At 45.4% G+C, this 70,628-nt stretch overlaps 3 protein-coding genes and 2 long non-coding RNA genes across 10 annotated transcripts; 4 read left to right on the top strand and 1 right to left on the bottom strand.

Moving 5' to 3' along the window:
- Nucleotides 1–12,038: 12,038 nt before the first annotated feature.
- LOC136760995 (multiple epidermal growth factor-like domains protein 6) lies at nt 12,039–32,052 on the top strand. 3 transcript variants are annotated; one of them, XM_066716130.1, is made up of 22 exons: nt 12,040–12,353; nt 12,675–12,817; nt 13,245–13,311; nt 13,715–13,855; nt 14,132–14,257; nt 14,786–14,926; nt 15,421–15,546; nt 22,207–22,329; nt 23,087–23,209; nt 23,319–23,441; nt 23,958–24,080; nt 24,306–24,428; nt 25,152–25,274; nt 25,472–25,600; nt 26,016–26,108; nt 26,612–26,707; nt 26,971–27,066; nt 28,379–28,474; nt 28,865–28,966; nt 29,963–30,068; nt 30,982–31,098; nt 31,923–32,052. In XM_066716130.1, the coding sequence occupies exons 2-22, from the start codon at nt 12,689–12,691 to the stop codon at nt 31,990–31,992; spliced, it is 2,373 nt and encodes a 790-aa protein (XP_066572227.1). In that variant the 5' UTR covers nt 12,040–12,353; nt 12,675–12,688; the 3' UTR covers nt 31,993–32,052. The 3 variants fall into 3 exon arrangements, 2 of the variants coding, with proteins under 2 accessions (XP_066572228.1, XP_066572227.1); XM_066716131.1 differs by lacking the exon at nt 23,319–23,441 and having other exon boundaries at nt 12,039–12,353; XR_010820313.1 differs by lacking the exon at nt 29,963–30,068.
- LOC136761026 (uncharacterized) lies at nt 30,642–31,994 on the bottom strand. The gene is made up of 2 exons (XR_010820314.1): nt 31,892–31,994; nt 30,642–30,826 (listed from the first exon to the last, which is right to left on the bottom strand). It is a non-coding gene; the product is annotated as an uncharacterized LOC136761026 (long non-coding RNA).
- Nucleotides 32,053–42,474: 10,422 nt separating the features above from the next.
- LOC136760982 (uncharacterized) lies at nt 42,475–44,275 on the top strand. The gene is made up of 2 exons (XR_010820308.1): nt 42,475–42,951; nt 43,770–44,275. It is a non-coding gene; the product is annotated as an uncharacterized LOC136760982 (long non-coding RNA).
- Nucleotides 44,276–56,754: 12,479 nt separating this feature from the next.
- LOC136760966 (epidermal differentiation-specific protein) lies at nt 56,755–57,992 on the top strand. Its single transcript, XM_066716129.1, has one exon. It carries the CDS (start codon nt 56,833–56,835, stop codon nt 57,835–57,837), a length of 1,005 nt encoding a protein of 334 aa, XP_066572226.1. The 5' UTR covers nt 56,755–56,832; the 3' UTR covers nt 57,838–57,992.
- Nucleotides 57,993–60,828: 2,836 nt separating this feature from the next.
- Nucleotides 60,829–70,486, top strand: LOC136760920 (alanine aminotransferase 2). Of its 4 annotated transcripts, none has more exons than XM_066716128.1 (11): nt 60,829–61,247; nt 61,710–61,799; nt 62,836–62,959; nt 63,531–63,664; nt 64,017–64,260; nt 65,362–65,441; nt 68,104–68,240; nt 68,506–68,680; nt 69,024–69,199; nt 69,287–69,399; nt 69,894–70,486. In XM_066716128.1, exons 1-11 carry the CDS (start codon nt 61,125–61,127, stop codon nt 69,905–69,907), a joined length of 1,410 nt encoding a protein of 469 aa, XP_066572225.1. In that variant the 5' UTR covers nt 60,829–61,124; the 3' UTR covers nt 69,908–70,486. The 4 variants fall into 4 exon arrangements, with proteins under 4 accessions (XP_066572225.1, XP_066572222.1, XP_066572223.1 ...); XM_066716125.1 differs by having other exon boundaries at nt 60,830–61,247; nt 68,506–68,713; nt 69,044–69,199; XM_066716126.1 differs by having other exon boundaries at nt 60,832–61,247; nt 62,836–62,944; nt 68,506–68,713; nt 69,044–69,199.
- Nucleotides 70,487–70,628: the final 142 nt, after the last annotated feature.

The raw sequence follows: 70,628 nt of genomic DNA, 5'->3' as shown, positions 1-70,628 counted from the left end.
AGCCAATAATTAGAATTAGGTAACAGCATTAAAAGGCATGCAAGAAATTTGAAATATAAACACCTGAAGAAATTCTTCAGTCACGAGACTGTCAGCATACTCTGTTATCTACACCCCAATATCACAAATTCACACACAGGTGAAAACTATGGCTGATGTTTATCTGACAGATACTTTACTACAGCTTTACCACAACTGCTGCCTCTTCAGTGAAATATTCCCCAAATATTAACTGTAATAAACCCAGGAGCAACATGGTAAAACTTACACATTTTACTGATGGTGTCCAGATGAAAGCAGAGCTGTCACTCCAACACAGGCCGCTGAAGGCTGTTATAAAATAAGTTTTGCTTTTGAATTTGTTGTAGACACACTCTGACGTAATCAATTATTATCCTGCCTTTAGTCACAAGTCTTGTCACAGAGCCAGGAAAAACAACTGCATAACTTAATGTAAATAATCAATGTAGGGTTTTGTCCACATCTTTATTGTTGTTGTTGTTAATAACTAATTGTATTAATTTATTTAAATGGTTATTTATTTTCTGTCCAATTATCATGTTAATATTATTATTCTTTATTAATTTAATTCATACAGAGGGACATTACAATATATACCCCCATTTACTACTGAACATTGATTCGGTGTAACTTGAATTTTTGCTTCTTCTTCAAAGTGTTCTTCCAATGGTAAAAGATTATGACATGCATAGCTGTCATGCATGTCACCTTGTGTACTACCTGCACCAAAATCTTTTCATGATGACCTAAAATGATCATGTAAGTAGTAGATCATGAGAAAGACCTAGGAGTCTATGTGGACTCCTCACTTTCTCCATCCAAACAATGTGGGGAAGCAATAAAAAAGGCTAACACAATGCTAGGGTATATTGTCAAAAGTGTAGAATTGAGAACAAGGGCAGTGATGTTCAGACTGTACAATGCACTAGTTAGACTCATCTGGATACTGTGGACAGTTCTGGGCTCCACACTTCAAGAAAGATATCGCTGCTCTAGAGGCAGTTCAGAGGAGAGCAACCAGACTTATTCCAGGTCTGAAGGGAATGTCCTACTGAGAGACTGAGGACCTGAACCTTTTCACCCTGGAACAGAGGAGACTACGTGGGGACTTGATCCAAGTCTTCAAAATCATGAAAGGCATCGACCACATCAAACCAGAGGAGCTTTTCCAGATCAGCAGGGACACACGCACCCGGGGACACAAATGGAAATTGGGCTTCAGGGCATTCAAGACAGAAAACAGGAGACAATTCTTCACACAGAGAGGCGTCACAATCTGAACAAACTCCCCAGCGATGTGGCTGAAGAGACAATTTGGGAACATTCAAAAACAGACTGGATAGGATCCTTGATCACTTAGTTATTAATGGACACCAAACGAGCATGATGGGCCGAATGGGCTCCTCTCGATTGGACACTGTCTTATGTTCTTATGTTCTTATGTTCTAGATCTATGGAAATTGTTAACCATCCCCCGTCATTCTCTTATCTGTAATAAAAAAATGTCATCATTTTCTGAGATTGCTGTATTATTTTTTTCGGTATATTGAAATCTGGAGGAAGTGTTATATGAGGTCCAACGTCCACGTAAAGTTTATTGGAAAGTTTGACGAAATTGCGTGATCTGAACACCCACATCCCAGCTTGTAGTCACATCATGTCAACAGCATGGCAGCCAGTGCTGATGAATATTTTTTTGCAAAGGTGTCAAAGCCAATCACCAAACAAAAGCTATAAAGTCTATTTCTTATATAAAACATGTCCGGTAAATCAACACGAAGCCCTCTATTGCTGAGCATTTGTTTTAAATAATGACTCTGAACTCCACTGCTCTCACTGGGTGACATGTGTTCAAGACTTCTGTTTTCCACATAGGGCGTCTCGTCATCTGTATCTGGAGGTTCCCACAGTCTAACACTTCTGGTGTTAACAATAAGCATACAATGTTTACATACTACTCATTCATACGTACCACCGTGGATTTGACCCCAGCCCCTCGCAGGGCAGAGCGCACTGTAAACCACAGGGCCATGAAAGTTACCAATCCACCTGAGCAGGAAGCCGGAGCTGAATGGCAGCAGAGCCAACCACTGTGTCAACCCTTCACAATTGTATAATATGTTAACTCTGAGTCATTTAAGCAGCGTAAACAGGAGAATCAAACACACCATGTTGAAAATAGGGATGTATAACAAACCTGTAGTCAAATTGCACTGCGACCTCTATCTTCTCCCTTTAAAGGCCCTGGTGTGTGTGTGTGTGTGTGTGTGTGTGTGTCTCAGGAAATCACCTTAAACATTTCTTGTCAGTCTCCTATCTTTAATAAGATTTATTATTATGTTGTTAATGAGATAGATTTTCCACTCCCCTGGTAAATGCTAGTCAAGCGGAGATGTTATCTGAGGTTCAATATGCAGGTGATGTTTACGGGAAGGTTGAGTGAAATCTCGTTTTATCACGTTGAATAAAATTGAAATTTGCAAGGTGTTTTTAACATTGTAATCTTCCTAAGAAATATATTCAATGATGGTTTCAAAAATATACTTGCCCCCCTCCCCCCCAACACACAATGTTTACACACAGCTTGTTCATATGTACGAATGAACACTGTCCCTTAAGTAAAAACCACCCATTGATAAAAAAAATAGAGAAAACTGTGCAAATAATAAGTAAAAATAAAAATCATCTTCCTTCTCCTTCAACAATTACCTTGCAATGTTTATTTTTCTAGCTTTTCATTTCCAAATGTTATGCCTTAACATTAATTTCTGAATTTGGAGTGGTCTCTTAAATTTTTCCAGAGCTGTATATACAGTGAGGGAAAAAAGTATTTGATCCCCTGCTGATTTTGTATGTTTGCCCACTGACAAAGAAATGATCAGTCTATAATTTTAATGGTAGTTGTATTTTAACAGTGAGAGACAGAATAACAACAAAAAAATCCAGAAAAACTCATTTCAAAAAAGTTATAATTTGATTTGCATGTTAATGAGGGAAATAAGTATTTGACCCCTTCGACTTAGTACTTGGTGGCAAAACCCTTGTTGGCAATCACAGAGGTCAGACGTTTCTTGTAGTTGGCCACCAGGTTTGCACACATCTCAGGAGGGATTTTGTCCCACTCCTCTTTGCAGATCCTCTCCAAGTCATTAAGGTTTCGAGGCTGACGTTTGGCAACTCGAACCTTCAGCTCCCTCCACAGATTTTCTATGGGATTAAGGTCTGGAGACTGGCTAGGCCACTCCAGGACCTTAATGTGCTTCTTCTTGAGCCACTCCTTTGTTGCTTTGGCTGTGTGTTTTGGGTCATTGTCATGCTGGAATACCCATCCACGACCCATTTTCAATGCCCTGGCTGAGGGATGGAGGTTCTTACCCAAGATTTGACGGTATATTGCCCCGTACATCGTCCCTTTGATGCGGTGCAGTTGTCCTGTCCCCTTAGCAGAAAAACACCCCCAAAGCATAATGTTTCCACCTCCATGTTTGAAGGTGGGGATGGTGTTCTTGGGGTCATTCCTCCTCCTCCAAACACGGCGAGTTAAGTTGATGCCAAAGAGCTCGATTTTGGTCTCATCTGACCACAACACTTTCACCCAGTTCTCCTCTGAATCATTCAGATGTTCATTGGCAAACTTCAGACGGGCCTGTACATCTGCTTTCTTGAGCAGGGGGACCTTGCGGGCACTGCAGGATTTCAGTCCTTCACGGAGTAGTGTGTTACCAATTGTTTTCTTGGTGACTATGGTCCCAGCTTCCTTGAGATCATTAACAAGATCCTCCCATGTAGTTCTGGGCTGATTCCTCACAGTTCTCATGATCATTGAAACTCCACGAGGTGAGATCTGCATGGAGCCCCAGACCGAGGGAGACTGACAGTTATTTTGTGTTTCTTCCATTTGCGAATAATCGCACCAACTGTTGTCACCTTCTCACCAAGCTGCTTGGCGATGGTCTTGTAGCCCATTCCAGCCTTGTGTAGGTCTACAGTCTTGTCCCTGACATCCTTGGACAGCTCTTTGGTCTTGGCCATGGTGGAGAGTTTGGAATCTGATTGATTGATTGCTTCTGTGGACAGGTGTCTTTAATACAGGTAACGAGCTGAGATTAGGAGAGTCCCTTTAAAACAGTGCTCCTAATCTCAGCTCGTTACCTGTATAAAAGACACCTGGGAGCCAGAAATCTTGCTGATTGATAGGGGATCAAATACTTATTTCCCTCATTAACATGCAAATCAATTTATAACTTTTTTGAAATGCGTTTTTCTGGATTTTGTTGTTGTTATTCTGTCTCTCACTGTTAAAATACACCTACCATTAAAATTATAGACTGATCATTTCTTTGTCAGTGGGCAAACGTACAAAATCAGCAGGGGATCAAATACTTTTTTCCCTCACTGTATATATTTATATATATATAGGGGAGTATGTTTAGTTTCAGAAGTGGGGGGGTGGATATGTACCACCCATAAATTACACCTATGGACAAATGTTTCATGCTCTCAATATTGGTGGGGGACGCATCACCTATGCCTATGGAGCTGGCCATACATCATTGGGGGGACAATTTAACCTTCTCTCAAGATTAGGGAGGGGGCGCGTCCCTCCTGTTCCCCCCTAAACATTCAGACTGTTGGTGTTACGGATGAGTAAATAATTTCCCACCTTTGGAAAATCTGTCCATTTACTCCAGTCTGACAAACATATTTCACACTGTGACCACATTTAGACTTTACCCCTGAGCCGTATCAATATCATGCCGTGAAGCTGTGTTTTTTCTCCTGCAATGTCATTAACAATGAGTTCAGATGTGTGTGCTCACTGGTCCGGAGTTCAGTTTATGAGTCAGAAGCCACAGATTAATCTCTACTGACCACATCTCTGATCTGATCAACTCAAACAGCCAATCACTATTATCGGTGTGTATTTTAAAATAAACCCATCAAATACCTGTACCTGGCAGAGTTGAAGTGTTGTCTAGCTGACATCATCAGAACGATGCATGGCTTGCTTGGCCATGGGGGTGGGGGTCAATGACTGTGTCTTGAAATTACAACACCACTAGTCCTACACCCATATTCTTACAATTGCATAGGCAACTTGCATCAGCTTATCTGGATCACGCAGTTGTCTTCTCTGACATTTGGGAAACCCATGCAGGATTAGCAAGTGTCCAGGATTGACAGCCAGCCAGTGAAAGGGTCATGGGGCCCACGGACCCGGGGACACAAATGGAAATTGGACATAAAACAGGAGACACTTCTTCACACAGAGAGGCGTCACAATCTGAACAAACTCCCCAGCGACGTGGCAGAAGAAACAATTTTGGAACATTCAAAAACAGACTGGATGGGATCCTTGATCACTTAGTTATTAATATACACCAAACGAGCACGATGGGGCGAATGGCCTCCTCTCGATTGGACACTTTCTTATGTTCTTATCATCAAGAACAAATATGTGAGAGCACTGATGCCTATTGTCAAACACAACCCTAGTGACTGTGGACAGTCCTCTTGTTGTCTGTGGTCAGATTTCACTGTGATGAGACTGGTCAACACGCTTGGACTTGAGGGATGCCTAGTTAATTGCATAATGGATTTGGTGTGTGTGTGTGTGAGAGAGAGAGAGAGTAGTTGTAAGTAATAGATTTTTCTGTTAATTATGTTTCAATATAATCACAGATTAGCAAACATAATATAACATTTATTGATTCCAGTACATACACTTAACATAGTAGCAATTGTATTGCCCAGCAGACGACTCCCAGCTTTTGCAAGGAGTACAAATAAGCTGAAGGAGAACGCATGAGCACCGTATCCTACAGCAGTGTGAGAGAGGAGAGAAAAGTCTTCGATATGAACATGTTTCTCGGACTGTACATGGAATATCCCAGATAAAAACTGTTCAATGTGATGGGCATATGGACTTGTACACATGATAAATAAACTTCTCAATATATTCTACAACTGTTTATTCCTAAGATTGAGTATTATTATTATTATTGGGTAGTATTAGTAGGAATAATATGTTTAATAAAATTGCATAATGATTCAAATTGACACAACTTCATATTCACACATTTACACATAGCTTGGTTTCATTTAGCTGACCCATGAGCACGTTTCCATACTCATCAAAAATCATAAAGTTGTCTTCTCTGACAACGAGATTCAGTCCGGACCCCACAGCGGCCATTTCTTCACAGTGGCTCTCGATCACGAACACCTCCGGCTGCTGGGATCTGGCAACTGGGACAAAGTCGAAGTCAGAGCTCAAAGAATCCTAAAACATCCAACAAGCAAAACTCAAAGCTCTTCCATTCAACATTAAGTAAAGAGAAACATGCACAACCTTCCCAAGCTGCCACCAAAATGGTTTTGTTCAGATACAGGCAACATTTCAGAAGTACACTATACATAATCTGATTGGCAGAAGTGCTGTGGATTTTGACTTTACATAATGACCTACCAGGCCGTCGTGCCATCTGCATGTTGTGAGCAGGGCTCTCCTCTTCATAGTCATCCATTCCTGCAAGAAATGTAGATTAGCTCATAGGACAGGTGCACCAAGATTGGAATTACAGCAAAGAAACAAAACAAAATCCTCTTGACTTCAAAACCTGAATGCACAATGTCTACATTTGTCTTCCATTACATTACAGAGCTCCCCTCCCATCGAGCAACACGCTTCAAAGCTGCCCCCCCACTTCAGACCCTGCAGCAGCTAGACCCAACCAGTGGGGGCAGGGCTCCCACGGCCTCATACTCGTGGACGGGTTATTGCCCCCTCAGTCCAGCAAGTCGAGGACAAATAAATCTCCCAGAGATGTATTCAGCCCTATAACATCTGTCATCCTGAGCAGGGACTCTAACTGTTACTACTGATATTTATCTGGCTTACCCAACCAAACGCAGCACAGACAATGCAGGCAGGGCACACAGAGTACCCAGCTGGCCACTGTGCCCCAGGTGCAGTCGACACACATGCTCTCCGAGACCAGGACCCTCGCTGTGAGCTGGAGGAAACACACCACTAGGGGTTTAAGATCATTAATTGATTCAGTAATTTATAACTGACTTTGCTTGAGGTTGTTCTATGTTTCATGAGCTTTGTATGTCTATATGAAAGTAATAATAATATACATACAGTGTATATACACAGTGGCTCTCAAAAGTATTCACCCCCCTTGAACTTTTCCACATGTCATTGTGTTACAACATGAAACCAGAATGCATTTAATCAGGAGTTTTTGCCAACTGATCAACACAGAAAATGTCCATAATGTCAAAGTAAAAAATATAATCTGCAAATTGTTCTAAATTAATTACAAATACAAAACAGAAAATAATTGAATGCATAAGTAATCAGTAATTGCTCTGAGACACCTAATTGAGCTGTGGTGAAACCAATTGTCTTTAGAAGTCATGCCATTAGTTGAATGGAGTCCAGCTCTGTGCAATGAAGGTGTGTCACATGATTTCAGGTTAAATACACCTGTCTCTGGAAGGTCCCACAGCTGGTTAGTACAATTCCTAACAAAAAAAGAAAGGGGATGAAACTGAGCCAGGAAATTACAGACCAATCAGTCTCACCTGCATTAAATGAAAATGAAAATGATGAGACAGAAAATAGAGGAGCATCTTAATTAAAACCATATTCTTGGAGATAGTCAACATGGGTTTAGACGAGGCAGATCATGTCTTACTAATGTATTGGAGTTCTTTGAACATGCAACTGCAGCTGTATATCATGTGAAAGCATATGATATGATATACTTAGATACTTAAAAAGCTTTTGATAAGGTTCCACACCACAGACTGATCCTCAAATTGGAAGCTGTAGGCATTCAGGGTAATGTAAGTAGATGGATTATGAACTGGTTGATGTCTAGGAAACAGAGGGTGTTGATTAGAGGAGTCACTTCTAACTGGAGTGAGGTTGTTAGTGGAGTTCCACAGGGATCAGTACTAGGGCCTGTGCATTTTCTAATCTATATTAATGATCTGGACTCTGGGATAGTTAGCAAACTTGTCAAATTTGATACTAAAATAGGTGGCTCAGCAGATACCGTCTCGGCAGCACAGGCTATTCAAAGGGACTTAGATAATATTCAGTTGTGGGCCGACACCTGGCAGATGAAATTCAATGTGGACAAGTGCAAGGTAATACATGCAGGTAACAGAAATGTCCACTATAATTACACTATGGGAGGAATAGAACTAGATGAAGTAACGCATGAGAAAGACCTAGGAGTCTACGTGGACTCCTCACTTTCTCCATCCAAACAGTGTGGGGAAGCAATAAAAAAGGCAAACACAATGCTAGTGTATATTGTCAAAAGTGTAGAATTGAGCACAAGGGCAGTGATGTTCAGACTGTACAATGCACTAGTTAGAGCTCATCTGGATACTGTGGACAGTTCTGGGCTCCACACTTCAAGAAGGATATCGCTGCTCTAGAGGCAGTTCAGAGGAGAGCAACCAGACTTATTCCAGGTCTGAAGGGAATGTCCTACTGAGAGACTGAGGAACTGAACCTTTTCACCCTGGAACAGAGGAGACTACGTGGGGACTTGATCCAAATCTTCAAAATCATGAAGGGCATCGACCACATCAAACCAGAGGAGCTTTTCCAGATCAGCAGGGACACACGAACCCGGGGACACAAATGGAAATTGGGCTTCAAGACAGAAAACAGGAGACACTTCTTCACACAGAGAGGCGTCACAATCTGAACAAACTCCCCAGCGATGTGGTAGAAGAGACAATTTGGGAACATTTAAAAAAGACTTTGTAGGATCCTTGGATCACTTAGTTATTAATAAACACAGAACGAGCACGATGGGTCTGGTCAGAAGTGGCCTTCATGGAAGACTTGTGGACAAAAAGCCATACCTCTGACGTGGAAACAAGGCCAAGCGACTCAACTATGCATGAAAACACAGGAACTGGGGTGCAGGAAAATGGCAGCAGGTGCTCTGGACTGATGAGTCAAAATGTAAAATATTTGGCTGTAGCAGAAGGCAGTTTGTTCGCCGAAGGGCTGTAGAGCGGTACACAAATGAGTATCTGCAGGAAACAGTGAAGCATGGTGGAGGTTCCTTGCAAGTTTGAGGCTGCATTTCTGCAGATGGAGTTGGGGATTTGTTCAGAATGAATGGTCTCCTCAATGCTGAGAAGTACAGGCAGATACTTATCCATCATGCAATACCATCAGGGAGGCATCTGATTGGCCCCAAATTTATTCTACAGCATGACAATGACCCCAAACATACAGTGAAAGTCATTAAAAACTATCTTCAGCATAAAGAAGAACAATGAGCCCTGGAAGTGATGGTATGGCCCCAACAGAGCCCTGATCTCAACATCATCGAGTCTGTCTGGGATTACATGAAGAGAGAGAAGCAACTGAGGCTGCCTAAATCCACAGAAGAACTGTGGTTAGTTCTCCCAGATATTTGGGCCAACCTACCTGCCGAGTTCCTTCAAAAACTGTGTACAAGTGCACCTAGAAGAATTGATGCTGTTTTAAAGGTAAAGGTGAATCCTGCACTGTAGTAAATTACCATATCACAGTTCATTCTCCAACATTGATATATCCCTCATTCCTGGGAAACTAACTGCTGCTCATTCAACACCACCAGCAGCAATGTCAACTGGGAGCCACTGACAGCCTTGTTAGGGGAACTCCACTGATTCCTTCATTTCTTTCTTTATTTCTTGTGTGCATTTGCCATATTCTAATGCCATGTTATTTTGTGACTCAAATATCTCCCTGGAGGTGGCTTCCATGTAGGGTTACAGAGGAATTCACAATTAAAATGTTTGATTAAAATGGCTGAGTTCAGAAGGTATGTATGATAAACATTATATGCACTATCCTGAACACAAACTCATCCTGAACACACTCACCCTAAACATGAACTCATCCTGAACACAAACAAATCGAATCAAATCAATCTGCAGGACTCTTTTAACTGGGGAATGTTAAACTGCAACGCTGCCAATCATTAAACATTTAAGTTATTTAATGTACCTGCCAGCCAGTGCAGAAACCCCGTATCCCCAGCACAGGTCAAGCTAAACCTCAGATTCTTCAGCCTTCTCTCTCCAGTACCAGTGGCATTTCGATTTGGGGTACTCCACTTGTCGTCTATAAGGTGATCGGGTCTGATTTACTGCATATATTCTCAGGGAGGCATGTGTTGCTTCAAGGAACTTAGCTTATCTCTGTACTGATTAGCTCTCTGTCTTTCAAGGCTTTCGGGAAAGTACAATTCATACCTGTAAACTTGCAAATCTCGGTATCAGTAGAGATAAGTAGCTTGAACATAATCCAAAAAGTTGACATTTGCTTGCTAATCACAGATTAAAGCCATTGTCTTGATAGTGTGTTTGCATAAAACCTCACTGAAGTGAGATGGGGAAGCCAGAGAGGAGCAACATCTTCCAACTATGCTTCCGCTGAAGAGCTTCTTCCCCATCCAGACTGGACCTTTGTTCGGCATCTCTTTACTAGCTTCTCTCGAGTGGCTCCATCTACTCTAATATTCTTCGCTCTGCTATTAACAAACCCACCCCTCCCCACTCTTATCCAATCAAAAGTCTCAAAGAAAGCCTCTTTAGGATCGAATAATAATAATAAAATAATAATAATTAATAATAATAACTATAACCAGCCACGGCTCGTCTGTATGGGCAGGTGGGGCAGAGCTCCACCAAAATATTGAGAACTCTATATAAACTTAATAAATCCTTTTTTTTCCCAATGTAAATCTGTGGTGAAAAATGGAAATGCAGCGCGCTCTAATAGAGAGCCATATGGGCAGATATGAGACTGCCCCACCATCAAATAAGTGAAAGCATAAATCAATTAGTTTAAACGTGCTCTTGTAAATAGCCTGCAAATAAATATGAATATGCCTATACGACATTTCTGCATTCCAGAAGGGAAACAATTGCAAAAGAACAATCAATACAAATAAAAATTAAATTAAAAAAGATAGATAAAAATAGTCTGTAAATAGTTCGTTTGTGTTTGTTTTGTTAAATGGCCCGGTTCCCCGTGCGCTAATGGTTAAGCTACTTGATAATTGTTGTGAGAATTGGCTTTGTTTTCTTCTCCTGATTTTTTCGCCCTCGTAAGCATTTAAATCAATATTCAAACACAATACATACTACACGAATGTGTGCATTCTAAGATAACATTCTATGTATGTATGTCGAGCCTGCTAATCAACATTAGAGCGCCCCCGCAGGATGAATTAGGACACTAGATGTCTGCCCAAAGTGTTCTGCATGTGCTCAGTCATTTGTCAATCAATCGTAGGTTAATCATATATCCTACGATACGATCCAGAATCCGCCCCACCTAAATGGTCAGGAGCCGCTACTGACTATAACTGAGATAGCAATGATGTAATGAATTCAAGTATTTGTGAGCTGTAACTTGATATTGTACTCTGTATAAGAAAATATAAAAACTCAAATAAATAAATAGTGTTTCCTTGGAGCTTGGCTCATTGCCACCGTATTTACATAACAGTATTCATGTAGTCCAGCAGTATTACAGAGCCGGCTCTTGTTGGATAGGACATGCCTCGCAATACACAGGAGGACTCAGACTCTGCCTTCCTGTGGGACACTAGGGGACAGAAGTGCACATTTTCAGAAAAAAAAAACAGATTGAAAGCCAAATCCTTCCAGCTGCAGAAAGTCTTTCACGGAGAATCCCAATGTGTTAAGTTATCTTGTGCTTTTTTCTTTGTTTCCACTTTCTCTAAACATGTTTTCAAATAACAAAGGGAAGATAAGGAAAGGTGTTCTCGCAGGCAGTGTGTGCTCTGAACGGTCGGGACAGTGCGGGCACAGCTCCTCCACACCCTGCCCTGCAGCCCCTCCGTCTCCCCACTGCGAGAGCTCCAGCCCAGGCGCAGAAACACACGCAGCACCAGCCAGCCAGTGCAGTCCTGACTCGGCCCCCTCTCAAGCGGGGGGTCTTTGCGGTTTCGCACATGTGGAAGTGTGCTGCGCCCGGGCAGGATGTGGCCTGTGACGGATCCGCCCTGGGGAGCTCTGCAGAGGAGCGGGTTTTGGGAGATGTGTGAGAGCCTCAGTCACATGACTGCGTAAGTGCCCCCTGTTTCGGGGGAGAGGTGGGGGCTGTCTGAGGAGCAGCGTGTCTGGAGCAAGAGCAGCGCAGGTACACGTGTTATTCAGTCCGTGTCGCTCTGAATCTGTAAGCAGGCGCAAAGCGGCGCTATAATAGAACTGGAAACAAGACACGTCTCCGTTTCCACCGTCCAGCGAGCACACAGCGGATCTCAGCGCAGGTAGGACACGCCGGGGGTGGGGGGTGCGTGTTGCTCCTCGTCTTTCTTTCCTTCCTCCTCCACTCTCTCGTCGCCCCTTCCCCAGTGCAGCATGCGTTTTAAACACACACAGACACATTTGCTCAATACCTCCCAACTGTTAACTGCATCTGAGGGCTTCATTTGAAAAGGCTGTGCACGGGCCTGCTACAGAGTATAGCTACCCCCCCTTCTGTAATCACTGACACCCCGCCATGGTGCTGGTTCTGTCTGTAGTCACACACTGGGCCCTGGTGCTGGTCGCTGCTCAGTCTGTGTTTGTGTCCTTTATGCATTTCTCAGTCAGGGGTCAGGAGATGCCCGGCCCTCAGGGACCCCTGCTGGTGCTACTGGCCCTGTTGTCCTGCACAGAGCCCCTGCAGCCCCTCCAGGCCAACTCCAATGAGGTTCTGAAGTCCAGTGAGGTGGAGCCCAGCAAAGCCCAGGTCAGAGAGGGACTGCCGCTCAGAGGGGGTCACGTCCAATCACATCACAGCACAGCACATCCAATCACAATGCAGCACAGCACAGCTCATCCAATCACATCACAGCACATCCAATCACAGCACAGCATATCCAATCACATCACTACCTCATCAGGAGTGAAGCGTGACAATTGTACAACCTTTTGTAGAATATATATTGATATAATTCATATAATTAATGTCATGTGGAGTCATGGCTGACGATGCTGCAGATGAGACACAAACACAGACCGAACAGTGACAGGTTTCATAACGCAGGGGCAGGCGAGACACACTTCAGTGAAACGCAGCAGGCGGCAGTTGTGGATGGTATCGAATGTCCGGCCAGCTCCCTGGTTGAGCCCCAGAGCCCCTCACTGCCCTGTCTAACAGCTGCTTTGCTTTGCAGGGCCCGGGGGAGACTGTGGAGAACGCAGTCGAGGGGCTGGATGGGCCGCTTAACACAGCGACCACAGGTGAGGAAGCGCTCTGCACTGGGCAGCAGCCCTTCTCTGTGTGGCAGAGACGCAACCAAGTCATGTAGGTCTCCAGCCTGGCCTCTTCTTTGCCTCCTGGCCCATCTCCCTCACTGTGTGGGGGGTGGGGGGCAGGATGCACATGTCCTCTACCAGGCAGGTTCACCACAGCTCTGATTCCTGACCTAACAGTGGAAAGTGTCATATTTAGATTTTAGTAATTTAGTAAACATCCTGACTTGTGAACAACCCTTTGTCTTGTTTCTTCTGAGAGTTCTTTGCCATTTTTGGGGTATTCCATATTGTGTGTGGTTTGGAGCGATGGCTGTGTAACGGTGTGTTGGTTGATTCACTGGCTTTAAATAATGTGAATATAAAGGTAAAAGAAGTGTCTGTCTGTCAGGTCCTCCCCCACATTGCCCTGGAAGCCTGGTGCCCCTGGGGGGAGCCGGGGGGTGCGGCTGCCCTGGAGACCTCATCCAGCAGGGAGAGAACTGCACCTGCCCCCCCGGGTTCAGCCTGCAGGGGGCGATGCTGTGCCAGGGTGAGTGTGCTGTGCAGACAGTGCAGGGATGCCATCCGGGACGCTTGTGTGAGAAAGCAGCTGTCTTCTCCGCTTTCTTCTGCATGTGAAAATTCTCCAGTACGTGTGGTGACTGTTTAGTCCAGGGGCTCGACGCATGTGCTGAACTCCTTCATACTGGCAATTGAGTTCATGCGTGTGAACCTGGGATGCCGGTTAATATGTCAGTTTAATCTCTCTCTGTTTCTGTCTATCTGTGTCGGTCTCTCTCTCTCTCCTCCCCTGAGAACCTCTCAGACGTGGATGAGTGTGGCGCAGAGAGCAGACACCCCTGTGGTCCCCACGCCAACTGTTCCAACACTCCGGGCTCCTTCCAGTGCCAGTGTCACAGGGGGTACCTGCGGGGGCCGGGGGGCTGCGAGGGTGAGTGGCACAGGGCCAGGGGGGTAGTTGCTTGGTGCATATAATGATCAATAATAAAATATACAGCATACAGTGCAAAAATCTGTGTGAATCTGTGTGCTCTCAGGGTCTGTGTGTGTGTTTGTGTGTTCCCTCTCCCCCTGTCTCTCTATGTGTTTCTCAGTGTGTCCCCTCTCCCCCTGTCTCTCTGTGTCTCAGTGTGTCCCCTCTCCCCCTGTCTCTCTATGTGTTTCTCAGTGTGTCCCCTCTCCCCCTGTCTCTCTATGTGTTTCTCAGTGTTTCCCCTCTCCCCCTGTCTCTCTGTGTCTCAGTGTGTCCCCTCTCCCCTTGTCTCTCTGTGTGTGTCTCAGTGTGTCCCCTCTCCCCCTGTCTCTCTGTGTGTGTCTCAGTGTGTCCCCTCTCCCCTGTCCCTCTATGTGTGTCTCAGTGTGTCCCCTCTCCCCCTGTCTCTCTGTGTGTGTCTCAGTGTGTCCCCTCTCCCCTGTCCCTCTGTGTGCTGTCTCAGTGTGTCCCCTCTCTGTCTTGCAGATGTGGACGAGTGTCAGCTGGCACAGGTGACAGGGCTGCAAGCCTGCGGGGGGGGGGCACAGTGCCAGAACTCCCCCGGCTCTTTCTCCTGCTCCTGCCCCCCCGGGTTCGTCCTGGCGCTGGACGGCAAGACCTGTGTGGGTGAGTGTGACCTCCAGGTCGACTGCGCATTGCTGTGGTACCGAGTCCTGTGTCCATCAGCCTCTCTCTCCTCAGGGTGCGCGGTGTCCAGCCCCCTCTCTGTTCTCCCCAGCACTGAACATCTTGAACATCCAGGGGTAATTGTGCCGAAATGAGCACAATAACATGTACTGCCTGCTACAGAAGACTGCCCTCTTTCCCTTTCCATCTCTCTCTCCATCTGTCTCTCACACTTATCTCGTCTTGCTCTGTGCCCTCTCCCTCTCGAGGTGTTGGTGATGTGTGCTGCCTGTGCAGGTGCTGTACGCCCAGCCCTTGCCCGTGTGTGATGAAAGCCGCCCCCTGCTGTCCCACAGTGTCTCTGATCCTCTGGGTCACACAGCTGTTCAGGGTGTTATATTTCTCAAGAGTTACTGACCTTAGTGTTAACAGATTATATGTGTGTGTCTGTGTCTCTGTGTTTCTGTGTGTGTGTGTGTGTGTCTGTGTCTCAGATGTGGACGAGTGCAGTTTTGAGGAGCAGTGCCGCAGGGAGCTGGGGAACATGTGTGTGAACACCCCCGGGAGCTACATCTGCCAGTGCCAGCCCGGCTTCAGGGCCGAGAGACCTGCCTGCGTGGGTGAGTCCACCGTCTGTCTGACTGACTGTGTGACTGTCTGACTCTTCACTGTCGGTCTATCTGTCAGCCTCTGTGAAATCTCTCCAGTCTTTCACCAGTTGTCCCTAGACTCTTACAGTGCTTGCTTTGTTTACTTATTGATTTTCCATAAATGTGCAGCCTGGTTTGCTGTGCTCAACCTCGATGATTCGTTGCCATTGCTTCACTTTGTTCCCTAAAATTTTACTGTTATCAGGGTTCTAAATTAACTTTTTTGATCACCAGCCAATGTGGCTGGTAACTTTTCAAAGTTACCAGCCAATCAGAATTTCCACTATCCAAATGTATTTCCGGTGAAAATAAAGAGAAATTATGAGTGCCACTGAATGCATTTGATCATTTTATTAACATTGTTGGCATGAAAAACACAACAAAATATACACAGAAAGTGCAAACATTTCATTTCAAGTTTGGGATATATCTATCATTTAAATCACATGTCTTCAGAGCTCTTCTTCTTCTTCAGAGGTGCCATCAGAATCTGAGCCACCCTCTGTTCCTTTTGTTCCATGTTTGCGCACAAAGTCAGGCCTGCGTGTGCGCAAACTGTCAGCATGCCAGATGTCAATGGCTTTGGTTGGATCAAAGTCTTTGATGTCAGTAACTACACCATTGTTTACTCCTGTCATTACAGATGCTCCATCTGTGGTGATTGCCACTAGCTTGTTCTTCCAATCAGTGCTGACACCACTTTCCATTATACTGCACACTGTTTCAGCTATATTTGTAGCATCTGGCATTGAGACAGCTTTTACCCCGCCAAAATCAACTTTGACCTTCCCCTCACTGGTACTCCTGACGTAGACCATTTCTTCTTCCATCACTGCACTGTCAAGGGATCCATCTGACATGACCGAGATGAACTTGCCATCTGATAATCTTGCCCTCATCTTTCTTCTCTCATCCTCTGCTATGTAGTGTATGAACTCTTTTGCCTGGTAGGCATTTGTGTATGTCTCTCCTATCTTCAAGACTTTCTTCCTGTCCACCCTGAAATAAATGTTTGTGTAAATGAAGCCACTGTTAGCGGCTACAACACAGTACATTTCAGTGAGATTTTTTTTTTTTGGAAACCCCCAAACGTAAAGTTTCATCTGTTTCTATGGAAGCACCCTGAATCGTATTAAATGCACTTTTTCTAAAACATGTAAATAGTAATGTTAATTCACTTACTCACACATCCATGCGAAGTCGGTGAAAGGCCTGCCCTTTTTTCCGATGGCGTGGGCATTTAGAAAAAGTAGCTGCATCTTCTCCAACTCAGACGTCTTCAATAAAGCGAGGCTTCTCCCAGCAAGGCTCTCAATATGACCTGTCTTGGCAGTTTTAATGCTAAGGCTCTCCTGATGACTTCGGGGACTCTCGTGGTCCTTTACTGCCTCGACTTTAAAATTATTAGTTCCCACCACGAAATTGTTCGTTTTGTTTTTTTCTTTCGCGTAGATGCGGCAATCCTGACAAAACATGACGACATTTTCATGATCAAACACAAGCCATTCACGACCCGTCAGCCATTTGGCATTACATTTTCTTTTCTTCGTTTCTCTGTCTTCATCCCCTGGCTCGTTCCTCTTCTCGCCCCCAGAAGTCTGTCCCAACCACCGCCGCATTTAGTTTAATCTTAACTTTTTACTTTACTTTACTAGCTAACTCCCTGCTCTTTCAGTCTATGCTGCTGCTCCGGCTCCGTTCTTATTCTTCCTCGTGTTTTCTGGTGGATGCTCCGTTCGTTTCCATGGTTTCTCGTGCTGGTTTCACTGCAAACTGCGCGCAGCCAAGCGGCGTATGAAACGTCATCACGTAGCATTACGGCACAGTGTTCATGGGAAATGTAGGAAGTACTGCCAGGAGGATAAATGACCGAGAACAGAGACTTTTGTATCATGCATGTAATGCCTCATGCATCACCGGCCAAACTGGCTAGTAAGTTTTTATTAACACCCGCCAAAATGAATTTTAACCCGCATTTGGCGGGTTAGCGGGTGTTAATTTAGAACCCTGGTTGTTATTATTTTTCATGTATTTTTAACCATAACTTCTCTGTTTATATGTGGGATTTTTGTGCACATGCTCTTGCCATGGCTCGCCTGCCTTCCCCCCACGCTATGCCACAGGTCCAGTGTGCCCAAAGTACTCAGTGTGCCGATGTACCGTGCCTCACTGCCCAACCTCCTCCTCCTCCTCTGCCCTCACTGCCCACATCCCAGCCTGGATGGGACACTGTGGAGACTGAGGAATGTCCCCCCCGGTGGAGAGATTAGTGTTTCAGTGCTTCCTCTTATACCCCGTTTCCACTGGCCACATTTATCTGCACCTCAGCGTGGCCATGCCATGCCGGGGGGTTTCCACTAGGCCTCAGCTGCACCTCCGCCTGTGCCCGAACTAGTTTCTGGCGGCACAGTTTCGTATATCGTATCGGCTGAGTCCCAAACTGGTCTGCGGCACGTACTGTGACGTCCTGATGCAGCCTGACGCAGCGCGTCTGCATTCTGAAATTGTAACTACAGTAATGGTGGCATCTCTCGATGCGAGAGATGCGGTAGAAACTTTTCACAAGAAGGACTATGTGGAAAAGTGCAACACAGGATTAATTGCTTGGCACAGAAAGACATTTAAGAGTGTTTGAAGAGATCGCGACAATCCTGCCGGAGAAAGGACTGCAGGACTGAATACAATGTGCCCTGACGAAATACATTGCTTTTTGTTATAAATACACGCAACCATGAAATATTTGTCCTGGATTTAAATTACTGTCATACTGTGTATTTCATGATATAGATATGTAGTGTCTACACGGACAGATTTAAACCCAGCGCACTGTATTCAATAATGCAACACAATTCATTCTCCCACAGATACATAATAAGGGCGAATATCTGGATACTTAAATTAAGCTATATCGTTAGTGTTAATCGGATCATGATACATGGAGAAGCAACACGGTTATCTACGATGCGCTGCTAAACTAAATAAACTAGGTGAAATTTTAAGTGATGTAATTTGTTTTCTATATTGTTTCAATGTGTCCCGGTTTCTGCTTTTGAATATCTGGTATAACTTATACTATAAGACTGTGTTGATATCGTAAACACATTTCAGCCCAGAGTGTATTGCACTGTAATGTTAGCGGTATTTCAGCCTCCAGTTTAAACACTAAATCCCAGAATGCCGAGCGTCCAGATGCAGTTTGACCTTTCGTGTCTCTCAGTCTCTTCCTAGGGCAGCTGTAGCTCAGACAGTGAGTGGAAACGCTGCGGGGTGTAGTTTAGGTGTACAGTTACGCCCCGGCCACGCTGAGGTGCAGCTGAACAGGGCCAGTTTAAACGGGGTATTATTGTCAGATTCAGGATTAACTGGAGGAAGCAGGCATGAGCATGTCTGTGGTTCCTTTGTGTACACACCAACACATGCACACCAACACACACACACTCTCACACACACACACACACACACACACCAACACATGCACACCAACACACACACACTCACATGCACACCAACACACACACACTCACACACACACACACACCAACACATGCACACCAACACACACACACTCACACACACACTCTCACTGTCACACACACACACCAACACACACCAGCACACACACACACACACGCACTGAGACACACACACACACACACCAACACACACACTCACCAACACACATTCACACAAACGCACACACACCAACACACACACACACACACACACCCCCACACCAACACACACACACTCTCACTGTCACACACACACACCAACACACACCAGCACACACACACACACCCCAACATAAACACACCAACACACATTCACACAAACACACACACACCAACACACACACACACCAACACACACTGGGTTCAGTTCTTCCCACAAATTGGAAAAAATAATCATCATAATTCTAGGCAGCAAAAAATGATATTATTGGTGTTGTTTTGTTTTTAATGTATTAAATAAGTGACAAGTATGAATAATCAAACTCGTGCACCTCTCAATTCAGTTCAATTTAATTCGATTCAATTCAGGGGTGCTTTATTGGCATGACAAACAGTTTCGTAGTGTTGCCAAAGCAGTTAATATTATATACATACATTTAAAAATAATAAAAGGTAAGAAAAAGGGAAAAAAGTTTACAGCTGGTGCTCATGTATGTTTTCACAGTGAGCCCCTCAGGCTGTGGCAGGCAGCTACATATTGGGTGGCCAGGGGGGCTGTGTGTCCCTCCCCCAGGAGGATAGCTATTTTTTTTTCATTTATCAGTTCAGAAAATGATTTAATAATATTTATGAATTTATTAAAGAATGTGTCCCTTAATTTGGCATATTTATTGCAGTGGAGGAGGAAGTGCATCTCTGTCTGGACCTCTCCTGTCTCACAGTGACCACAGCGCCGCTCCTCTCTGTGTCCACCTCTCCTGTCTCTCAGTGACCACAGTGCTGCTCCTCTCTGGGCAGCCAGCTCTGCCTGTGTCGGCCCGTCTCTATGGCCAGGCTGTGGTCACTGAGCCTGTACTGGGTCAGGATCCGTCTCTGCTTCGTATCTCTGACAGTGAAGAGAGACTCTGCCAGGGTGTATTCTCTGTTTAGGGCCCGATAGCAATCCAGTTTACTTTTGGATTTGGTTTCATTGTTCCAATGTTCCAGAGAGGAGGTTTTGGTTATCTTTATGATTTGGTTGACTCTGATTGGGGGCAGGTAAGCAGTGCTGACCTGAAGCTGGTCTCTGTTCGCAGTATTAGCGGGGGTCAGTGCCGTGAGCTTCAGGGCCAGCTGACTCAGGGGACTCTTTTCAGGGCTGAGCTCTTGGGTTTGGAGGGCCTTCGCTAAGACTCTGACCCCCTCCTGATTTAGATGCACCCTGTCATGGAGGTGCCAGGGGCGCACAGAGGGGTGGTGTGCCAGGTGTACATGGCAGGGCGGCAGCCTCGGGTGATCTCAGTGTTGAGAGCACTGATGATGTGTGGAGGGGTGTTGGCTCGAGGCAGGAGTGTGGAGATTATTATTTTGGAGTCGGGAAACTCCTGTGTGGCTCTCTCTGCCACCCTCCTCACAGCCCTGGCGGTGTCCTGCTGCGTTGGTGCCGGTGTGGATGATGATGCAGGCTGGGCCCCCCAGCGTGTGGCGGCGCAGCAGCTGCAGGGCCCGCTCCATGTCCCTGTATTTCCCAGTGCTGTCGATGAGCAGCACCACCTCAGCGTCCAGCTGCCTGTTGGTTGACATGTTGGGGGTGGACGGGGTAGCAGGGGTGGAAGTAGTGGGGGCCAGGGGGGTGAATGGAGCCTGGGGGGTGGTGGGGATTGACGGGGCAGCGGCGGTGGTCAGGGTGGTCGCAGCAGTGACGGTGGTCGGGGCAACGGTGGTGGTAGGGGCAGCCGGGGCAGCGGCGGTGGTCGTGGCAGCGTGTCGGTGGAGCTGTTCCCTCAGTCCCTGCAGCTCTGTCCTGATGGTTCTCTCTCTGCGCTGCGTCTCCTCCCTGACGCAGCCCAGCTGGGTCCTCAGGCTGTCGTTCTCCTGCTGCAGGGCGCTCATCTCACTCCTCAGCTCCCTGATGGCCGCCCTGCTCTCTCTCTTGAGCGGAGTCACCTCGTCTCGGAGCTGCTGGGTGAGGCTGCTCTCTGTGGGCCGGGACAGTGTGAGCTCCCTGAACTCCACAAACTCCAGCTCCAGCATTGCCAGGCACTCCCGCACGTGCTCGATGCTGCTGGGTGTGGTGGTGGTGGTAGGGAGGGGCTGGATGGGGTCCAGTGTCATGCTCTCTTGACTTGGAGCTGGATCCTCATGGTTGGTGCTCTTGGGGGGGAGCAGGCGTTGGGAATGATTTCTCCTTCTCTGCCTCTTCTTTCAGTTTGTTGAAAGAGTTTTCAAAGGAGGTCAGGCTGGCCTCACTGCCCTGGATCAGCACAGTCCCGCTGTGGTAGATGTTGACAGTGAGCACTGTGCCGTCCGGGTCAGAGTCCTCCCCAATGAGAACCTGCCTGCTGTAGCTGATCCCCCTTTTCTTAATGTTGCTGTATGTCCGGCCCTGGGTGTGCTCCGTGAAGAAAATGAGGTTGCATCTCAGCCTCTTGTCTCCTGCCCCAGCAAAGTCTGTGTACAGACACTCAGAGTTGCTCTTCAGCACCTCCAGTCTGTGCTCTTCCTGGTCTTTGCGTTGCTGCCTCAGCAGGTCCTGCTCTCTGCATGCTGACCGGCCTCCATGGTAAACAGACGATTTGAATACGATGTTGCCGTTTCCAACTGAATTTCCAGCTGCCACTGAATATACACTGACTGCTAAACTTATATTATACTAATATTATATAGAGTAATTCTTCAGTTGTTTTCTTTCTTCCTTCTAATTTAGTTTCTTCAATCTTTCCTTTCTTTGCTTAATGCTTCTGATCCTTGTCTTCGGGATTTCTTTCTTATTTTTTTTAATGTTTTTGTAATATTTCACCAATGTTTTATTTCTCTTTGGTGTTAATTATTACTTCATTTATCTGTATTATTGATTTTTAGTATTTTATTCCATCAAGAAACAATATATATTTTAATGATTTTAGGAGCTCATAATTTCAGTGACTGCTCTCTCTCTCTCTCTCTCTCTCTCTCTCTCTCTCTCTCTCTCTCTCTGCAGATGTGGACGAGTGTGTAGACACCCCTGGTGTGTGCGCAGGGCAGGGAGTGTGTGAGAACACTCTGGGCAGCTACAGGTGTGTCTGTCAGCCGGGGTACCGAGGCAACGGCACACACTGCGAGGGTGAGAGAGAGAGAGAGAGTGAGAGTGAGAGTGCTTTATGCGAATGCCATTATTTACTATGATATATATTACTTCTATGTATTGAAAAGTACCTAATCATACTAGTTTCAATGATTAACTTTTTATTTATTTATTTATTTATTTATTTTAATGATGTTTAATTGATGTATTTATTTTGTTCAATTGTTTTTGTTTTACTTTATTTTCTATAAATCTATATTTTCCTGTTTATATGTATCAATTATATCACATGCTTTGGCAATACTTGTATACAAATGTCACACCAATAAAGTTGACATTGAATTGAATTGAGAGAGAGATGTGTGTATTCAAATTACCTTTTTTTTATATGTATAAATTATAATTTATATCGTACGTTTCTTTTTTCTGTACTTTAATATATTTTATAGAGCAGTATGATTTATTTATATTTATTTTTTTATTTTTTATTTTTCCCATACACAAGTAATTTTCAATTGCTTTGGCAACAGAATTTGTTTGTCTTGCCAAATAAAGCTTGTTAAATTGAAATTGAGAGAGAGAGACATTTTACCTTGTGCATTTGTTGGAGTTCAAAATGAATGTGTCTGTATTGTGTTGTAACTTTTTGCTTGTCTTATCAGTTATGCATTTACACTTGAGGGAGAGGGGGGGTACAGGGTGAAAGTTTGAGGTGGATTTTGAAGGAAGAGGGCTGTCTTGTGTTTTACATCATTTAAAATTGAAATAATAAGCAGTGTCCCCCCGTTTTCTCCAGATGAGAACGAGTGTGCATCGGGGCGGCACGGCTGCGATGCCAATGCGCGCTGTGGCAACATCATCGGCTCTTACTTCTGCCAGTGCTACCAGGGCTTTGCCGGGGACGGGCACGCCTGCTTCGGTAAGGACAGGGCCTCGACAGTCACACTGACTGACACACTGTCTGACTGACACACTGTCTGACTGAGAGAGAGACAGAGCGACTGAGTGAGTTTTGGCTGCTGTTGCAGACGTGGACGAGTGCGCCCTGAACAAAGGCGGCTGCCAGCACAACTGCAGCAACGAGGCCGGCGGCTACCAGTGCCACTGCCACCAGGGCTACCTGCTCGCCACGGATGCACACAGCTGCACAGGTGGGGGCGCTCGGCACTGCTCGTTTTTGTTGGGGGGTTTGTGTTGTTGCTCTTGCTATTGAGCATATCTGTGTTGTTGCTGTTGATGGTATACTTGGTGGTGGTGCTGATTACTGTGCTGTTGTCACTGTTTGTTGCGGTTGTGGTCCTTGTTTGGTCTTTCTTTCCTCTTGCATCTTGGCATGATCCTTTGAGCGGCAAACTCTGCACAACCAAGCTCTGTCCATCCTGCTGACAGAAAACACCTGTGTGCTGTGCTGGTTTATATCTTGGCAATGCCTCTTTCTTTGACTCTAAGATAGAGCTGCTGTCCAGTTCAGGGTTGTTGTCAGTGATCGTGTCTCCATTTATAATCAATTCATCCCCAAGAGCCTGCACCGGTCTCGCAACGTGGATAAGGTCCAAACTACACAGCAGCTGCTTCATCTCCGCTCACATATGCTGTGCTCATTGCATCTGTCCATCTCTTTCTCTCCATCCCTCTCACTCTCTCTCTGTCACTCTCTCCCTGTGCAGATGTGAACGAGTGTGTGTCAGTGAACGGGACGTGTGACCAGATCTGCACCAACACCGAGGGCTCGTACCTGTGCTCCTGCCTCCCGGGGTACCAGCTGCACGTGGACATGCGCGGCTGTGTGGGTGAGTGTCTGTCTCACTCTTACTGCACACTCTCCCTGTCTGAACACTCTGCCTGTCTGCACACTCTCACTCTTACTGCACACTCACTCTGTCTGCACAGCCTTACTGTCTGAGCACTGTCTCTAGTCTATATATAAGGTATATCAGTGTGAAGACAGTGGGTGTAGAAGTGTGTGAGTACAGTGGTGTGTAGCAGTGTGTGAATGCAGTGTGTGTTGTCCCCAGATGTGGACGAGTGTAAGCTGCAGAATGGGGGCTGCTCCCACAGTTGCTCCAACACAGCGGGGGGGCACGAGTGTGGCTGTCCCGAGCCTCTACTGCTGGACACAGACAACCGTACCTGCGTCAGTGAGTCTCCGTCTGTCCGTACATCTCAATGTGGTGTGTCCCACGCTGAGAGGGAGATGATGAGTTATTTTTCTTCTGTACCCCTGGGGGTGCTGTGTCCTGGGAGGCGGGTGGGGAAACTGAATGTGCAGGGAGAGGGAGGAAGCAGAAAATTTGGGCAGGGTTATCTATTTGCTGTACAGCTGTCCGTGGTGTCCTGGGGAAGAGAGGGGTGAGAAGGAGAGACAGGAAAGAGAGAGGGGGAGACATGTTCTCGTAGTACAATTGTGCTGAATTATTCCTACTACTGTAATACTGTATTCCTACTGTAATGCTGTGTGTCCTGAAGGAGAGAGAGGGAAGCAGAAGGAGTGAAGCAGGGAAGAGAGAAAGAGAAGGAGATAGAGAGCAGAGAAAGAGAGAAGACACAGGTTAAAGACATGTTCTTTTAGTACAGTTGTGCTGCTTCATTTTTCTCCTGTAACGTGTTTTCTGTTTGTCTTGTGTGTGTGGTCTGTGTATTGTTTGTACTGTGTGTCCTGTGTGTGTCTTGTGTCTTTGGCCTGTGTGTGTGTGTCTGTCTTGTTTTTGTGTTCTATGTTTGTACTGTGTGTCCTGTGTGTTTGTCCCGTGTGTGTCTTGTGTGCGTCCTGTGCGTATGACTTGATTGTGTGTCCTGTGTGTGTGTGTGTCTGTCCTGTGTGTGTTTCTTGTGTGGGTCCTGTGTGTTTGCTGTCTTTGCAGATGTGAGTTCCTGTACCCTGCGGAACGGTGGCTGTGCCCACAGCTGCACTGACCTGAGCGAGGGGCCGCTCTGCAGCTGCCGGCCGGGCTGGACCCTGGGCACTGACCACCGGAGCTGCCTGGGTGAGAGAGAGAGGAGAGAGAGGGGGAGAGCTGGGAGGGTGGGGGAGACAAGGTGGGGACAGAGAGAGGGGGTAGATAAAGGTGGACAAGGGGAGGGATGAAGGGCAAAAGGCTGAGTTTGTTCTGTTTAGCCCTGAGCACATCCACATGTTGAGTGTGCAGCTGCTCAATCCAGATGTGTGCTCTCATCTGTGCAGATGTGGACGAGTGCGCTGATTTCACGAACGGCGGCTGTGAGCAGCTCTGTCTGAACCAGCCCGGGGGCTTCAACTGCAGCTGCAGGGACGGGTACGAGCCGCGCACCGACGACCTGACCAAGTGCCAGCGTGAGTCCCCTCTCTGTTTCTTTGTCCTGCCTCTGTCCCTCTCTGTCTGTCTCTGTCCTCTCTCTTCCTGTGTGTCTGTCTGTGTCTCTAATTGTGTCTGTCTGTGATGTGTTCCTCTCTGTGTCCCTTCGCAGTGAGGAGTGCAGTGTTTCTCTCTGTCTTTCTACTTTCAACATATTGCACAGCCTCACTGTCATATCCAGATATCCAGATAACCCAGTAATCATCTCTGTGCCTTTTTCTCTGTGTGTGTGTCTCTGTCTCTATGTCCTTGTTTTTCTGTGTCCTTGTCCTTATTTGTCCCCATGTCTCTGGATCCATGTCTCATTGTCTCCCTGTCTCGGCCCATCTCCCTTGGTCCTTTGCCCCTGTGTCTTTGTGTCCTTGTACCCGTGTCCCTGTGTCTGTCCTCCAGCTGTGTGCTCACCCCCCTGTCAGAACTCGGGTGTCTGCACCGCCCCGAACAGCTGTGAATGTCCTGCAGGCTACCCAGGGCCTGGCTGCTCAGGTACGGAGGGGGAGGGGAGTGTGTGTGTCCATATTGAGTGTGTAAGCGTAGCAAAAGTGTATTTATACTTGACATATGTGAGTGTGTGTTTATGTAAATCGTGAAGTTGTGTTTATATTATTGTTTTTCTTTCTTTCTTGTCAGACGCCTTTATCCAGGACTGACAGGTTACACACACATTACGAAAGTGCAGCAATACAAATCAGTACAACATTCAGTTAAAGCATCAATACAAATAAATTGTACTTTGTATTGATGCTTTAATTGAAGAGTTACAAGAGTGCAGAAGTGCAGTTAATATAAAACACAAAGCACACACCCCAGTTCAAGGAGGTGACCAGTGCAGACATGATGCGATGAGGTCCTGGGTTTGTGCTAAAGGGGGGACAGGAGCAGAAGGAGCAGAATTATATAGTGTGAAATGTCAGGAGTGCAGCTCAGGAGACCAGGCTGCTGTAACGCAGGTACAGTCTGAACACTGATCGTGAAACTGTGTATTACAGCCATGTGTGCCCCCCCCTGCGCTCACGGCGGCTCCTGTATGCGTTGGAACACCTGCCTCTGTCCCCCAGGCTGGACCGGACTGGGCTGCCACACCGGTGACTGCGACTATGCTGTCCTGTGTCTCTGACTGCACTGTCCCCTGTCTCTCTGACTTACTGTCCCCTGTCTCTCTGACTGCACTGTCCCCTGTGTCTCTGACTTACTGTCCTCTGTCTCTCTGACTGCACTGTCCCCTGTCTCTCTGACTGCACTGTCCCCTGCTCTCCTGTCTCTCTGACTGCACTGTCCCCTGCTCTCCTGCCTCTCTGACTGCATTTTTGTCCTTCTGCTCTCTGTCTCTGACTCTGTCTTCCTCCAGCGGTGTGTGAGCTGCCCTGTGCCAATGGGGGGCGCTGCACTGCCCCGGATCTATGCCAGTGTCCTTCAGACTACAGCGGTCCCCAGTGCCTGATCCGTGAGTACCCGCTCTGCCCTCCAGGGGGCAGCACTGCACCAGCACTGTAGCCCAACACCACACCCTACACACTTCACTGCTACTACACACTATACACACACCACCAGTACACACACTGACCAATTTAAGTCCTTTCAATACCAGAAAATTCATTATAAATGTGTGATTCATCCTGTACCTGCAGCATTACAAAACCTCTCTGTCTGTCTGTATATTTAACACAGCATATACAACTAATAGCAAAGCAGGTTATTATTACCAAATAAACCGACAATACAGTCGATTAAATAATACACACAATACATCCAGTGCTTCCAAGTTCCTGTAACGTATCTTGCATAGAAAATTGTGTAAAGTAGCCAAGACTCAGCAGTGCTGGAATTCCACAGGTGCATTGGCCATCATGTCCCATTTAATTTCAAATGAGCGCAGAACTGCTGTTCTGTTCACTCGTCTTTCTGTTAGAAGGCAATACGGACAGAAACTCCTCATCTCAGAATGAGAACAAACTGCTTTGAACTAGAAAATAAAGAATAACAGCCACAGTAGGGTTGGCTTCGTGCTCAGCTCTCCTCTTCCTTCTACAGTCGAGATCACTTTTTGACTAAATCATTGTATTCAGTCCTTCGGTTATAAATGCGAAATTCATAGCTACACTAAAGAACAATATAGTTTTCATTGACTAAGCAAAGACAAAGTACATCCAGGTCTCACTGCAGCAGCCGAGAGGCATCAGTCTGAAACAGCGCTGCAGCCCAACACAGCTGCTGTACACACTGTAGAGGGGGTGAATCCAGGGAATCACACGCCATTGCGACAGGAAGACCTGAGTAGGTTTTCCACTAGCTGGTGCTGTAGCCTGAGGGATAGCTGTGATTTGAGTGGATTTTCAGGACATGGGCTGTTGCAACGAACAGGAATAACGTGAGAAATGTCTGTTATAAAATGCGTTCAAATATCTACATCTATGTCTGTATATATGTCTGTGTGTATATGTATTTTGCCGAGTGTCTACACTGCGTTCAGATCATGTTTTCTGATAGTACCTGTGTAAACTTGTGTTTATGACTCTCTCTACTTCATGCAGACAGATTGCCCATAAAGATTCATGACTCTGCTGTGTGCGTCTGGGTGCTGTGGTTGCATGAGTGTGTGCGTTAGTCTGTGTGTGTTTGTAAGACTAGACACTCTGTGAAATGCAGAGATCTGGCCAGTTGTAGTTGTGCTGTATTCTGCTGTGACAGAGAGATGAAGACGGAGAGTGAGAGGGAGAGTGAGGTCAGTGTTGTGACTGTGCTCTCCCCCCCGACAGCCACCTGCACCCCGCCCTGTCTGAATGGAGGGAGGTGTGTGGACGTGAACAAGTGCACCTGCACGGGGGGCTGGCATGGAGCCCGCTGTCAGATCGGTAACCACACGCACACACACATTCGCACACGCACACACACACACGGACACACACAGACACACGGACACACGCATGCACGCACACAGACACAGATACACACATACACCCTCACACACGCACGCAGACACATGCACTCACTCTCACACACGCACGCAGACACATGCACTCAGACACACACACACACTTTCACTCAGACACACGCACTCAGACGCACGCACACACACCTGCTCGCTCTCACTCTCACTGCCGGTGGAATTAAGTTTTGATTGAATTGTAGTTCCTGTTTTGTTCCTGAATACTTTGGTCAGGACTATTTAAAATATCTTTCCCTGGGTCTCCTTCTTCCCCTCTCCTCCTCTCTCCCTCTCTGAATCTTCTTCTCTCCTTCAGAACCGGTGCTGTGCCTGACGGGCTGTAAGAACGGCGGGGTGTGTGTGGGGCACAACCGCTGTCACTGTGCCAGCGGCTTCACGGGCAACTTGTGTGAGACAGGTGAGTAAGAGAGAGTGTGAGAGAGTGAGAGTCAGGTGAGTGAGAGAGAGCGTGAGAGAGTGAGAGACAGGTGAGAGAGAGTACTTTGAGAGGAACGAGCGAGTGTGTGAGAGTGTATATGATTGTGAGGATGTGTGTGTGTGTGTTCGTGTCATGTGTGTTGTAGAACCAGAATGACGCTCCAGTGTCATAGACAGGACTCGAACTCAGTTTATGTGATTGCAGGTGTTGTGGCATTGCAATACACCTCGATCCTGCAGTGCAATATAATCAATATGCAGCACAGCCAATCACCAGCTGCTGATGTCTATGAGCCCCAGGTTCTCAAAAGCTGCTGCACTGTTTCGCTGCTATAGATGGAGCAGGCATGTGCAGGCTTGATCCCTCTCTCACAAGTCTCTGCAGAGGACATCACAGACCCCCCACCTCCTCCTCTGACTCCCCCTGAGGGGTGTACTGCCGAGACCTGAGTTACCCTGTGTACAAGAATGCTGACAATGTGCAGAAGGTTTATCACATACTGCAAGTGTACGATGACAGCTGTCCCGTAAATCACTGTCATTAAGAGCGAAGGCCTCTCCTCTGGAAGCGCTGAGCTGCAGGTCGTGTCTTGAGTGTTTTCAAACATCCCTTGACTCAGTACGGTTGGGCTCTGTTTTTTTAACTTGAAAGAAGTTGTTTAACAGAAACCAAATATCCAGTATTGTCTCCTGTGATGGAGACTGCATGCTCTCTGGTTTGGACTCAAGTGCCCTAATTGTATCAGCGTGAGAGGCCGCTGTCTGGAGCTCCATCCCGAGTAACGGGGCGTTTCTGTAGCGCAATTGCTTGGCGTGTTCTCTGGTCTTCAGTTTGGCCAGATCCACAGTTAAATACTTCACCATATTGGCCAGGGTGAGCGTGACTGTCTGTGTGACTTCCTACCCTCCCCTCTGACCACCCGCCCCACTCCCAGCACCCCCTGGATTAATGCCATGCCCCTGCTCATCTCCACAGCGGTGACTGCACCCTGTGTACCCCCCTGCCAACATGGTGCCACCTGCAGCCCCTTCAACAAGTGCAGCTGCCCCGAGGGCACGACCGGCCTGCGCTGCGAGAGACTGTGAGTACGGCGTGCCCAGACACTGGAAGGGCTGGACCTCACACAGCACTGTCACACTAATGCAGTGAGCACTAGTGAACACGGGGCAGGAGACCATGAGGACAACGCAGCTGTGTACACTGTCCTGCTGTCTGTACCAATCACCCTCTCATATCCAGGCCTGGGCAAAATACAATACAACATCCTAAATACAAATTTCTTTTGATTAACTGTATTTTACATACACAATACATTTAATAAAAAATACAACATACCTTTAAAAAAAACAAAATGTGATACACAAAGGTCAGCCAGAAACATGTATTTAGTCTCTAACTAGTAACTTAGAGAACTAGTAACTAGAACTAGGTTCTCAAAAGCTGCTGCACTGTTTTGCTGCTATAAATATATACTTCACCATATTGGCCAGGGTGAGCGTGACTGTCTGTGTGAATTCCTACCCTCCCCTCTGACCACCCGCCCAGAAACATCAGCCAGAAACATGTATTTAGTCTCTAACTAGTAACTTAAACAATGAATAGTGCATGCACTTAAACTTTTTCTTAAAATTCACATGATTAGACAACACCTATGTAAGTTTAGTACATTTAATCTTTGGAAGCAATATCCGTGGTTCTCAGGTATGTCTGTGGGCTCTGCACAATGGGGACCAGTTGCACGAAACCCCTCCAGCAGTGAAAAACTGAAGTGTCCACAGCAGCGTGTCCCAGGAGCAGTGTATTGACTTCACTGTGTTGAGTTGCTTATCCTCCAGGGACCTTTAAAACAGGACAATAAGGGACAGATTTGACTCCATGCACGTCTCTTAAGCTGTGCTGTGTTACTGGCCCCTGACTACTACAGTACTGGTTGTCTGTCTGACTCCTGTGTCCTTCTACCTCTATGCTTATCCCTTGTCTGTCTCTGTCCCCAGGACATGTCCCATCGTGACCACAGTGGTGAGCACTACGCGGGCGGTGCGCAGGGGCGTGCAGGAGAGCTATGTGGACCGCTGTGGACCGCTGGGCGTCCAGCTCTGCACCAAGTACAGGTACTGCACACCTGCCCACATGCACACCTGTGCACCTGGACACTGTGTCCCTGAGCACAGGTACAACCCCACCCAGCCCCCGAGCACGAGACGCACTGACCAGATTCAGGTGTAGGACTGTGAATTATGTCAGTGAGTGAGAGTGTCATTAGAGAGATACATTAGTTTCAGTGCAGTTACATTAGTTTCAGTGCAGTAGCATTAGTTTCAGTGCCGTAGCATTAGTTTCAGTGCCGTTAGATTAGTTTCAGTGCAGTTACATTAGTTTCAGTTCCGTTACATTAGTTTCAGTTCCGTTACATTAGTTTCAGTGCCGTTACATTAGTTTCAGTGCAGTAGCATTAGTTTCAGTGCCGTTACATTAGTTTCAGTGCAGTTACATTAGTTTCAGTGCCGTAGCATTAGTTTCAGTGCCGTTACATTAGTTTCAGTGCCGTAGCATTAGTTTCAGTGCCGTTACATTAGTTACAGTGCAATTACATTAGTTTCAGTGCCGTTACATTAGTTTCAGTGCAATTACATTAGTTTCAGTGCCGTTACATTAGTTTCAGTGCAGTTACATTAGTTTCAGTGCAGTAGCATTAGTTTCAGTGCCGTAACATTAGTTTCAGTGCAGTAGCATTAGTTTCAGTGCCGTTACATTAGTTTCAGTGCAGTTACATTAGTTTCAGTGCAGTTACATTAGTTTCAGTGCAGTAGCATTAGTTTCAGTGCCGTTACATTAGTTTCAGTGCAGTTACATTAGTTTCAGTGCCGTTACATTCGTTACAGTTACAGTGCAGTTCCATCTTACCAGCGCTGAGCAGCTGCTTCTCTCCCTGCAGGATCAACCAGGCACGCATCTACCTGCAGGCCTACCGAGTCGGGTACAAGATCCAATGTCCGGGCCGCTGAGGAGCCCAGCCCCACCCTGTCCCCATCCCGAGGACTCTCCCCTGCCTCTATCCCTCCTTCACACTTCCCCTCTGTTCCTGTCTATCCTGCCCACGACCCTACTCTCTCTCTCTCTGCCCTACTTCACACTCTCCTATCCTCCTTCACCCTCTTCACCCTGCCCACACTCTCTCCTCTCTCTCTCAGCTGTGCTGTGTATGAGAGCAGTGGATCACGAATACGTTATATTAAAACAAGGAAGATCACCACTCCAGTTTCTGAGTTGTTCTTTTTTGTTCTTATAATTATTGTTTGTATTATTATTTTGTAATTGTTGGCTGTAGGAGGTTCAGGATTGTTGCGGGAGCTTCAGAATTGCTTCACAATCATAGATCAAAGGTCATTCAAGGATTTCCTGAGGCATTTCCTCGTTCCTTTGAAAGGCTCTTACTTAATCCTTGACAGGAGAGGTTTCACAATCACAGAAAACACTGGTGAAAGGTCAGTCAAGCGGAGCATGTTTTCCTGATACTGGTTCTGACGTGTAAGAACATAAGCCCCATTGTGCTCGTTTGGTGTCCATTAATAACTGAGTGATCCAAGGATCCTATCCAGTCTGTTTTTGAATGTTCCCAAATTGTCTCTTCAGCCACATCGCTGGGGAGTTTGTCCAGATTGTGACGCCTCTCTGTGTGAAGAAGTGTCTCCTGTTTTCTGTCTTGAATGCCTTGAAGCCCAATTTCCATTTGTGTCCCCGGGTGCGTGTGTCCCTGCTGATCTGGAAAAGCTCCTCTGGTTTGATGTGGTCGATGCCTTTCATGATTTTGAAGACTTGCATTAAGTCCCCACGTAGTCTCCTCTGTTCCAGGGTGAAAAGGTTCAGGTCCTCAGTCTCTCAGTAGGACATTCCCTTCAGACCTGGAATAAGTCTGGTTGCTGTCCTCTGAACTGCCTCTAGAGCAGCGATATCTTTCTTGAAGTGTGGAGCCCAGAACTGTCCACAGTATCCAGATGAGCTCTAACTAGTGCATTGTACAGTCTGAACATCACTGCCCTTGTTCTCAATTCTACACTTTTGACAATATACACTAGCATTGTGTTTGCCTTTTTTATTGCTTCCCCACACTGTTTGGATGGAGAAAGTGAGGAGTCCACGTAGACTCCTAGGTCTTTCTCATGCGTTACTTCATCTAGTTCTATTCCTCCCATAGTGTAATTATAGTGGACATTTCTGTTACCTGCATGTATTACCTTGCACTTGTCCACATTGAATTTCATCTGCCAGGTGTCGGCCCACAACTGAATATTATCTAAGTCCCTTTGAATAGCCTGTGCTGCCGAGATGGTATCTGCTGAGCCACCTATTTTAGTATCAAATTTGACAAGTTTGCTAACTATCCCAGAGTCCAGATCATTAATATAGATTAGAAAAAGCACAGGCCCTAGTACTGATCCCTGTGGAACTCCACTAACAACCTCACTCCAGTTAGAAGCGACTCCTCTAATCGACACCCTCTGCTTCCTATACATCAACCAGTTCATAATCCATCTACTTACATTACCCTGAATGCCTACAGCTTCCAATTTGAGGATCAGTCTTTGGTGTGGAGATTCTAATAAATTAGTAAGACATGATCTGCCTCACCTAAACCCATGTTGACTATCTCCAAGAATATGGTTTTCATTGAGATGCTCCTCTATTTTCTGTCTAATAATTTTTTCCAACATTTTACAAGTAATGCAGATGCTGGGACCAGAGGAGAATGAGGATAGGTCATGGCCATGGCATGGGTTCCCAGCCAGTGAAGACCAGTGCCATGTGCTCCAGCTGATTTAACAGTCCACTGACCAATGGTGTATAGTCTATAGGAAGATGCTGGTCACCTCTAATCCCTACTGATTGTAATGTATAAACACTACAGAAAGAACCTAAGAATATCTGTATTCTTATGATTTTGGAATCTTCATGTGTGAAGTGCTCTGTGGCAATTTGTTGCAATGGGTGCTGTATAAGAAACAGTATTGATTGAATTGAATGTATTTCATGTATGAGGAATCGCACCCACTGATTTAAAATCCAGCCTGCGATGAGGAGAGGATGGGTTTCACCCATGTTTCAGGTCTCTGGCTGGACTTTTCTACTTAGGGTGGTTTTGCTTCATTCACCTGTAATGGTTCACAGGTTCTTAACCATTTTCAATTTGTATTGGTTTATTTACCAACTTCTGGTTGTTGCTGCAGAATCCCACCAGTGAATTTAGCACAGATTAATAGAGGAGTTTATCTTGCATGTTGACTCTCCCCACTCCGCACTCCCTCTCATTTGCTGCCTGGGTCTGTGCAGAGTGCTAGAGTGCACGTCGGAGGGGGGGGTTGAGAGACGCACAGAGACCAGGTGGCAGGCAAGGACAGCAGGGTGAATCGGAGGTAGACAAATGCACCAGCGCTGCTCAGAGGAACGTGTGATTGGGTGTCCAACCCTGCAGCCTCTCTCCTTACCCTCACCCCCAAAAAGTGCATTACCAGTTCAGGCAGTGCTTTGCTGTCCGGGGGCAGTCTGCAGGTATTGTGTCTCACTGGGTTCATAGGAGTTGTGTCTGTGTGTTATCAATACATTACACAGTGTAACAAATTTGTATTTTCTTTTTTGTTCCTTTGTAGTAAGTGTTATTTCCTAATTGCTTATGCCTCAAAAGTATAGAAAATGTCTATTATTCCCCACAAACTTTGCTTTTGTGACCTGGACAGTGATATTTTGAAATGTAACTATTTCCAATGAGGAAATGAGCAACCTTGTGTCTTTTCGTTCACATAAAGTCAGAAAAAAACAACATATGAATCCAAATTAACATGTATTTATACTAAAGTAATACAAAAATTACTACAAAAGATTTAGAAGCGAGTAGTTTTTCGAGATTTATGATTATACTGAAAATGTGATCTATTTGATTTTGCTTGAGTGTGGACACCTAATGTGATAAAGACATCCCAGGAGAGCTATGTGGACCGCTGTGGACTGCTGGGCGTCCAGCTCTGCACCAAGTACAGGTACTGCACACCTGCACACATGCACACCTGTGCACCTGGACACTGTGTCCCTGAGCACAGGTACAACCCCACCCAGCCCCCGAGCACGAGACGCACTGACCAGATTCAGGTGTAGGACTGTGAATTATGTCAGTGAGTGAGAGTGTCATTAGAGAGTTACATTAGTTTCAGTGCAGTTACATTAGTTTCAGTGCAGTAGCATTAGTTTCAGTGCCGTTACATTAGTTTCAGTGCAGTAGCATTAGTTTCAGTGCCGTTACATTAGTTTCAGTGCAGTAGCATTAGTTTCAGTGCCGTTACATTAGTTTCAGTGCAGTAGCATTAGTTTCAGTGCCGTTACATTAGTTTCAGTGCAGTTACATTAGTTTCAGTGCCGTTACATTAGTTTCAGTGCAGTTACATTAGTTTCAGTGCAGTTACATTAGTTTCAGTGCCGTTACATTAGTTTCAGTGCAGTTACATTAGTTTCAGTGCCGTAGCATTAGTTTCAGTGCCGTTACATTAGGTTCAGTGCAGTTACATTAGTTTCAGTGCCGTTACATTCGTTACAGTTACAGTGCAGTTCCATCTTACCAGCGCTGAGCGGCTGCTTCTCTCCCTGCACGATCAACCAGGCACGCATCTACCTGCAGGCCTACCGAGTCGGGTACAAGATCCAATGTACGGGCCGCTGAGGAGCCCAGCCCCACCCTGTCCCCATCCCGAGGACTCTCCCCTGCCTCTATCCCTCCTTCACACTTCCCCTCTGTTCCTGTCTATCCTGCCCACGACCCTCCTCTCTCTCTCTCTGCCCTACTTCACACTCTCCTATCCTCCTTCACCCTCTTCACCCTGCCCACACTCTCTCCTCTCTCCCTCCTTTCATTCTCCTCCACTCTTTCTGGCTCCGCTATGCCGTCCTGCACTCTGCTGTGGCTCTTTTATCAGGGCCAGGCAGCAGCTCCTGCACCCCCCTGTACCCCCCGCATGTGACTGTGAGTGTCTGTAAGCTGCTCCGAGACCAGTCTGTGTGATTGTGTCTGAACTGCAAGCAGCAGTAGTTTTAGAGCTGTGCTGTGTATGAGAGCAGTGGATCACGAATACGTTATATTAAAACAAGGAAGATCACCACTCCAGTTTCTGAGTTGTTCTTTTTTGTTCTTATAATTATTGTTTGTATTATTATTTTGTAATTGTTGGCTGTAGGAGGTTCAGGATTGTTGCGGGAGCTTCAGAATTGCTTCACAATCATAGATCAAAGGTCATTCAAGGATTTCCTGAGGCATTTCCTCGTTCCTTTGAAAGGCTCTTACTTAATCCTTGACAGGAGAGGTTTCACAATCACAGAAAACACTGGTGAAAGGTCAGTCAAGCGGAGCATGTTTTCCTGATACTGGTTCTGACGTGTAAGAACATAAGCCCCATTGTGCTCGTTTGGTGTCCATTAATAACTGAGTGATCCAAGGATCCTATCCAGTCTGTTTTTGAATGTTCCCAAATTGTCTCTTCAGCCACATCGCTGGGGAGTTTGTCCAGATTGTGACACCTCTCTGTGTGAAGAAGTGTCTCCTGTTTTCTGTCTTGAATGCCTTGAAGCCCAATTCCCATTTGTGTCCCCGGGTGCGTGTGTCCTTGCTGATCTGGAAAAGCTCCTCTGGTTTGATGTGGTCGATGCCTTTCATGATTTTGAAGACTTGCATTAAGTCCCCACGTAGTCTCCTCTGTTCCAGGGTGAAAAGGTTCAGGTCCTCAGTCTCTCAGTAGGACATTCCCTTCAGACCTGGAATAAGTCTGGTTGCTCTCCTCTGAACTGCCTCTAGAGCAGCGATATCTTTCTTGAAGTGTGGAGCCCAGAACTGTCCACAGTATCCAGATGAGCTCTAACTAGTGCATTGTACAGTCTGAACATCACTGCCCTTGTTCTCAATTCTACACTTTTGACAATATACACTAGCATTGTGTTTGCCTTTTTTATTGCTTCCCCACACTGTTTGGATGGAGAAAGTGAGGAGTCCACGTAGACTCCTAGGTCTTTCTCATGCGTTACTTCATCTAGTTCTATTCCTCCCATAGTGTAATTATAGTGGACATTTCTGTTACCTGCATGTATTACCTTGCACTTGTCCACATTGAATTTCATCTGCCAGGTGTCGGCCCACAACTGAATATTATCTAAGTCCCTTTGAATAGCCTGTGCTGCCGAGACGGTATCTGCTGAGCCACCTATTTTAGTATCAAATTTGACAAGTTTGCTAACTATCCCAGAGTCCAGATCATTAATATAGATTAGAAAAAGCACAGGCCCTAGTACTGATCCCTGTGGAACTCCACTAACAACCTCACGACAGTTAGAAGCGACTCCTCTAATCGACACCCTCTGCTTCCTATACATCAACCAGTTCATAATCCATCTACTTACATTACCCTGAATGCCTACAGCTTCCAATTTGAGGATCAGTCTTTGGTGTGGAGATTCTAATAAATTAGTAAGACATGATCTGCCTCACCTAAACCCATGTTGACTATCTCCAAGAATATGGTTTTCATTGAGATGCTCCTCTATTTTCTGTCTAATAATTTTTTCCAACATTTTACAAGTAATGCAGATGCTGGGACCAGAGGAGAATGAGGATAGGTCATGGCCATGGCATGGGTTCCCAGCCAGTGAAGACCAGTGCCATGTGCTCCAGCTGATTTAACAGTCCACTGACCAATGGTGTATAGTCTATAGGAAGATGCTGGTCACCTCTAATCCCTACTGATTGTAATGTATAAACACTACAGAAAGAACCTAAGAATATCTGTATTCTTATGATTTTGGAATCTTCATGTGTGAAGTGCTCTGTGGCAATTTGTTGCAATGGGTGCTGTATAAGAAACAGTATTGATTGAATTGAATGTATTTCATGTATGAGGAATCGCACCCACTGATTTAAAATCCAGCCTGCGATGAGGAGAGGATGGGTTTCACCCATGTTTCAGGTCTCTGGCTGGACTTTATACTTAGGGTGGTTTTGCTTCATTCACCTGTAATGGTTCACAGGTTCTTAACCATTTTCAATTTGTATTGGTTTATTTACCAACTTCTGGTTGTTGCTGCAGAATCCCACCAGTGAATTTAGCACAGATTAATAGAGGAGTTTATCTTGCATGTTGACTCTCCCCACTCCGCACTCCCTCTCATTTGCTGCCTGGGTCTGTGCAGAGTGCTAGAGTGCACGTCGGAGGGGGGGGTTGAGAGACGCACAGAGACCAGGTGGCAGGCAAGGACAGCAGGGTGAATCGGAGGTAGACAAATGCACCAGCGCTGCTCAGAGGAACGTGTGATTGGGTGTCCAACCCTGCAGCCTCTCTCCTTACCCTCACCCCCAAAAAGTGCATTACCAGTTCAGGCAGTGCTTTGCTGTCCGGGGGCAGTCTGCAGGTATTGTGTCTCACTGGGTTCATAGGAGTTGTGTCTGTGTGTTATCAATACATTACACAGTGTAACAAATTTGTATTTTCTTTTTTGTTCCTTTGTAGTAAGTGTTATTTCCTAATTGCTTATGCCTCAAAAGTATAGAAAATGTCTATTATTCCCCACAAACTTTGCTTTTGTGACCTGGACAGTGATATTTTGAAATGTAACTATTTCCAATGAGGAAATGAGCAACCTTGTGTCTTTTCGTTCACATAAAGTCAGAAAAAAACAACATATGAATCCAAATTAACATGTATTTATACTAAAGTAATACAAAAATTACTACAAAAGATTTAGAAGCGAGTAGTTTTTCGAGATTTATGATTATACTGAAAATGTGATCTATTTGATTTTGCTTGAGTGTGGACACCTAATGTGATAAAGACATCCCAGGAGAGCTATGTGGACCGCTGTGGACTGCTGGGCATCCAGCTCTGCACCAAGTACAGGTACTGCACACCTGCACACATGCACACCTGTGCACCTGGACACTGTGTCCCTGAGCACAGGTACAACCCCACCCAGCCCCCGAGCACGAGACGCACTGACCAGATTCAGGTGTAGGACTGTGAATTATGTCAGTGAGTGAGAGTGTCATTAGAGAGTTACATTAGTTTCAGTGCAGTTACATTAGTTTCAGTGCAGTAGCATTAGTTTCAGTGCCGTTACATTAGTTTCAGTGCAGTAGCATTAGTTTCAGTGCCGTTACATTAGTTTCAGTGCAGTAGCATTAGTTTCAGTGCCGTTACATTAGTTTCAGTGCAGTAGCATTAGTTTCAGTGCCGTTACATTAGTTTCAGTGCAGTTACATTAGTTTCAGTGCCGTAGCATTAGTTTCAGTGCCGTTACATTAGTTTCAGTGCAGTTACATTAGTTTCAGTGCCGTTACATTAGTTTCAGTGCAGTTACATTAGTTTCAGTGCCGTTACATTAGTTTCAGTGCAGTTACATTTTCAGTGCCGTTACATTAGTTTCAGTGCAGTAGCATTAGTTTCAGTGCCGTTACATTAGTTTCAGTGCAGTTACATTAGTTTCAGTGCCGTAGCATTAGTTTCAGTGCCGTTACATTAGTTTCAGTGCAGTTACATTAGTTTCAGTGCCGTTACATTAGGTTCAGTGCAGTTACATTAGTTTCAGTGCCGTTACATTCGTTACAGTTACAGTGCAGTTCCATCTTACCAGCGCTGAGCGGCTGCTTCTCTCCCTGCACGATCAACCAGGCACGCATCTACCTGCAGGCCTACCGAGTCGGGTACAAGATCCAATGTCCGGGCCGCTGAGGAGCCCAGCCCCACCCTGTCCCCATCCCGAGGACTCTCCCCTGCCATATCCCTCCTTCACACTTCCCCTCTGTTCCTGTCTATCCTGCCCACGACCCTCCTCTCTCTCTCTCTGCCCTACTTCACACTCTCCTATCCTCCTTCACCCTCTTCACCCTGCCCACACTCTCTCCTCTCTCCCTCCTTTCATTCTCCTCCACTCTTTCTGGCTCCGCTATGCCGTCCTGCACTCTGCTGTGGCTCTTTTATCAGGGCCAGGCAGCAGCTCCTGCACCCCCCTGTACCCCCCGCATGTGACTGTGAGTGTCTGTAAGCTGCTCCGAGACCAGTCTGTGTGATTGTGTCTGAACTGCAAGCAGCAGTAGTTTTAGAGCTGTGCTGTGTATGAGAGCAGTGGATCACGAATACGTTATATTAAAACAAGGAAGATCACCACTCCAGTTTCTGAGTTGTTCTTTTTTGTTCTTATAATTATTGTTTGTATTATTATTTTGTAATTGTTGGCTGTAGGAGGTTCAGGATTGTTGCGGGAGCTTCAGAATTGCTTCACAATCATAGATCAAAGGTCATTCAAGGATTTCCTGAGGCATTTCCTCGTTCCTTTGAAAGGCTCTTACTTAATCCTTGACAGGAGAGGTTTCACAATCACAGAAAACACTGGTGAAAGGTCAGTCAAGCGGAGCATGTTTTCCTGATACTGGTTCTGACGTGTAAGAACATAAGCCCCATTGTGCTCGTTTGGTGTCCATTAATAACTGAGTGATCCAAGGATCCTATCCAGTCTGTTTTTGAATGTTCCCAAATTGTCTCTTCAGCCACATCGCTGGGGAGTTTGTCCAGATTGTGACGCCTCTCTGTGTGAAGAAGTGTCTCCTGTTTTCTGTCTTGAATGCCTTGAAGCCCAATTCCCATTTGTGTCCCCGGGTGCGTGTGTCCCTGCTGATCTGGAAAAGCTCCTCTGGTTTGATGTGGTCGATGCCTTTCATGATTTTGAAGACTTGCATTAAGTCCCCACGTAGTCTCCTCTGTTCCAGGGTGAAAAGGTTCAGGTCCTCAGTCTCTCAGTAGGACATTCCCTTCAGACCTGGAATAAGTCTGGTTGCTCTCCTCTGAACTGCCTCTAGAGCAGCGATATCTTTCTTGAAGTGTGGAGCCCAGAACTGTCCACAGTATCCAGATGAGCTCTAACTAGTGCATTGTACAGTCTGAACATCACTGCCCTTGTGCTCAATTCTACACTTTTGACAATATACACTAGCATTGTGTTTGCCTTTTTTATTGCTTCCCCACACTGTTTGGATGGAGAAAGTGAGGAGTCCACGTAGACTCCTAGGTCTTTCTCATGCGTTACTTCATCTAGTTCTATTCCTCCCATAGTGTAATTATAGTGGACATTTCTGTTACCTGCATGTATTACCTTGCACTTGTCCACATTGAATTTCATCTGCCAGGTGTCGGCCCACAACTGAATATTATCTAAGTCCCTTTGAATAGCCTGTGCTGCCGAGACGGTATCTGCTGAGCCACCTATTTTAGTATCAAATTTGACAAGTTTGCTAACTATCCCAGAGTCCAGATCATTAATATAGATTAGAAAAAGCACAGGCCCTAGTACTGATCCCTGTGGAACTCCACTAACATCCTCACTCCAGTTAGAAGCGACTCCTCTAATCGACACCCTCTGCTTCCTATACATCAACCAGTTCATAATCCATCTACTTACATTACCCTGAATGCCTACAGCTTCCAATTTGAGGATCAGTCTTTGGTGTGGAGATTCTAATAAATTAGTAAGACATGATCTGCCTCACCTAAACCCATGTTGACTATCTCCAAGAATATGGTTTTCATTGAGATGCTCCTCTATTTTCTGTCTAATAATTTTTTCCAACATTTTACAAGTAATGCAGATGCTGGGACCAGAGGAGAATGAGGATAGGTCATGGCCATGGCATGGGTTCCCAGCCAGTGAAGACCAGTGCCATGTGCTCCAGCTGATTTAACAGTCCACTGACCAATGGTGTATAGTCTATAGGAAGATGCTGGTCACCTCTAATCCCTACTGATTGTAATGTATAAACACTACAGAAAGAACCTAAGAATATCTGTATTCTTATGATTTTGGAATCTTCATGTGTGAAGTGCTCTGTGGCAATTTGTTGCAATGGGTGCTGTATAAGAAACAGTATTGATTGAATTGAATGTATTTCATGTATGAGGAATCGCACCCACTGATTTAAAATCCAGCCTGCGATGAGGAGAGGATGGGTTTCACCCATGTTTCAGGTCTCTGGCTGGACTTTATACTTAGGGTGGTTTTGCTTCATTCACCTGTAATGGTTCACAGGTTCTTAACCATTTTCAATTTGTATTGGTTTATTTACCAACTTCTGGTTGTTGCTGCAGAATCCCACCAGTGAATTTAGCACAGATTAATAGAGGAGTTTATCTTGCATGTTGACTCTCCCCACTCCGCACTCCCTCTCATTTGCTGCCTGGGTCTGTGCAGAGTGCTAGAGTGCACGTCGGAGGGGGGGGTTAAGAGACGCACAGAGACCAGGTGGCAGGCAAGGACAGCAGGGTGAATCGGAGGTAGACAAATGCACCAGCGCTGCTCAGAGGAACGTGTGATTGGGTGTCCAACCCTGCAGCCTCTCTCCTTACCCTCACCCCCAAAAAGTGCATTACCAGTTCAGGCAGTGCTTTGCTGTCCGGGGGCAGTCTGCAGGTATTGTGTCTCACTGGGTTCATAGGAGTTGTGTCTGTGTGTTATCAATACATTACACAGTGTAACAAATTTGTATTTTCTTTTTTGTTCCTTTGTAGTAAGTGTTATTTCCTAATTGCTTATGCCTCAAAAGTATAGAAAATGTCTATTATTCCCCACAAACTTTGCTTTTGTGACCTGGACAGTGATATTTTGAAATGTAACTATTTCCAATGAGGAAATGAGCAACCTTGTGTCTTTTCGTTCACATAAAGTCAGAAAAAAACAACATATGAATCCAAATTAACATGTATTTATACTAAAGTAATACAAAAATTACTACAAAAGATTTAGAAGCGAGTAGTTTTTCGAGATTTATGATTATACTGAAAATGTGATCTATTTGATTTTGCTTGAGTGTGGACACCTAATGTGATAAAGACATCCCAGGAGAGCTATGTGGACCGCTGTGGACTGCTGGGCGTCCAGCTCTGCACCAAGTACAGGTACTGCACACCTGCACACATGCACACCTGTGCACCTGGACACTGTGTCCCTGAGCACAGGTACAACCCCACCCAGCCCCCGAGCACGAGACGCACTGACCAGATTCAGGTGTAGGACTGTGAATTATGTCAGTGAGTGAGAGTGTCATTAGAGAGTTACATTAGTTTCAGTGCAGTTACATTAGTTTCAGTGCAGTAGCATTAGTTTCAGTGCCGTTACATTAGTTTCAGTGCAGTAGCATTAGTTTCAGTGCCGTTACATTAGTTTCAGTGCAGTAGCATTAGTTTCAGTGCCGTTACATTAGTTTCAGTGCAGTAGCATTAGTTTCAGTGCCGTTACATTAGTTTCAGTGCAGTTACATTAGTTTCAGTGCCGTAGCATTAGTTTCAGTGCCGTTACATTAGTTTCAGTGCAGTTACATTTTCAGTGCCGTTACATTAGTTTCAGTGCAGTTACATTAGTTTCAGTGCCGTTACATTAGTTTCAGTGCAGTTATATTTTCAGTGCCGTTACATTAGTTTCAGTGCAGTAGCATTAGTTTCAGTGCCGTTACATTAGTTTCAGTGCAGTTACATTAGTTTCAGTGCCGTAGCATTAGTTTCAGTGCCGTTACATTAGTTTCAGTGCAGTTACATTAGTTTCAGTGCCGTTACATTAGTTTCAGTGCAGTTACATTAGTTTCAGTGCCGTAGCATTAGTTTCAGTGCCGTTACATTAGGTTCAGTGCAGTTACATTAGTTTCAGTGCCGTTACATTCGTTACAGTTACAGTGCAGTTCCATCTTACCAGCGCTGAGCGGCTGCTTCTCTCCCTGCAGGATCAACCAGGCACGCATCTACCTGCAGGCCTACCGAGTCGGGTACAAGATCCAATGTCCGGGCCGCTGAGGAGCCCAGCCCCACCCTGTCCCCATCCCGAGGACTCTCCCCTGCCTCTATCCCTCCTTCACACTTCCCCTCTGTTCCTGTCTATCCTGCCCACGACCCTCCTCTCTCTCTCTCTGCCCTACTTCACACTCTCCTATCCTCCTTCACCCTCTTCACCCTGCCCACACTCTCTCCTCTCTCCCTCCTTTCATTCTCCTCCACTCTTTCTGGCTCCGCTATGCCGTCCTGCACTCTGCTGTGGCTCTTTTATCAGGGCCAGGCAGCAGCTCCTGCACCCCCCTGTACCCCCCGCATGTGACTGTGAGTGTCTGTAAGCTGCTCCGAGACCAGTCTGTGTGATTGTGTCTGAACTGCAAGCAGCAGTAGTTTTAGAGCTGTGCTGTGTATGAGAGCAGTGGATCACGAATACGTTATATTAAAACAAGGAAGATCACCACTCCAGTTTCTGAGTTGTTCTTTTTTGTTCTTATAATTATTGTTTGTATTATTATTTTGTAATTGTTGGCTGTAGGAGGTTCAGGATTGTTGCGGGAGCTTCAGAATTGCTTCACAATCATAGATCAAAGGTCATTCAAGGATTTCCTGAGGCATTTCCTCGTTCCTTTGAAAGGCTCTTACTTAATCCTTGACAGGAGAGGTTTCACAATCACAGAAAACACTGGTGAAAGGTCAGTCAAGCGGAGCATGTTTTCCTGATACTGGTTCTGACGTGTAAGAACATAAGCCCCATTGTGCTCGTTTGGTGTCCATTAATAACTGAGTGATCCAAGGATCCTATCCAGTCTGTTTTTGAATGTTCCCAAATTGTCTCTTCAGCCACATCGCTGGGGAGTTTGTCCAGATTGTGACACCTCTCTGTGTGAAGAAGTGTCTCCTGTTTTCTGTCTTGAATGCCTTGAAGCCCAATTCCCATTTGTGTCCCCGGGTGCGTGTGTCCCTGCTGATCTGGAAAAGCTCCTCTGGTTTGATGTGGTCGATGCCTTTCATGATTTTGAAGACTTGCATTAAGTCCCCACGTAGTCTCCTCTGTTCCAGGGTGAAAAGGTTCAGGTCCTCAGTCTCTCAGTAGGACATTCCCTTCAGACCTGGAATAAGTCTGGTTGCTCTCCTCTGAACTGCCTCTAGAGCAGCGATATCTTTCTTGAAGTGTGGAGCCCAGAACTGTCCACAGTATCCAGATGAGCTCTAACTAGTGCATTGTACAGTCTGAACATCACTGCCCTTGTTCTCAATTCTACACTTTTGACAATATACACTAGCATTGTGTTTGCCTTTTTTATTGCTTCCCCACACTGTTTGGATGGAGAAAGTGAGGAGTCCACGTAGACTCCTAGGTCTTTCTCATGCGTTACTTCATCTAGTTCTATTCCTCCCATAGTGTAATTATAGTGGACATTTCTGTTACCTGCATGTATTACCTTGCACTTGTCCACATTGAATTTCATCTGCCAGGTGTCGGCCCACAACTGAATATTATCTAAGTCCCTTTGAATAGCCTGTGCTGCCGAGACGGTATCTGCTGAGCCACCTATTTTAGTATCAAATTTGACAAGTTTGCTAACTATCCCAGAGTCCAGATCATTAATATAGATTAGAAAAAGCACAGGCCCTAGTACTGATCCCTGTGGAACTCCACTAACATCCTCACTCCAGTTAGAAGCGACTCCTCTAATCGACACCCTCTGCTTCCTATACATCAACCAGTTCATAATCCATCTACTTACATTACCCTGAATGCCTACAGCTTCCAATTTGAGGATCAGTCTTTGGTGTGGAGATTCTAATAAATTAGTAAGACATGATCTGCCTCACCTAAACCCATGTTGACTATCTCCAAGAATATGGTTTTCATTGAGATGCTCCTCTATTTTCTGTCTAATAATTTTTTCCAACATTTTACAAGTAATGCAGATGCTGGGACCAGAGGAGAATGAGGATAGGTCATGGCCATGGCATGGGTTCCCAGCCAGTGAAGACCAGTGCCATGTGCTCCAGCTGATTTAACAGTCCACTGACCAATGGTGTATAGTCTATAGGAAGATGCTGGTCACCTCTAATCCCTACTGATTGTAATGTATAAACACTACAGAAAGAACCTAAGAATATCTGTATTCTTATGATTTTGGAATCTTCATGTGTGAAGTGCTCTGTGGCAATTTGTTGCAATGGGTGCTGTATAAGAAACAGTATTGATTGAATTGAATGTATTTCATGTATGAGGAATCGCACCCACTGATTTAAAATCCAGCCTGCGATGAGGAGAGGATGGGTTTCACCCATGTTTCAGGTCTCTGGCTGGACTTTATACTTAGGGTGGTTTTGCTTCATTCACCTGTAATGGTTCACAGGTTCTTAACCATTTTCATTTTGTATTGGTTTATTTACCAACTTCTGGTTGTTGCTGCAGAATCCCACCAGTGAATTTAGCACAGATTAATAGAGGAGTTTATCTTGCATGTTGACTCTCCCCACTCCGCACTCCCTCTCATTTGCTGCCTGGGTCTGTGCAGAGTGCTAGAGTGCACGTCGGAGGGGGGGGTTGAGAGACGCACAGAGACCAGGTGGCAGGCAAGGACAGCAGGGTGAATCGGAGGTAGACAAATGCACCAGCGCTGCTCAGAGGAACGTGTGATTGGGTGTCCAACCCTGCAGCCTCTCTCCTTACCCTCACCCCCAAAAAGTGCATTACCAGTTCAGGCAGTGCTTTGCTGTCCGGGGGCAGTCTGCAGGTATTGTGTCTCACTGGGTTCATAGGAGTTGTGTCTGTGTGTTATCAATACATTACACAGTGTAACAAATTTGTATTTTCTTTTTTGTTCCTTTGTAGTAAGTGTTATTTCCTAATTGCTTATGCCTCAAAAGTATAGAAAATGTCTATTATTCCCCACAAACTTTGCTTTTGTGACCTGGACAGTGATATTTTGAAATGTAACTATTTCCAATGAGGAAATGAGCAACCTTGTGTCTTTTCGTTCACATAAAGTCAGAAAAAAACAACATATGAATCCAAATTAACATGTATTTATACTAAAGTAATACAAAAATTACTACAAAAGATTTAGAAGCGAGTAGTTTTTCGAGATTTATGATTATACTGAAAATGTGATCTATTTGATTTTGCTTGAGTGTGGACACCTAATGTGATAAAGACATCCCAGGAGAGCTATGTGGACCGCTGTGGACTGCTGGGCGTCCAGCTCTGCACCAAGTACAGGTACTGCACACCTGCACACATGCACACCTGTGCACCTGGACACTGTGTCCCTGAGCACAGGTACAACCCCACCCAGCCCCCGAGCACGAGACGCACTGACCAGATTCAGGTGTAGGACTGTGAATTATGTCAGTGAGTGAGAGTGTCATTAGAGAGTTACATTAGTTTCAGTGCAGTTACATTAGTTTCAGTGCAGTAGCATTAGTTTCAGTGCCGTTACATTAGTTTCAGTGCAGTAGCATTAGTTTCAGTGCCGTTACATTAGTTTCAGTGCAGTAGCATTAGTTTCAGTGCCGTTACATTAGTTTCAGTGCAGTAGCATTAGTTTCAGTGCCGTTACATTAGTTTCAGTGCAGTTACATTAGTTTCAGTGCCGTAGCATTAGTTTCAGTGCCGTTACATTAGTTTCAGTGCAGTTACATTAGTTTCAGTGCCGTTACATTAGTTTCAGTGCAGTTACATTAGTTTCAGTGCCGTTACATTAGTTTCAGTGCAGTTACATTTTCAGTGCCGTTACATTAGTTTCAGTGCAGTAGCATTAGTTTCAGTGCCGTTACATTAGTTTCAGTGCAGTTACATTAGTTTCAGTGCCGTAGCATTAGTTTCAGTGCCGTTACATTAGTTTCAGTGCAGTTACATTAGTTTCAGTGCCGTTACATTAGGTTCAGTGCAGTTACATTAGTTTCAGTGCCGTTACATTCGTTACAGTTACAGTGCAGTTCCATCTTACCAGCGCTGAGCGGCTGCTTCTCTCCCTGCACGATCAACCAGGCACGCATCTACCTGCAGGCCTACCGAGTCGGGTACAAGATCCAATGTCCGGGCCGCTGAGGAGCCCAGCCCCACCCTGTCCCCATCCCGAGGACTCTCCCCTGCCTCTATCCCTCCTTCACACTTCCCCTCTGTTCCTGTCTATCCTGCCCACGACCCTCCTCTCTCTCTCTCTGCCCTACTTCACACTCTCCTATCCTCCTTCACCCTCTTCACCCTGCCCACACTCTCTCCTCTCTCCCTCCTTTCATTCTCCTCCACTCTTTCTGGCTCCGCTATGCCGTCCTGCACTCTGCTGTGGCTCTTTTATCAGGGCCAGGCAGCAGCTCCTGCACCCCCCTGTACCCCCCGCATGTGACTGTGAGTGTCTGTAAGCTGCTCCGAGACCAGTCTGTGTGATTGTGTCTGAACTGCAAGCAGCAGTAGTTTTAGAGCTGTGCTGTGTATGAGAGCAGTGGATCACGAATACGTTATATTAAAACAAGGAAGATCACCACTCCAGTTTCTGAGTTGTTCTTTTTTGTTCTTATAATTATTGTTTGTATTATTATTTTGTAATTGTTGGCTGTAGGAGGTTCAGGATTGTTGCGGGAGCTTCAGAATTGCTTCACAATCATAGATCAAAGGTCATTCAAGGATTTCCTGAGGCATTTCCTCGTTCCTTTGAAAGGCTCTTACTTAATCCTTGACAGGAGAGGTTTCACAATCACAGAAAACACTGGTGAAAGGTCAGTCAAGCGGAGCATGTTTTCCTGATACTGGTTCTGACGTGTAAGAACATAAGCCCCATTGTGCTCGTTTGGTGTCCATTAATAACTGAGTGATCCAAGGATCCTATCCAGTCTGTTTTTGAATGTTCCCAAATTGTCTCTTCAGCCACATCGCTGGGGAGTTTGTCCAGATTGTGACGCCTCTCTGTGTGAAGAAGTGTCTCCTGTTTTCTGTCTTGAATGCCTTGAAGCCCAATTCCCATTTGTGTCCCCGGGTGCGTGTGTCCCTGCTGATCTGGAAAAGCTCCTCTGGTTTGATGTGGTCGATGCCTTTCATGATTTTGAAGACTTGCATTAAGTCCCCACGTAGTCTCCTCTGTTCCAGGGTGAAAAGGTTCAGGTCCTCAGTCTCTCAGTAGGACATTCCCTTCAGACCTGGAATAAATCTGGTTGCTCTCCTCTGAACTGCCTCTAGAGCAGCGATATCTTTCTTGAAGTGTGGAGCCCAGAACTGTCCACAGTATCCAGATGAGCTCTAACTAGTGCATTGTACAGTCTGAACATCACTGCCCTTGTGCTCAATTCTACACTTTTGACAATATACACTAGCATTGTGTTTGCCTTTTTTATTGCTTCCCCACACTGTTTGGATGGAGAAAGTGAGGAGTCCACGTAGACTCCTAGGTCTTTCTCATGCGTTACTTCATCTAGTTCTATTCCTCCCATAGTGTAATTATAGTGGACATTTCTGTTACCTGCATGTATTACCTTGCACTTGTCCACATTGAATTTCATCTGCCAGGTGTCGGCCCACAACTGAATATTATCTAAGTCCCTTTGAATAGCCTGTGCTGCCGAGACGGTATCTGCTGAGCCACCTATTTTAGTATCAAATTTGACAAGTTTGCTAACTATCCCAGAGTCCAGATCATTAATATAGATTAGAAAAAGCACAGGCCCTAGTACTGATCCCTGTGGAACTCCACTAACATCCTCACTCCAGTTAGAAGCGACTCCTCTAATCGACACCCTCTGCTTCCTATACATCAACCAGTTCATAATCCATCTACTTACATTACCCTGAATGCCTACAGCTTCCAATTTGAGGATCAGTCTTTGGTGTGGAGATTCTAATAAATTAGTAAGACATGATCTGCCTCACCTAAACCCATGTTGACTATCTCCAAGAATATGGTTTTCATTGAGATGCTCCTCTATTTTCTGTCTAATAATTTTTTCCAACATTTTACAAGTAATGCAGATGCTGGGACCAGAGGAGAATGAGGATAGGTCATGGCCATGGCATGGGTTCCCAGCCAGTGAAGACCAGTGCCATGTGCTCCAGCTGATTTAACAGTCCACTGACCAATGGTGTATAGTCTATAGGAAGATGCTGGTCACCTCTAATCCCTACTGATTGTAATGTATAAACACTACAGAAAGAACCTAAGAATATCTGTATTCTTATGATTTTGGAATCTTCATGTGTGAAGTGCTCTGTGGCAATTTGTTGCAATGGGTGCTGTATAAGAAACAGTATTGATTGAATTGAATGTATTTCATGTATGAGGAATCGCACCCACTGATTTAAAATCCAGCCTGCGATGAGGAGAGGATGGGTTTCACCCATGTTTCAGGTCTCTGGCTGGACTTTATACTTAGGGTGGTTTTGCTTCATTCACCTGTAATGGTTCACAGGTTCTTAACCATTTTCAATTTGTATTGATTTATTTACCAACTTCTGGTTGTTGCTGCAGAATCCCACCAGTGAATTTAGCACAGATTAATAGAGGAGTTTATCTTGCATGTTGACTCTCCCCACTCCGCACTCCCTCTCATTTGCTGCCTGGGTCTGTGCAGAGTGCTAGAGTGCACGTCGGAGGGGGGGGTTAAGAGACGCACAGAGACCAGGTGGCAGGCAAGGACAGCAGGGTGAATCGGAGGTAGACAAATGCACCAGCGCTGCTCAGAGGAACGTGTGATTGGGTGTCCAACCCTGCAGCCTCTCTCCTTACCCTCACCCCCAAAAAGTGCATTACCAGTTCAGGCAGTGCTTTGCTGTCCGGGGGCAGTCTGCAGGTATTGTGTCTCACTGGGTTCATAGGAGTTGTGTCTGTGTGTTATCAATACATTACACAGTGTAACAAATTTGTATTTTCTTTTTTGTTCCTTTGTAGTAAGTGTTATTTCCTAATTGCTTATGCCTCAAAAGTATAGAAAATGTCTATTATTCCCCACAAACTTTGCTTTTGTGACCTGGACAGTGATATTTTGAAATGTAACTATTTCCAATGAGGAAATGAGCAACCTTGTGTCTTTTCGTTCACATAAAGTCAGAAAAAAACAACATATGAATCCAAATTAACATGTATTTATACTAAAGTAATACAAAAATTACTACAAAAGATTTAGAAGCGAGTAGTTTTTCGAGATTTATGATTATACTGAAAATGTGATCTATTTGATTTTGCTTGAGTGTGGACACCTAATGTGATAAAGACATCCCAGGAGAGCTATGTGGACCGCTGTGGACTGCTGGGCGTCCAGCTCTGCACCAAGTACAGGTACTGCACACCTGCACACATGCACACCTGTGCACCTGGACACTGTGTCCCTGAGCACAGGTACAACCCCACCCAGCCCCCGAGCACGAGACGCACTGACCAGATTCAGGTGTAGGACTGTGAATTATGTCAGTGAGTGAGAGTGTCATTAGAGAGTTACATTAGTTTCAGTGCAGTTACATTAGTTTCAGTGCAGTAGCATTAGTTTCAGTGCCGTTACATTAGTTTCAGTGCCGTTACATTAGTTTCAGTGCAGTAGCATTAGTTTCAGTGCCGTTACATTAGTTTCAGTGCAGTAGCATTAGTTTCAGTGCCGTTACATTAGTTTCAGTGCAGTTACATTAGTTTCAGTGCCGTAGCATTAGTTTCAGTGCCGTTACATTAGTTTCAGTGCAGTTACATTAGTTTCAGTGCTGTTACATTAGTTTCAGTGCAGTTACATTAGTTTCAGTGCCGTTACATTAGTTTCAGTGCAGTTACATTTTCAGTGCCGTTACATTAGTTTCAGTGCAGTAGCATTAGTTTCAGTGCCGTTACATTAGTTTCAGTGCAGTTACATTAGTTTCAGTGCCGTAGCATTAGTTTCAGTGCCGTTACATTAGTTTCAGTGCAGTTACATTAGTTTCAGTGCCGTTACATTAGTTTCAGTGCAGTTACATTAGTTTCAGTGCCGTAGCATTAGTTTCAGTGCCGTTACATTAGGTTCAGTGCAGTTACATTAGTTTCAGTGCCGTTACATTCGTTACAGTTACAGTGCAGTTCCATCTTACCAGCGCTGAGCGGCTGCTTCTCTCCCTGCAGGATCAACCAGGCACGCATCTACCTGCAGGCCTACCGAGTCGGGTACAAGATCCAATGTCCGGGCCGCTGAGGAGCCCAGCCCCACCCTGTCCCCATCCCGAGGACTCTCCCCTGCCTCTATCCCTCCTTCACACTTCCCCTCTGTTCCTGTCTATCCTGCCCACGACCCTCCTCTCTCTCTCTCTGCCCTACTTCACACTCTCCTATCCTCCTTCACCCTCTTCACCCTGCCCACACTCTCTCCTCTCTCCCTCCTTTCATTCTCCTCCACTCTTTCTGGCTCCGCTATGCCGTCCTGCACTCTGCTGTGGCTCTTTTATCAGGGCCAGGCAGCAGCTCCTGCACCCCCCTGCACCCCCCGCATGTGACTGTGAGTGTCTGTAAGCTGCTCCGAGACCAGTCTGTGTGATTGTGTCTGAACTGCAAGCAGCAGTAGTTTTAGAGCTGTGCTGTGTATGAGAGCAGTGGATCACGAATACGTTATATTAAAACAAGGAAGATCACCACTCCAGTTTCTGAGTTGTTCTTTTTTGTTCTTATAATTATTGTTTGTATTATTATTTTGTAATTGTTGGCTGTAGGAGGTTCAGGATTGTTGCGGGAGCTTCAGAATTGCTTCACAATCATAGATCAAAGGTCATTCAAGGATTTCCTGAGGCATTTCCTCGTTCCTTTGAAAGGCTCTTACTTAATCCTTGACAGGAGAGGTTTCACAATCACAGAAAACACTGGTGAAAGGTCAGTCAAGCGGAGCATGTTTTCCTGATACTGGTTCTGACGTGTAAGAACATAAGCCCCATTGTGCTCGTTTGGTGTCCATTAATAACTGAGTGATCCAAGGATCCTATCCAGTCTGTTTTTGAATGTTCCCAAATTGTCTCTTCAGCCACATCGCTGGGGAGTTTGTCCAGATTGTGACACCTCTCTGTGTGAAGAAGTGTCTCCTGTTTTCTGTCTTGAATGCCTTGAAGCCCAATTCCCATTTGTGTCCCCGGGTGCGTGTGTCCCTGCTGATCTGGAAAAGCTCCTCTGGTTTGATGTGGTCGATGCCTTTCATGATTTTGAAGACTTGCATTAAGTCCCCACGTAGTCTCCTCTGTTCCAGGGTGAAAAGGTTCAGGTCCTCAGTCTCTCAGTAGGACATTCCCTTCAGACCTGGAATAAGTCTGGTTGCTCTCCTCTGAACTGCCTCTAGAGCAGCGATATCTTTCTTGAAGTGTGGAGCCCAGAACTGTCCACAGTATCCAGATGAGCTCTAACTAGTGCATTGTACAGTCTGAACATCACTGCCCTTGTTCTCAATTCTACACTTTTGACAATATACACTAGCATTGTGTTTGCCTTTTTTATTGCTTCCCCACACTGTTTGGATGGAGAAAGTGAGGAGTCCATGTAGACTCCTAGGTCTTTCTCATGCGTTACTTCATCTAGTTCTATTCCTCCCATAGTGTAATTATAGTGGACATTTCTGTTACCTGCATGTATTACCTTGCACTTGTCCACATTGAATTTCATCTGCCAGGTGTCGGCCCACAACTGAATATTATCTAAGTCCCTTTGAATAGCCTGTGCTGCCGAGACGGTATCTGCTGAGCCACCTATTTTAGTATCAAATTTGACAAGTTTGCTAACTATCCCAGAGTCCAGATCATTAATATAGATTAGAAAAAGCACAGGCCCTAGTACTGATCCCTGTGGAACTCCACTAACAACCTCACGACAGTTAGAAGCGACTCCTCTAATCGACACCCTCTGCTTCCTATACATCAACCAGTTCATAATCCATCTACTTACATTACCCTGAATGCCTACAGCTTCCAATTTGAGGATCAGTCTTTGGTGTGGAGATTCTAATAAATTAGTAAGACATGATCTGCCTCACCTAAACCCATGTTGACTATCTCCAAGAATATGGTTTTCATTGAGATGCTCCTCTATTTTCTGTCTAATAATGTTTTCCAACATTTTACAAGTAATGCAGATGCTGGGACCAGAGGAGAATGAGGATAGGTCATGGCCATGGCATGGGTTCCCAGCCAGTGAAGACCAGTGCCATGTGCTCCAGCTGATTTAACAGTCCACTGACCAATGGTGTATAGTCTATAGGAAGATGCTGGTCACCTCTAATCCCTACTGATTGTAATGTATAAACACTACAGAAAGAACCTAAGAATATCTGTATTCTTATGATTTTGGAATCTTCATGTGTGAAGTGCTCTGTGGCAATTTGTTGCAATGGGTGCTGTATAAGAAACAGTATTGATTGAATTGAATGTATTTCATGTATGAGGAATCGCACCCACTGATTTAAAATCCAGCCTGCGATGAGGAGAGGATGGGTTTCACCCATGTTTCAGGTCTCTGGCTGGACTTTATACTTAGGGTGGTTTTGCTTCATTCACCTGTAATGGTTCACAGGTTCTTAACCATTTTCAATTTGTATTGGTTTATTTACCAACTTCTGGTTGTTGCTGCAGAATCCCACCAGTGAATTTAGCACAGATTAATAGAGGAGTTTATCTTGCATGTTGACTCTCCCCACTCCGCACTCCCTCTCATTTGCTGCCTGGGTCTGTGCAGAGTGCTAGAGTGCACGTCGGGGGGGGGGGTTGAGAGACGCACAGAGACCAGGTGGCAGGCAAGGACAGCAGGGTGAATCGGAGGTAGACAAATGCACCAGCGCTGCTCAGAGGAACGTGTGATTGGGTGTCCAACCCTGCAGCCTCTCTCCTTACCTTCACCCCCAAAAAGTGCATTACCAGTTCAGGCAGTGCTTTGCTGTCCGGGGGCAGTCTGCAGGTATTGTGTCTCACTGGTTTCATAGGAGTTGTGTCTGTGTGTTATCAATACATTACACAGTGTAACAAATTTGTATTTTCTTTTTTGTTCCTTTGTAGTAAGTGTTATTTCCTAATTGCTTATGCCTCAAAAGTATAGAAAATGTCTATTATTCCCCACAAACTTTGCTTTTGTGACCTGGACAGTGATATTTTGAAATGTAACTATTTCCAATGAGGAAATGAGCAACCTTGTGTCTTTTCGTTCACATAAAGTCAGAAAAAAACAACATATGAATCCAAATTAACATGTATTTATACTAAAGTAATACAAAAATTACTACAATAGATTTAGAAGCGAGTAGTTTTTCGAGATTTATGATTATACTGAAAATGTGATCTATTTGATTTTGCTTGAGTGTGGACATCTAATGTGATAAAGACATTTCAAATGAATCTCATAATCTGCAAGCCATAGTTTATCACTAACTTGTTCTATAGGTTTTATTCATTAAACTCAAGTTAAACCACTGAGACATCTTGTTTACTGGAATTCTGGTCAATACCTAAACTAGTTCAGACCAGCAAGAACATGACATTGCCAACACCCCCCACGCCCATGTCACCTCACCTTATCCCAACCCCAGGCAGTGCAGCTATAGAAACAGCTGTAGAAATGACCCCTCTCTCAGGTCACAGACTCTCAGATCCTATAGATATTGATCTTGTGTCAAGCAGCCTGTCTCTGAGGCATCTGGGTCTGGGAGATGTTATGGTGACTTGCGCCAAGGAACTGATTTCAGTTGGTGTTACTTAGCAATTGTCTGACATTTGTATTTTGTCATTGCAATGCCAGTTTTACCACAATGATTCTCATCACTAACTGCCAGGGGTGGCCTTGAGTTCATTGAGTATCAGCTGTCGATTCCTGGTGTTAATTAGTCGCTTACTGAAAGGCGCCTAGAAAATCTGCAGGAGTCCATTAACTCCACAAGGACTGGAACCACCCAGCCTTGGGTCACAGTTTCTTTAAAGATTATTTTGAATTAACCTTTGCTTAAGCTCTTGCATTGTCCTGGGTTTGCCTCAGACCTTCTCTCAGCACTTAAACCATCTCCACACTCAGACGCCTTAGTCAAGCAATGTACCGCAGGGACTGCATGCATCCCAGGGACCAGCCAGCCCTCCCTCCCGCACTGAGACAGCGGCTGTGGGACGGTACATCTGCCCTGCGACTCTCTGATGTAGCTGAAACTCATGAACACTCTTCTACCCCCAGGAAAGCCCAGCACACCCACTGCACTCCAGCCCGGAACAGGACAGGACAGGACAGAAGAGGAGAGGTCATCACAGCACAGCACAACACTGCACAGGACAGAACAACCCAGTCCAGCCCAGTGCCAGATGCAGCAGGGTGGTGTGGAGATGGCTGTCGAAAATAAGAGGCTGACCCTGAGTTTGGTCAATCCCAAGGTCAGGAGCATCATGCTCCTGTACAGAGACATCCTGCTTTAAACAGCTTCTATTGACAATCGTGCATGTCAGTGTGTGCATGCGGGTTAGTGCGTGTGCCTGGGCACATCTCTTCTGAAGCAGCATAAAAGTCATAGCAGTGAGCCCATTTCAGTTGGGGATGATTGCAAACTTGCACAAGAAAGGACAGAAAATAACTGGAACTTATATATAAAAATAGGAATGTAATGATTAATCATTTGAAATGGAATATCTAAAGTAAAATACAAGTTCTGCAAAATACCGAAAAGAACCTAGTACACAACTGCCTAAATCATTCCATAGAGTAAGTTCATCCTAAAGCTGTAGTTTACCTATGATGGAAACCTTATAATAGACAATAATGAAACCTAACCCAGGTCTAAAGCACAATAGAAACGAATGATTGTTATCACTAAATCAACAGGAAAAAAAAGATTGTTATCACTAACGCATTTTTTTGGTTTTGTTAATTAAACTCAAGGAAACTGACTAAACTTGTTCAGACCAGCAATAACATGACATTGCCAAAATCCCCCACCCCATCCCCAGGCAGTGCTGCTATATAAACAGCTTGGGTTCCTTTCTCAACTCACAGACTCTCTCAGCTCCCCCTGCGCAATCCTCACACACAGTCCTCTCAGACACAGCCTCCCGCAGACACCATGAGCAAAATCATCATCTATGAGCATAATGACTTCCAGGGGATCAGCAAAGAGTTCACCTCTGATGTCGCCAACCTAGTAGACTTTAACTTTAATGACTGCATCTCTTCCCTGAAGGTGATCGGGCAGCCCTGGGTGCTGTACGCAGACACAAACTTCAGCGGTCGCCAATGGATCTTCGAGGAAGGAGACTACGCCACTGTGGAAGCGAATGACACCTTTTCCTCTCTGCAGCTGGTGACCGAGGACCTGTCAGACCCTCAGATCACGCTGTACGAGCACTCAAACTACAGGGGCAGAAGCATCGTCCTCACCTGCGAGACCAACCTGTGCCACGGCTCCTTCAATGATGTGGCATCCTCCCACAGAGTGCAGAGAGGAGCCTGGGTCCTGTACGAACACATAGACAGAGGAGGGGTGCAGATGGTGGCCAGAGCTGGTCATGACGTGCCTGATTATGGTTGGTTCAATGATCGTCTGTCCCACCTGCGCCCTCTGAAGCCAGGGAAGCCGACAGTGACAGCTGAGGTCCTGTGGGACAAGAAGGAAGAGCAGATGAAGTCCATCACCATCGACTCCTTGTGTGGCCTGAACCATGGTGACCACGAGCAGAGCTTCTCCACAGAGCTGAGCCGAGAGTACGAGGGCTCGGTCACTGAGACCTTCAACTTCAGCAACTCGACTCAGATAACTGTGGGATCGACTTTCTCCGTAGACGTGTTCAAGGTGAAGAACGAATTCAGCGTTTCTGTGAGCAACACCTTCACCGTGGAAAAGGGAAGCAGCAACACCAAGACCGAGAGGAAGAAGGTCCAGGTCAGCCTGCCAGCCAAAGTCCCTCCTCACACCAAGCTCACTGTGAACGTGGTGAGGAAGGAGGTGGATGTGAAGGTGCCAGTCAAGCTGACTGTCACTCTAGGGGGGCGCAGTAAGACAGAGTATGGGGAGTACAGGTGCCAGTCTGGGCTCGCTCTCACCGCTGAGTACAGGGAAGAGAAGATATAGTAGAGAGAGAGAGAGAGAGATGAGCGAGGGATGGGCTGATATGACACTGTCATGATTAAACACCCTCAGTTGAGTTTAAAACGTCTGTTTCTTTGCAATGCATCATGTATCTCCAAACAACAAAATCAGAATAATCAATAAATCTGTTTGCTTCATGTGTGTGTCTGTATTGGAATTCAAGTGTACAAACTGGCATGATCAACATTTGATGTCTTTGCTATAGCACATCTATAAACAATTTAAGAAGCTGTTATGGAGTATCTGATAATACTTTAAATATATAAAATATGCTCAACTTGTTCAATAATATACTACAGAGCTTTAAAGGCAGCAGAAATAAACTTTGTAAGTGGGCAGTCTGAATTATCACTAGTTATCCTTTGCTCCAATGAATGCTGTGCTGCAGGCCTTTTTATTTAAGAGCTTAAACATCACATTCATTTGTTATGCTGATGATAAATCCAATCTGCAAGAAGTCAAAAATAAATGAAGGGCAGTTTATTTGCTGGTAAGCAGAAATAAGAAATACTAGGTCACATTTATTAAGACACAAACATTCACATTGGTTGTTTTTTAAAAGAACCAGCGCTAAAGACAATACTGTATATAACTTACTTTGAAATGTGTGAATAATTACATGGTCAGGTGGGTTCAAACACTATGTTGTGTTTTTATTATATCCAACATAAACTCGTGGAGGAGTTTTAGTATGTTTTGCTGCAGGGAAAATACCTCTGTCACACAGAGTACACCCCCACTAATGACCAGGATCGCCAGGAGTGATGGACCCAGGTGCAGACCTCGAGGGACAGGTCAGGACAGTCAAGAGGTCTAGGGCCGGAAAACAGAAACAATAAGGGCGAAGCAAACTCATGGTCAAGAGACGGTCAGAAAGTCATGGGATTAGGTAGACAGGCTGATAAGGAGAATCCGAATAACGCTGGTCAAAGAAGGGAAGCACAGGTCAAAAACACAGGAAGGCCAAACAAACAAACAAACAAACAAACGTAGGAAAGCTCAGTCATGTCACTGGAAATATACCAAGACCTAGCACTGGAAGTGGGGAACTAAGGGTATATATAGAGTGCTGCTTAACAGGGAGATGAGGCAGGTGTGGTAATTGATCAGTGGAGCAGGCAGCAATGATTCAATAACTGATTGGAGATGAGTGGGGACTCCTGAGAACATTGCAAAAGTGGAGCAAGTGTGTCCTCGGTTGGCGACCACACAAGATGTAGGGTGGGCTCAGGTCAGTATACCCACACACACACAGAGAGTATCCACACAAACACACACACACACACACACACACACACACACACACAGAGTATCCACACACTCATACACACACACCCACACACACACACTCACAGAGTATCCACACAAACACACACAAACACACACACCCACACTCACACACACACAGTGTATCCACACACTCACACAGGCAGTCAGAAGGATAGAAACACTAACTTAAAAAGCCCTCTGACTGCCATCTGGGTTCAGGACGATTACATTTTAAGATCTAAACTAAAAGAAAAAGAAAGCAATTTAAATGCAACACATATAAGAGAGAGAATTCCATTTTGAATCAGCAAAAATAAAGTTCTGTAGAAGCTTACATATTTTAACAAGTGACAAACTTCATACAAGCATCCTGGACACGTACCGAAACACACCCTGGTAGTTAGTAAGTTACAGAGTTAGTTAGTCATTTATTCAGGGTTATCAAAGTGTACAGAAATAAACCACCGACAATAGAGGAGCAATGACACATGGGGGAGCAGAGTACACTGGCACTGCAAGGCCCAGGGGTTTCACATCAGGACAGGGTTCTGTCTGTCTGTGTGTCTGTCTCTGCCTCTCTGTCTGTCTAGCTAGGGGAGGGGAAAAGGCTCACTGGGGCAGGGAAGATAACAATATGACACCTGCTCAGATGCCAGCTCTCTGTCTCTCTGACAGACACACAGACAGACACACAGACAGAAAAGCACACACAGAGATAGGCAGACACACAGACAGACAGACAGGCAGAATATGAGGGATTGTGGTTGCAATGAATGATAATGTTTGCAGACTATCACCGACACTAACCTGCACACTGCATGCCGTAACAATACATATCCAGTGATCAGTTACCAAAATCTTAACATTCTTATAATTCTAGTTATTATTATTAGTAGGGTGTAAAAGCCAGACACAAGAAGGTGGGAAAGGGTCTCAGGTTGCGCCGGTGTCCAGGCTTTATTGAGGTTCAGTCCATCAGGGAAACACAAAAAGGGGAAAAACAAAGCAAACAAAAACAAGCCCACAAAAGTCCACACAAACAGGGTGCTCCGGGCAGTCAGTGGTTGTAGTGTCAGTCCTTCTCATCGGGTTAGCTGCCTCCTTCGGGGACATCACAGTCGCCTCAGTGCTCATTGCTCGCAGCAGTGAGTCCAAAGCCTGTGTGCGAGGGAGCGGACAACACAGCTGCGGCACATGAGCACCTAATCAGCGGGCGCCAGCAGCAGCCGTGCCGTTACAGACAGCAGCCTGTCACATAGGAGTATCCATTATTCAGTTTGATGAAATTGGAATCAATCGCAGTGATGGAGAGAGAGAGAGAGAGAGAGAGAGAGAGAGAGAGAGAGAGAGTGCAGTCGAGTCGAGTCCCCTGGTGAGAGACAGACACACAGAGTCTTCACAGCCACCTGTACTGAGACGACACACCTGACACTGCGACAGATAAACTCTGACTTGTTTCTGCTACACAATCTCAGCCCTAGTGACAGCATAGTCTGTGTGTTTATTGTATGTGTGCATTATAGATCAAATTAAACTGTACACGTCCTGCATATTAAGTTCACTTGAGAACAGGGTCAAATCTGGGATCACACAGAAGGGTTTCTCCTTACAAGAGGCATAGCATTGCAAGGCATATTTTAATGAATACCTCTGGCATTAACCCATTACTCGAGTTTCCCACCTTAGGTTTTGCAGGGACTCAGACCCTCCCACAATGGACAGCCGAAGGGCTGAAGTCTGCTGTGTATCATTTACTGCTGCTACAGGAAATGAATAACCAAGCTAAACCTGTACTAGACATAGGAAGAAAACAAGGAAGAATGATTTACTGAGTGTGTGTCTCAGTATGTGTGTGTGTGTGTGTGTGTCAGAGTTAGAAAGTGTGAGTGTAGGTCTGTGTGTGTCGCTGTTTCATATTCTCTGTCTCTGATCTGTTCCTGAGCTTCTGGAAGGACTCCTCGTCATCAGGTCAGGGGAAAGGGGTCAGAGGTCACTGAGAGATGGCCACCAAGGGAAAAGTGCTGACCCTGACAGAGGTCAACCCCATGGTCAGGTGCATACCCACCTCGAAGACGGACATTCTGGTCAGACGAGCTGGAGAGATCACGAGAGAGCTGGAGCAGGTACAGTACAGTGCAGTGTAGCTCAGTAAATGGCTTTACAGTACAGCTCAGCACAGGAATACAAATAGTACATAATTGATTAGAAGTGATAGTGAAGTGCAGTGATAATGCAGGGCAGTGAGAGTGCAGTACAGTGATAGTGCAGGGCAGTGATAATGCAGTGCAGTACAGTGGTAGTGCAGGGCAGTGATAATGCAGTGCAGTGATAATGCAGTGCAGTGATAGTGCAGTACAGTGATAGTGCAGTACAGTGATAGTGCAGTGCAGTACAGTGGTAGTGCAGGGCAGTGATAATGCAGTGCAGTGATAGTGCAGTACAGTGATAGTGCAGTGCAGTACAGTGGTAGTGCAGGGCAGTGATAATGCAGTGATAGTGCAGGGCAGCATAGTATTGTTGCAATGAATCATAGCTTCATTATAGCTTGCCGCAACATGGCTCCTGTTTGTCTCTCTCTGCACCAGGGGGCGGTGAAGCCCTTTCCAGATGTAATCATAGTCAGCTCTGGAGACAGCCATGGGGCTGGCATGCAGCCCATCACCTTCGTTCGCCAGGTAACTCTGCCCCCTGCTGTACACCATGACAAGTGCAGCCGGCTCCCTGTATCACACAGCAGCACTGCTCAGTGCCGCAGGACAGAGGGGGCTGTGCCCCAGCGCTGCACTGGAGCGCACTGGACTGCAAGGGCTGCTGTGTGACGGACACTGCTCTAGTGGTAATGACACCTACTGTAAGCAGGGTGGTGAAGGTCCACTGCGTTACATGTTCGGTGTAAGGACTTTACAATGTATGGACTTTACAATTTATTATTATTATTATTATTATTATTATTATTATTATTATTATTATTATTATCATTATTATTATTATTTATTTATTTATTTATTTATTAGCAGACGTCCTTATCCAGGGCAGACGAAGAGCATTTTAAAAGTGCAATACAGTCTAGAATTACAAATCAAAACATAGCACAAATTACAAGTTAAAAATTACATAAGTGCATAAGAAAATATACAATAAATGCAAGTCCTTCATTCTAGATTCGTGAGCTACTGATTGCAGAGAAGATGTGGAGTCATAGTTAATAGCTCAGGGGAAGGGACATAGGCGCAAACAATATAAACAACACGAGTACCAGCACTGTAAAAGCAAGTTGTACGATGAAAACTTGATAAAGTGCAATTTAACAGCTAAGTTGCAATGCATGGACTGGGCAATGTGTGGACTTTTCAATGCATGGACTGGGCAATGTGTGGACTTTTCAGTGCATGGACTGGACAATGTGTGGACTTTTCAGTGCATGGACTGGACAATGTGTGGACTTTTCAGTGCATGGACTGGACAATGTGTGGACTTTTCAGTGCATGGACTGGGCAATGCATGGATTGTCCGCTGATCCATGTGTCAGTTTTATGATCACCTTTGTTGAGAGGCTCAGATATTGTTCCCGTCATTGTTCAAGTGTCATTTACAGGACAGCTCTAGCTGATTGTGTGAGTGTCCATGTGTGTCTATGTGTTTTATCTATGAGTCTCTCTCTCTCTCTCTCTCTCTCTCTCTCTCTCTCTCTGTCCCTCTGTGTGTGGGCAGGTAATGGCAGCCTGTCTGTACCCAGAGCTACTCCACAGTGACCGGCTGCCCTCTGACGTCAGGCAGAGAGCCCAGAGGCTGCTGGGAGAGTGTGAGGGAAGCAGTGTTGGTATGTGTCTCTGTTGTGAGTGACCGTGTATGTCAGTGGTTCCCAAACTGGTCCTGGGGGACCCCCTACCCTGCTGGTTTTTGTTCCAACCAAGCTCTCAATTACTTAATTGAACCTTAATTGAAGTAACAATCTGCTTAGATTTTACTTTTTAAATTGTGTAAGAAAATAGTTGTTTCTTCAATACGTTTTTTAATATAATTCTATACTTAACTTAAAACCCATACTGTTTAAAATAATTAAAAGTCTCTGATTTAGGAAATTAGTTCAATTAAGGTTCAATTAAGTAATTGAGAGCACAGTTGGAACAAAAACCAGCAGGGTAGGGGGACCCCCAGGACCGGTTTGGGAACCACTGGTATATGAGTTTTGGGTACGTTTCTCTGTGTGTGTCTGGGTCTCTGTATATATCTTCATGTCCATCTGTATGTGTCTGTGTGTCTCTGAGTGTGTCTGCTTGACTCTTAGAGAGTGTGTGTGTGTGACTCTGTGAGTCTGAGTCTCTATTCATGCTCTTTGCTCTTCTCCACTGCTGTCTTTATTCTCCCAATCTCTCTCTTTCTCTCTCTCTTTGTGTTGGCGTCAGGGTCCTATTCTTGCCCCTTGGGGCTGGATGCGGTGCGGCGCAGTGTGGCTGAGTCCCTCCAGCGGCGGGACGGGGGGGTGATCTCTGATTCCGACAACATCTTCATCCAGTCAGGCTCCCATGTCGCCCTCATGGTCAGTCTGTCTGTCATCTTGTCTGTCTATCTTCCTGTGTTCTCTCTCTCTGTCTACCTGGCAGTCTGTCTTGTTTTTGTCTGTTTGTCTGCCCCTCTGTTCAGTCCACTTATTTTCTGCTTCTATGTCTACCTCTGTGCCTGTCTGTCTGTTTCCCTACCTGCCCACCTCTCTGTCTGAAGTCTTATGTGTCTGTTTTCTAACTGCCTGTCTGCCCTCCTGGTGGCGGTTCTGTTCCTGCATCTCAGGCTAAGTCTAAAGTGATATTATACAACTGACTTCCTGCTATAACTCTCTCTTCTGCTCCCTCTCTCTCTCCATTCCTCTCTCTCTCCCCCATCTCTCTGTTCAGCGGGTTTTGAAGGTGCTGCTCCATGGTGAGGGCGTCTCTCAGACAGGGGTGCTGGTGCCCGTGCCCTGCCACCCCCGCTTCACCCAGGCAGTGTGGGCGCTGGGGGGGGTGCCGCTGCCCTTCCAGCTCTCGGAGGAGCGGGGCTGGGTGCTGGAGCGGGAGGAGCTGCAAAGAGCCCTCCGAGACGCCAGGGGGCGCTGCAGCCCCAGAGCACTGTACTTCGTCAACCCAGGGAACCCCACAGGTAGGACTACAGACTGTTGGAAACTGTATAGTTGTGTGTCAAATCTTCCTCCCTCTTCCCCTTCTTAAAATGCCTGCAGACAGGGGCTCAGATTAGTCTGCAAGCACTTTTCAGATTCTGTGCAGACGAGACATTCTCACACAGCCTGTACCAAAACAACGCAAACACCTCTGAGCAGCTGCTCCTTGGCCAGCGAGGGTGACAGTGCTGTGGAAGCTCATGCTTGGAGGCGTCTGTGACAGGCAGAGTTCATGATGAGAGCGTGGATGGAGAGTCTGCACACATATAAAATATACATAAAACATATTCATCCTTCCATTGTACTGTGGCTCTCAAAAGTATTTGCCCCCTTGGACTTTTCCACATCTCACATGAAATCAGAGTGGATTTAATCCGGAGTTTTTGCCACTGATCAACACAGAAAATGTCCATAATTTCAAAATGAAAAATATAATCTGCAAATTGTTCTAAATTAATTACAAATACAAAACAGAACATACTTGAATGCATACGTAATCAATATTTGGTAGAGGCACCTTTGGTAGCAATTACAGCTATGAGTCTATGTGGTTAAGTCTCTACCAGCTCTGCACATCTGGACACAACAATAATTGCCCATTCTTTTTTGCAAAATTGTTCAATTTGGGACTTTTGGTGAACAGCAATTTTCAACTATTTCAAGAATATTGCATACTTCAGCAGGTTTTTTATCAGGGTTTCTCTGTACTTTGCCACATCCATTTTGACTTCTATCTTTACAAGGTTTCCAGGACCTGACTCAGAGAAGCATCCCCATAGCATGATACTGCACCACCATGCTTCACAGTAGGGATGTGTTCTCAGGACTGGCAGTGTTTATAATAGTAGTCTTGGCTGTACAAAGATTTGGCTTTGCACAGGGGGTGATAGTTGCCTAACCCCCGTGAAAGATGCAGGTCTAGTGTACTTTTAATTCTAAAGAATCTTTATGAATAGCTTTTACTCCTAAGAGTAAAAGTAGGACCAAATTGGCATCACTCTCAGGCATTTCATGCACTTAGGACCCATTTCTCAGTCTCAGAGAGCAGAGCCTGTATTCATAAAGCCTCTATGTCCTGATAGGTCACGTGCAGAGCAGGGAGTCCATTGAAGAGGTGATCCGACTCGCTGCTGAGGAGAGCCTGTTCCTGCTGGTGGACGAGGTGACAGAGTCTCTGAGTTGGTGTGACTGTGTTTTTGTGTGTTTGTTCATTCGTTTGTGTCTGTCTGTTGTGTCTGTCCTGTTTGCTGTTTAAAGGTGATAATTACAAAGCCCAAGACCCCAGCTGGTTTTGGTCATTGAAGGTCGAAATCCCTTTTCCCAGATCAGCTATTTCTCTCTCTATCTCTCTATCTCTCTCTCACACATACAGACTCTCTCACACTCACTGTCTCTATCAGAAAAATAGTAGAAAAAAATATACAATTTGTGTTTTTTGGGCAGGGGATTCACGTTGTTTACGGGTTTTATTTGTGTACGTTATTGGAGATTATTGTATTATAAAACAATCATGTTCTTTTTTTGCTTAATTGTGATACAAAACGTTTTACGAAACGCTCTCATATTAGGTAAATAAAGTCAACCCCAGAGTAAAGAAAAGAGAATTAAGAAAAATACATTGTGTAGTCAGTTTTTTCTCAAATTCAGACTTTGAAAATTATACAACACATTTAACACTAATGATCAAAAATAAATCACTAACGATAAAACGTAAAAGGTAGAGTGTGACTTACTGACTCAAACTGTGATCTATATACAATACCAGTCAAAAGTTTTAGAACACCTCCATTTGTTAGTTTTTATTGAAATGTATGCGGTTTAATGTCTCAGTGTACTCTGAAATTAAACCATAGAACAAATAAACAATTGGAGATAAAAAATAAATCATGGAATCGTTTTGTTTAACAAAATGTATCCCCTTAAGCTAACAAACCCCTCTGGCACCCTTAAAAGGCACCAAATCCGCATTCTGAAATGGGGAGGTGGGGGGATACTTGAGTCTGAATAGGAATACAAAATCTCTTATCTCTAAATATTATTCTGGAACCAGACAGTCTACTAATCAAAACAAGAGCATCCACGTTTTGGTAGAAGCAACACACACCCGTAGAGAGCTCAAAATGTCAAGATGGAAAACTCTGTTTACAGTGTACTAATGCACAACGATTTTACATAATTGGATCTGAACTTCTCTGTGTTTGATAGAACATCAAATAATATATACTGGGTTAATCATTAGTTTTTTCTGAACAAAGCAAGCACATTTGCAAAGAAATCCGATCGAAACGGAGTGATCTGTGACCGTCTGAATGACGCGTTTCCCCCCTGGGCTCTGAGTGACGGCAGATGACATGGACACTGTGAATCGGATGTGTTTGAAAATGAAACACACTGGTAGCCAAATGAATAAGCTTTCAAACAATGTGCGCATTTTAGGAATACAGTGTGACTTCTATGTACAGGAGCTGCGCGTCACACTGCCAAATAATGCTTAAGTGTTACTGAGGACTAGGCACAGAACGGAAGAACCCAGGTGCGGAGAGGCAGAGAAGAGTCGAAACGGGTGAGGGTCAAGAGCCATAAAACAGGATCTGAGGGTACATGCAGAGTAGTCGTCAAGAGGACAGGCAGGAGGTTGGGTGATGGTACAAACAAGACAGTAGAGGGAATCCAAGAGGCGGTAGTTGGGGCAGGAAAGCAAAGGTTGTAAACAAGGCACAGGTAAATACTGGGAAGAATGCTTAGAAATGTCAACACAAGGAAGAGCAAGACTTAGCATTGAATACAGGGAGAGAGGGGTTTAAATAGAGAGCAGAGTGAAGCAGGGAACAGGGATGTGAGATGCCAATGAGGGTGCAGACTGAACACTGCAGGTGCACATGGTGGTGTGGAGTGTTAATGGAATGAGTGGAGCTGGTGAATGGGAAGGGCGTGTTAGAATTCGGGAGATGATGACCTCTGGTGGAGAACAGTGGGATGGTGGAGTGAGGATGATGCATTAAGAGGGTGGAGTAACACAGTATATAACTCTGAAATGTACATTATTTTTCAGTTTTTGGTAATCTAAACTGGCAGTTCAATGCTTACCTTTGTACCATTTCAGGTTATTCACTGGACTTGAACAATATAAACTGGAAAAATTGGGGTGTTCTATAACTTTTGACTGGTACTGTATATTGTTGTTCATTTTAACACTCAGGGTAATCACATGATCTACTCGCAGAGAGTCACTCGTCTTCTGTCCAGAAAAGGTTGAACACAGACGCTGATTCCTGTCGGACATGGTACTGGTGTCGATGGCATTTTGTACTTCTGTAACATCCAAACCTTTGCATACGTCTGTTGATGTGGGCAATGTTTTTTGCTCAACTTTAGAAAGTTTACATTGCTTTGGAAGGCTATAAAATGAAAATATGCTGGTTTGTAGTTTTCCTCGTTTTAATTATTTTAATAATTATATTGAATTAATTTGTGTGGGTGGTGGAGTGACAGCAGAGCTGTTTCCGGGGGACTGTAACGATGAAATATAGGCCATTCGTACAAACTCTGAAGACGTCAATCGTGTAAACGTATTTCCCGTGAGGACTAGTGTGAGGTTTTTTTCTCTCTTTGTCACTAAAAGAAAAGAGACAATGGGCTATGATGATGGCAAATACAAGATGTGCGAACAGGGTGCAACAATAAAAACCTAATATTATATTTAAATGTGTTTTATGTTTAGTTTTTTTGCCTGTATGGCATACCGCCCCATTTATTTTACGGTATGCATACCGGCCCCACTTTAACTGCTATTCTTACTCTGTGTCTCTGTCTCTGTGCTGCAGGTGTATCAGCAGACAGTGTTCGGTGTGGACAGAGAGTTTGTCTCCTATAAGAAGGTGCTGTGTGAGATGGGCCCCCCGTACTCCAGCACTGTGCAGCTAGCCTCCGTCCACTCGGTGTCCAAGGGCTTCATGGGAGAGTGAGTGTCCGTCTGTGTGTGTGTGTGTGTGTGTGTGTGTGTGTGAAGCACATACTGTAATGTAGTATCTGTACTCTGTGACACACTGTAACGCTCTGTAACACTGTAATGCACTGTAATAATCTGTAACACACTGTAACGCACTGCACACTTTAACACTCTGTAACACTCCGTAACACACTGTAACGCACTGTAATGCACTGCAATACTAAGGGATGTTTATACATCTGACACCTGACTTGTACCTTGACCCTGACCTCTGCAGGAGTGGGCTGCGCTGTGGCTACGTGGAGTTCATGAACCTTGACCCCCAAGTGAAGAAGCACATCTCCAGTATAGTGGCCAAAGAGGGCTGTGCTCCCATCATCGGCCAGATCGCCCTGGACATCATGGCTGCCCCCCCGCAACCCGGGGACGCCTCCTACACCACCTTCAGAGCGGTGAGGTCCCCCTGCACCCAGCCACCCGGCCAGGTCATCATCGGCACAGACATGGCACAGACACAGCACCACACAGACATGCAAGACATGTCAGATGACTGAGAGAAACTTTGCTGAATGAACCCCCCACCACCTATGAAATATATCTATTATTTTTATATTTGGTAAAAATATTTATGACAGAAATATATATTTTAAATATATTGTAGTATGTAAACATACTAATAGATTGAAAATTTTGAAATCTATTAGTATGTTTACATACTACAATATATTTATCTCCATCTCCATATATATTTCAAGCTTTGCTTTTCAAGCTTTGCTATATCCCTGCCCCTGACAGAGCCTCTCTCCTGTCTGCAGGAGCGCCAGGCCAGTTTGGACACGCTGGCCCACAATGTCCGCAGAGTGCAAGAGACAGCGGACGGCCTCCCCGGGGTCAGCTATCAGCCCCCCCAGGGCGGCATCACAATCTTCCTCCGACTGCACCTCTCCCACCGAGCCGTGGAACAGGCCAAGGTGAGCTCTGGGAAGTGCACACACTCACACTTGTGCCATTGATAGGAGTGGAGGTGTGAGTGACTGTTGTTGGCTCTCTGTGCCCAGGCGCTGGGGCTGGAGCCTGACCTGTTCTACTGCATGCGGCTGCTGGAGGAGGAGGGAGTGTGTGCAGGACCTGGCTGTGACCTGGGCCAGAGGGAGGGCACCTACCACCTCAGGTACAGCCCCACAGGAGCCTCAGAGTGGGGCGACACCAGCAGGGTGCATTTCATTTGCCTCATAGTCACAGCCACAGTCACAGCTGCACTACATCCAGTCACAGCCGCACTGTCATCCAAATTCTTTTTGGCTTTTTATATTGCAAGCTAGTTATTATTGGATCAATTTGGGAAAGTTACCTTGCTCAAGGGTCTCACCCAGAATTTTGGGGTATAGCAGCAGGGACTCAACCAGAATTTGATCCCATGACCCTTTGGTTACACCCTGGCCTTTGCTATAATATAGACACGAAGGTGCCTGTTGTGACCACTTCATGTCCCTGAAGACTGGATTGGAAACCCTACTGTAGTCCTCTGTTCTCCATTCTCTGAGCACTGCAGTGTCCCAGGCACTGGCTGTTTCAGTCTGTGTGCTGCTCCGGCTCTAAGGGCTCTCTGTGGTGTGTGTGAGTGCTGCTCCGGCCCTAAGGGCTCTCTGCGCTGTGTCTCCCCAGGCTGTGCATCCTGATGCCCACAGACTCCCTGGAGGAAATGCTGAGACGCCTGAAGAGTTTCCATCACAGATTCATGCAGGACTTCTGCTAACCAGACACACACACACATGCACATACTCAGGGAGACAGGCAGGCACACCCGCACACAAACTGACCAGAATAAATACATTATATCCAATCAAACACTGAGTCTGATCGAGTGATTGATCTTGATAAATCTCAAATTGATGATATTAGCACTATGAGAATTGCATAACATTGTGACTTGTGCAGGTGATTGTGCGCAGTTAGCCAACGCAGGAACGAGGAAGAAGTGGAAGTGACATGGAGAGAGTGTGTTTGATTTGACCGGTCCTGTCAAGCTTATTTTTCCATCTTATTATGTAGCTTTACTCCTGTCTGTGTGTCTGTCACTGTAATACAGCTTTACTTCTTTGTGTTGTATATCGGGGCTGGCCAGGTATGTACCTTGGGGGTTTCCATAGTTTCATCGCTAAGGATGATGGGGCATCACTGTTAGTAGTTAGTTAAGCACTTCCTGGTGAAACATGTAATGCAGACTTACCCAGTTAATAAAAGTACTCGTGAGTTTACTTTAATTCTTCGTGTCCATTTCTATGATGGGATGTAAGCACAAATAAGGAGAAACAAAGATACAACAAAGAAACTGGCGACGAGGATGGGATGGACTTATGCGGCGTTGATTTTTGAATGTACGATCCTTCCTTTGTTCGC

Source organism: Amia ocellicauda, chromosome 2, assembly GCF_036373705.1.
Source record: "Amia ocellicauda isolate fAmiCal2 chromosome 2, fAmiCal2.hap1, whole genome shotgun sequence".
Taxonomy (NCBI): domain Eukaryota; kingdom Metazoa; phylum Chordata; class Actinopteri; order Amiiformes; family Amiidae; genus Amia; species Amia ocellicauda.
The sequence above is the reverse complement of the archived record's forward strand: the minus strand, read 5'-3'. Positions and strand labels throughout refer to the sequence as shown.

What these genes read in the sequence shown, in the direction of transcription:
- LOC136760995 (XM_066716130.1), top strand. Translation starts at nt 12,689, where the DNA reads ATGCCCGGCCCTCAGGGACCCCTGCTGGTGCTACTGGCCCTGTTGTCC. An exon ending in CGACCTGACCAAGTGCCAGC is followed by an intron (nt 25,601 to 26,015) that starts GTGAGTCCCCTC and finishes TCTGTCCTCCAG; the next exon opens with CTGTGTGCTCACCCCCCTGT. An exon ending in CGGTCCCCAGTGCCTGATCC is followed by an intron (nt 27,067 to 28,378) that starts GTGAGTACCCGC and finishes CCCCCCCGACAG; the next exon opens with CCACCTGCACCCCGCCCTGT.
- LOC136760966 (XM_066716129.1), top strand. Translation starts at nt 56,833, where the DNA reads ATGAGCAAAATCATCATCTATGAGCATAATGACTTCCAGGGGATCAGC.
- LOC136760920 (XM_066716125.1), top strand. Translation starts at nt 61,125, where the DNA reads ATGGCCACCAAGGGAAAAGTGCTGACCCTGACAGAGGTCAACCCCATG. An exon ending in GCACCCAGCCACCCGGCCAG is followed by an intron (nt 68,714 to 69,043) that starts GTCATCATCGGC and finishes TCCTGTCTGCAG; the next exon opens with GAGCGCCAGGCCAGTTTGGA. An exon ending in GAGGGCACCTACCACCTCAG is followed by an intron (nt 69,400 to 69,893) that starts GTACAGCCCCAC and finishes GTGTCTCCCCAG; the next exon opens with GCTGTGCATCCTGATGCCCA.